Source organism: Mesoplodon densirostris, chromosome 1, assembly GCF_025265405.1.
Source record: "Mesoplodon densirostris isolate mMesDen1 chromosome 1, mMesDen1 primary haplotype, whole genome shotgun sequence".
NCBI classification, from domain to species: Eukaryota; Metazoa; Chordata; class Mammalia; order Artiodactyla; family Ziphiidae; genus Mesoplodon; species Mesoplodon densirostris.
In genome coordinates, this window is record NC_082661.1 from 104604986 (window position 1) to 104675363 (window position 70378).

The window sequence follows — 70378 nt, forward strand, 5'->3', positions numbered from 1 at the left end:
CTGGCTTGCTCTCCATCTCATCTGCATCCTGTAAACCCCAGGAGGGCAGAGGACAGATGTGAACTCATCTAGCATCCGCAGGTGCCGGCTCCCTGGTGCTTGGGGACTTCTCCCTGATTCACAGAGGTCTTAATTGTTGTTAATGCAGACGAGGTTGATGGCTGGGAAGTCTGGACAATATCACCAACTTCAGTACTTTTTTACCCCTCTGTGATTTTAAGGAATTCTATCCCCTCTCTGTTCCTCTCTCTCCCTGACTCTTCCCCCCTGCACCCCACAGGAAGGTCACTTCTACCAGATTTTACAAACCTAAGATGCTCCGACACCTGAAACTAACACAACATTGCAAATCAACTATACTCCAATAAAAAAGTTTTAAAAAGATTCTCCAAACCTGGGAAACAAAAGTCAGCCATGATGGGCAGACTTTGAGGTGTGGAAGTTATAGCATTGCTCCGGGTTTTGGCAGAGGACTTGACCTGGATCTTTCTTTTTGAATTATTTCCTGATTTTCAAAGCAGTTCATGCTCTTACAAAAAATGTAAAAGTTATGGAATGTATAAAGAAACAGAAAAAAACAGACCCAAACACAATTCTACCAACCACAGGTGACCACTCTTAGTGGTCTGGCACATTTCCACCCAGCCTTTCCACACCTTGCTCAGCTGAGATCATAGCATGTTTTCACATCATGATCAGTGTTTTTCACTAAATAATACTCAATAAGCATTGGCCTGCCTTTTAATGGCTACATGTATTGTGTTGGAGGATACAGTACTGTATTTGTCATATTCTGTTTTTGGGTATTCAGTTCATTTCTCTTTCTTTCAGATTTCCTGCCTGTGTGAGCAAACATTTCTGTCTCAGGTTGTTTTTTTGAAGTGCTTTCCTGGAAGGCAGATCACTGGAGTATATGGAGGGGCATCTTGGTAGATCTGGAGACATTCTGTTTGCTCTTCCCTGAAGCCCACAAAGCGTCTGGGCTCAGATCTCGCCAGCTGGGCTGCCTCCCATCACCTGGGGTTGTAGGTGGTGGTTTTGAGTCCTGTGGTCGTATAGTACCATTTAATCTTCTTACCCTCCAATCTCATTCCTGATGAAAAATTTAACTCCTCTGTAGGGTGGCATACAGGGTCTAGCCCATGTACCTTCCAGCCTTAAAAAAACTTTATTAAAATGTTTAATATTTTCACCTTGACTTAAAAATGTTGCTCTAAAAAGTTAGCGTGTGCCCTTCACTACTCCATCTTGCTCATTCTTTTTTTTTTTGCGGTACGCGGGCCTCTCACTGTTGTGGCCTCTCCCGTCGCGGAGCACAGGCTCCGGACCCGCAGGCTCAGTGGCCATGGTTCACGGGCCCAGCCGCTCCGCAGCATGTGGGATCTTCCCGGACCGGGGCACGGACCTGCGTCCCCTGCATCGGCAGGCGGACTCGCAACCACTGCGCCACCAGGGAAGCCAGATCTTGCTCATTCTTTCTGGGAGACCCATCTCTATGGTAAAGCTCAGAGTGAGCTCCTAGCCTCTTCCCTGCTCAGTAATATTTAACGGTTCCACATTGCCTGAGACATCCCTCAGTGACCCCCCAGAACCCTCCAGGATCTGCTGGCTCCTTTTGCCACTGTGATCTCACACACCCACACACACGCACAGACGCGCACACACACACACACACATACACATGCAGACGCCCATTTGGTCACATCTTCAATGCCCAGTCTCTGACTTCATCTATGGCCTTGCCTTGTCCTGGAGAGCTCCCCCTGCTTGTTTCTCCTAGGCCTTTCCCCACCTGTCGGCTGGAAGAGTGCCAGCTCCTCTGTGTACTCACTGACACTTCTGTTTCAGCCCAAATAGAAGACCTGGACTTGAATGATGATGCTTCTGAGACTTAATCAAAAGCTAACTGCTCCAAATTGTTTCCTGATCTGAAAAACTGGGGCAGGAATGAGAATTAAATAAGCTCAATAATAAAATACACTTAAAATTAAGTAAAAATCAAAAGACTCCGTTAACACTTGTTCTTTTTCCTCTTTACTCATCATTCTGCCCGTCCCTGATTACACATAGCAAGGTCTCAGTGCACGTTCCTAGAAATGAATTGGTTCACATAGGACTGTGCTTCATTTTGATATAAATGATGCAATTCACTTGTCTTAAAGAGCAAGACCAGGGCTTCCCTGGTGGTGCAGTGGTTGAGAATCCGCCTGCCAATGCAGGGGACACGGGTTCGATCCCTGCTCTGGGAAGATCCCACATGCCGCGGAGCAACTCAGCCCGTGCACCACAACTACTGAGCCTGTGTGCTGCAACTACTGAAGCCTGCGCGCCTAGAGCTCGCACTCTGCAACAAGAGAAGCCACCGCAATGAGAAGCCCGCACACCACAAGGAAGAGTAGCCCCTACTCGCCGCAACTAGGGAAATCCCGCGCGCAACAGTGAAGACCCAACACAGCCAAAAATAAATAAATAAAATAAATAAATTTTTTAAAAAAGAACACGATCATTATTTCTTATAGGAGGTCAGGGCGGTTGCGTTTATCAGATCTTATTTTGCCCAAATGTTCTCTCTGTTTAATCTCCAGAGTCTATGTAGTGTCCACAGGGTCCCTCACACAAGCAGGGCACCCAGTAAATCCTTGCGGAGGAGTGGATGGCTTCTCTTTACATAATACATAATCCCTCCTCCTACCTCATCTCCCCTGGGAACTTACTGGAATCTGTCTCTCCCTGGAGACACTTAGAGGGGACGGCATTTGTTGTAAGTGGCTGGACTGAAGCCTCCCTGTGAAGCTACCTGATACCTCCATTGATCCATGGGGCCTCAGACAGTCACTCAGGACCCTTGGAGGAGTCTGTTCCAGTTGTTTCCCTGAGCCCTTGACTGATGCCAGAGGCTGCAGACCTGTCTGCTCTTCCTGGGAAAATCATCAAGGCTTGTTCTGTTATTGCAGTACAATTGCTTTACAATGTTGTGTTAGTTTCTGCCACACAGCAAAGTGAATCAGCCATACGCATACACACACCCTCTCCCTCTTGGACCTCCCCTCCCTCTCCGCATCTCCCCCCCATCTAGGCCATCACAGAGCACCGAGCTGAGCTCCCTGTGCTATTCCGCATGTTCCCACTAGCTGTCTATTTTACACATGGTAGTGTATTTATGTCAAACCTAATCTCCCAGTTCATCCCACCCTCCCCTTCCCCACCGTGTCCACACGTCCGTTCTCTATGTCTGCCTTTCTATTCCTGCCCTGCAAATAGGTTCATCTGTACCATTTTTCTAGATTCCACATATACATGTTAATATATGATATTTATTTTTCTCTTTCTGACTTACTTCACTCTGTATGACAGACTCTAGGTCCATCCACATCTCTACAAATGACCCAATTTCATTTCTTTTTATGGCTGAGTAATATTCCATTATATATATGTACCACATCTTCTGTATCCAGTCATCTGTCAACGGACATTTAGGTGGTTTCCATGTCCTGGCTATTGTAAATAGTGTTGCAATGAACGTTGGGGTGCATGTGTTTTTTGAATTATGGTTTTCTCAAGGTATGTGCCCAGTAGTGGGATTGCTGGGTCATATGGTAGTTCTATTTTTAGTTTTTTAAGGAACCTCCATACTGTTCTCCATAGTGGCTGTATCAATTTACATTCCCACCAATAGCGCAAGAGGGTTCCCTTTTCTCCACACCCTCTCCAGCATTTATTGTTTGTAGATTTTCTGATGATGGCCATTCTTACAGGTGTGAGGTGATACCTCATTGTAGTTTTGAGTTGTATTTCTCTAATAATTAGTGATGGTGAGCAGTTTTTCATGTGTCTCTTGGCCATCTGTATGTCTTCTTTGCTGAAATGTCTATTTAGGTCTTCTGCCCATTTTTTGATTGGGTTGTTTGTTTTTTTGATATTGAAGTCCATGAGTTGTTTGTATATTTTGGAGATTAATCCTTTGTGTGTTGCTTCATTTGCAAATATTTTCTCCCATTCTGTGGGTTGTCTCTTCATCTTGTTTATGGTTTCCTTTGCTGTGCAAAAGCTTTCAAGTTTAATTAGGTCCCATTCACTTATTTTTGTTTTTATTTCCATTACTCTAGGAGGTGGGTCATAAAAGATCTTGCTGTGATTTATATCAAAGAGTGTTTTTCCTATGTTTTCCTCTAAGAGTTTTATAGTGTCTGGTCTTGCATTTAGGTCTTTAATATATTTTGAATTTATTTTTGTGTATAGTCTTAGGGAGTGTTCTAATTTCATTCTTTTACATGTAGGTGTCCAGTTTTAACAGCACCACTTATTGAAGAGGCTGTCTTTTCGCCATTGTATATTCTTGCCTCCTTTATCAAAGATAAGGTGACCATATATGTGTGGGTTTATCTCTGGGCTTTCTCTCCTTTTCCATTGATCTATATTTCTGTTTTTGTGCCAGTGCCATACTGTCTTGATTACTGTAGCTTTGTGGTATAGTCTGAAGTCGGGGAGCCTGATTCCTCCAGCTCTGTTTTTCTTTCCCAAGATTGCTTTGGCTATTCGGGGTCTTTTGTGTTTCCATACAAATTGTATAATTTTTTGTTACAATTCTGTGAAAAATGCCGTTGGGAGTTTGATAGGGATTGCATTTAACCTGTAGATAGCTTTGGGTAGTATAGTCATTTTCACTATATTGATTCTTCCAATCCAGGAGCATGGTATATCTTTCCATCTGTTTCTGTCACCTTTAATTTCTTTCATCAGTGTTTTATAGTTTTCTGAGTACAGGTCTTTTGCCTCCTTAGGTAGGTTTATTCCTAGGTATTTTATTCTTTTTGTTGCAATGGTAAGTGAGATTGTTTCCTTAATTTCTCTTTCTAATCTTTCATTGTTCGTGTATAGGAATGCAAGAGATTTCTGTGCATTAATTTTGTACCCTGCAACCTTACCAAATTCATTGATTAGCTCTAGTAGTTTTCTGGTGGTATCTTTAGGATTCTCTATGTATAGTATCATGTCGTCTGCAAACAGTGACAGTTTTACTTCTTCTTTTGCAATTTGTATTCCTTTTATTTCTTTTTGTTCTCTGATTGCTGTGGCTAGGACTTCCAAAACTATGTTGAATAATAGTGGCAAGAGTGGACATCCTTGTCTTGTTCCTGATCTTAGAGGAAATGCTTTCAGTTTTTCAACATTGAGAATGATGTTTGCTGTGGGTTTGTCGTATATGGCCTTTATTATTTTGAGGTAGGTTCCCTCTATGCCCACTTTCTGGAGAGTTTTTATCATAAATGTGTGTTGAACATTGTCAAAAGCTTTTTCTGCATCTATTGCGATGATCATATGATTTTTATTCTTTAATTTGTTAATATGGTGTATCACATTGATTGATTTGCATATATTGAAGAATCCTTGTATCCCTGGGATAAATCCCACTTGGTCATGATGTATGATCCTTTTAATGTGTTGCTGGATTCTATTTGCTGGAATTTTGTTGAAGATTTTTGCATCTATGCTCATCAGTGATACTGGTCTGTAATTTTCTTTTTGTGTGTGTGATATCTTTGTCTGGTTTTGGTATCAGGGTGATGGTGGCCTCGTAGAATGAATTTGGGAGTGTTCCTCCCTCTGAAATCTTTTGGAAGAGTTTGAGAAGGATGGGTGTTAGCTCTTCTCTAAATGTTTGATAGAATTCTCCTGTGAAGCCACCTGGTCCTGGACTTTTGTTTGTTGGAAGATTTTTAGTTACAGTTTCAATTTCATTACCTATGATTGGTCTGTTTATATTTTCTAATTCTTCCTGGTTCAGTCTTGGAAAGTTGTACCTTTCCAAGAATTTGTCCATTTCTTCCAGGTTGTCCATTTTATTGGCATATAGTTGTTTGTAGTAGTCTCTTAGGATGCTTTGTATTTCTGCAGTGTCAGTTGTAATCTCTCCTTTTTCATTTCTAATTTTATTGATTTGCATCCTCTCCCTTTTTTTTTTCTTGATGAGTCTGGCTAAAGGTTTATCAATTTTGTTTATTTTCTCGAAGAACCAACTTTTAGTTTTATTGATCTTTGCTACTGTTTTCTTCATTTCTATTTCATTTCTTTCTGCTCTGATCTTTATGATTTCTTTCCTTCTACTAACTTTGGGTGTTCTTTGTTCTGCTTTTTCTAGTTGCTTTAGGTGTAAGATTAGATTTTTATTTGAGATTTTTCTTGTTCCTTTAAAAATTTATTTATTTATTTATTTATTTACTTTTGGCTGCATTGGGTCTTCGTTGCTGCACGCGGGTTTTCCTAGTTACAGTGAGTGGGGGCTACTCTTCGTTGTGGTGTGTGGGCTTCTCATTGCGGTGGCTTCTCTTGTTGCAGAGCATGGGCTCTAGGCACACGAGCTTCAGTAGTTGTGGCACACAGGCTCAGCAGTTGTGGCTCATGGGCTCTAGAGTGCAGGCTCAGTAGTTGTGGAGCACAGGCTTAGTTGCTCCGCAGCATGTGGGATCTTCCTGGACCAGAACTCGAACCCATGTCCCCTGCATTGGCAGGCAGATTCTTAACCACTGTGCCACCAGGGAAGCCCTTTTCTTGTTTCTTGAGTTGAGACTGAATTGCTATAAATTTCCCTCTTAGAACTGCTTTTGCTGCATCCCATAGGTTTTGGATTATCATGTTTTTGTTGCTATTTGTTTCTAGGTATTTTTTAAAATTTCTTCTTTGATTTCTTCAGTGATCTCTTGCTTATTTAGCAGTGCACTGTTTAGCCTCTATATGTTTGATTGCTGTTCTGGTTTCACGCAAGGTCTGATTGGGTGAAAATTTCTCTTGGATTTGAAAGCAGACTGGCAGGAAAGAGGGAGCAAGAGGAAGCTGCTGCATTTATTGGAAGTAGGCTGGGCTTGGAGCTGGTTTGATGGCCTCTCTGCATAGGGATGATAAGGACATTGGGGTTGGAGCCAGAGTGATTCCCAGCACTCCTGGTTTCTAGTTATGGAGCCTTGGAAAAGACACTTAACTTACCTGAGTCTTCCTTTCCCCAGCTATAAGGTGGGAATCATAATAGAGGCTGACACTTCTCTGAGTGCTCAGTGTGGTGTGCCGGGCACTGCTCTAAGCCCTTTATGCATATATGTTAGTTTAATCCTAATAGCAGCCACACAAGGAAGATGCAATTACTAGCTATTGATATCCATCACACAGATGAGAAAAGGAGGCCCAGGAGGTCAAGTGACTTGCCCGAGGCCACGTGGCAAGTGATGGGGCCAGTCCGCCCTGCTGCTTCCTCCAGTCTCCTGCCCTCTCTCCAGGTCTCACAGCACTGGCACTAGGGAGACTCCCTACTAGCCACACTTTGTTCTTCAGAAAGGGCTAGGCTTGCAGAGGCTCCGGGTGAGGGTGGGTAGGAAGGAGTGGGGAAAGGTGGGATGAAGGTTTGTCCTCTGGCTCTTATGTCAGGGCTGCCACTGCAGAGAAGATGCCAAGAAGGTTCCTGGAACCAGTGGCCTCCAAGTGCCTTCCCCTCATCCTTGTCCTGCCAGCTGGTCACTGAAATGATTGGAAGATTCCCACAGAGTGACAAGGTTTGGAAACCATGAGGGGTCAGGGGAGGTGGGGAGGGAGAGAGACCCTCTCCTAGAGGCTCCAGGAGCCATGTGGGGCAGCAGAGCTCCAGCTCCAAAGGTGCTTCCAGACTGTAGGGCGCTGGGAACAGCCCCTCCCAAGTTTTCAGCCTTTCTTTCTGTCTCTCTGTCTTTCAGCCTGTCTTTTTGTCTTTCTGTTTCTCTTCCTTTCCCCCTCCATCTCCTGATGTCCTCCTCTCCTTTTTACCTTTCCATCCTCATCTCCCTCCTCCCCTCACCCCTCTTCCAACCCTGTTTCCACTTCTTGCCATGCTTCTTGGTTCAACAAGCATGGATCCAGTCCCTGACCCTGAGCTGGGGGTTGGGGACGGGGAACGTGACCCAGCCAGTGCGTGCTTTCCCTCTCTAGTTCCCTTCTTGTGACACCCTCTGCCTGGGCTGCACACTTCCCTGCCCCCTCAGTCTCCCTACTCAGAGCCCCCAACAAACCACGGTGCCAGCGAAGAGGAGGATGAGGCGCACGGTGAGGGGCATTGGAGAAGGAGCTCACTGGCTGGCCAGCATTTCAACTGTGCGCGAGTCACCGCGGAGCCTCCCGTGAAGGTGTGACCACTGCACGGACCAACCTGGTCCGGAACAGAGGGGCGCAGAGCCCCCTCCCGCCACTCCACGAGAAGGGAAGTAAAGGCAAAGCAACAGCCATCAGACCTCTGGGTCCCCCGCACCCTGCGCCCTCCTGCCTAGCTTCAGGGGCTAGATGGTGCCAGGGGCAGATCTGCGCCGGGCGCGGGGACGGCAGCGCGTTCAGCACCCAGGACAGCGCCACGGGCGGTGGCCTCTGCGGCGGTGTCCGCGCTCCGCCCTCCAGGGAGGCGCCCCGCTCCGCAGCGCAGCGCCTTGGTCGGTGCACTGGAACCCTGCGCTCGCCGCCGCTCTGAGAGCCGCTCCGGACCTGCGCGCCGACTCCGGATCTTCGGACTCTGCGGGCGCGCCCGCTGCCCCGCCGCGCTTTCTCCCGCTCGCACCCGGTCTGTCCCACGCCGCAGCCGGGTGCCTGGCGAATTGCTAGCGCCACGGGCCGGGGAGAGGCGGTGCTGCTGGCGGTGGTGTTGGCCGTGTCGCCGCTGTCCAGCGCGCCGCTGCTGCTCTGAGCCTACTGAGCCAGCTGCGCGCGCACCTCCGGCGTCTTCCCGGTGAGCCTGTCCCTGGGCCCCGGGCTGTTGCCGGCACCGGACTTGCACTTTACGCTGCTCGGCGTGCTGCGCGGGCGGTCGCCACGGGGAAGCCCGTCGGCTTCCTGGACACCTCCTCGGCTTTCAAGGCTGGCGGTGGGTTTCCCGCTCCTACGCCCTGAGCCTGCGACCGCGCGACACCCACCTGCTGCTGGCCTGCTGGTGGGGAGGGTCGCTGGCCTTTGAGCTCATTGCGCGTCTGCTGGTGGCTCGGCTACTGGCGCCTTCGCGTCCTGCTCGCTGCGCGGGCGCCTCGGGGGCCTTGGCCTCCCTGCTCCACACCGGCCGCTCCGCCTGCCGCTCAAGCTGCTGCGGGTGACACTAGGCCACTTTCAGCGCAGCGACGTCGTCCCCACGCAGGTAGCTGACCTCCCCCCACCCCACCCCCAGCCCCGAAGGCCGCATCCGAGCTCCTGTACTCCCCTGGCAGGTGGCTCAGAGGACCCTGCAGGCTCGGTCACCTGCTCAGGCGTTGCACTCAAGGGCTTCCCCTGCGCGCTGCTCATGAGCTTCCACGTTGGCTTGTTTATACACTCCTCTGTGTGTCCACACACCCAAAGGCATGGGTGTCTCTCATGTCCCTGTGGAACATGTGTTGCAGCAGACAGGACATTTTGCACCAAGCTGTGAGGTCTGCGCCATGGGGGAGGGTTGCCCCCGCTCTGATGTAAGGACATCAGCCACGCCCATCCTGGGGCAGGTGGGTGTGGCTCGGAGCCCTCCCCATTTCTGTCCTGCTGACCCTGTGCCTTTGCCTGACCTGGGGACTCGAGTCTCGGGGAGGATCTGCCGGGTTCCGTCAGCTCACTACTTGGCATGCACGTGCCCGCTGACTCTCCAGCTGGGGTCGCTGCTAAGTGTTGCCTTCTCCCACCTGTGCACGGAGCTCCCGCAGCCCCTGCGCCACGCTGCCCTCTCCCCATGTCCCCGCAGGCCCAGGTGGCTTCTCCTCACGAGGGTGCAGCCTGCTCCCCCCTGAGCGGATCTTAGTTCTCTCCGCACTGAGCGGAAGAAGCGCCAGGGGAGGGTGGGGAGGGGCTTAAAACGGGGAAAAGGGGGGAAGACTGTCCCCTCCTTCCTTCTGCCCGTGCCTCCACGACTTCACCTTTACAAAAGAAACCCAGCTCTCCATTGCTCTTTCTCTCTCTTGTTCTATCCCTCTGTATCCCTTGGGCCTGAACGTCCCCTTGAACCTGCCTGGTTCGGCTCTTGGCTCTGGGCTTAGCTCTGTCCCCTGCCCTCCTGGGCGCCCTGACTGCTGACCTCTCCTCTCCCTGCAGCGTGCGGTGGGGCTGCCTCTGTGCACAGAAGCAGGGCTGCCCGGGGGCTGCCAGGAAGACCGGCATCTTCAGCGGGTCCTTCATCATCTGCTTTGCCCCATGTGTTGTGACTAGATGGGTCTTGGCTGTCAGACCCCGGTCCTGGGAACTGCTGGGCGGGGTGGGCTCTGGCTCAGTCGGCCTCTGAGGTCTTCCAGCCGGGGACCTGGAGGGAAGCCAACATCCACAGGCCCCTCCTCAACACCTGAGGCACCAGGGGCCTCATCTCAGCTCTTGTCAAAGGCGCTCAGACTGGGATGTCCCCAGCCCCACTTACTGTGCTTTAAATGAAGAGACTGCCCCACCCAGGGAGACTGACCCGGCACAGTAAAGTGGGTCCGTCTGAGCCATCACCTGGCTCTTTCTCATCCTAGGAAGTTTTTAAAATCAGTTAGGCAAACTGGGAGCAATCTAAGCCTGAAACTCAGCGTCCCCTGGGCATGGGTTGCAGGCACCCTGGGGGGAGGGCCAGGCCGGGGCCTCAGGATTGTCACACCTGAGTGAGTGGTCTCTTTGCTCCCCCCCCATCCCTTTCCCTGGACACCCTGGCCTGGAGCTTGCAGGGGATTGGGAAAGAGCCCGTGTCAAGGGCCTTCTGGGTACCATTGTCAAGGTCCTGTGATGAGGGCAGCGTGGGTCTGCGTTCTTGGGATTCTCACTCCGTGGCCAGGGTCTTGCTGTGGTCAGACTCCCTGGGTGGTCCTCACTGCCCCCAGGAGGAGCTGATGGCCCTCAGCCTCATGGGGCTGGGTCACCCATGGCCCAGGCCACAGCCCAGGGCAGAAAGCAGGCACGGGGCGCGGGTCCAGGCGCCCGGCTTTGTTCACACAAGGTTCTCCTGGGGCTCTAGGACACACTGTGAGGTCAGTTTGTCTGTCTCCTCAGGCCATGTGGTTTGTTAGCTGGTGTTGGGAGGAGGTATACATTCCCCACAAGCTGAGGGGGGGCGTCCCTGAGTTTCTCTGCTGGCTGGAGGGGGCTCTCTTCTCCCCGTCAAGCTCCTGCTGGGAATCACTGCTCAGGACCCGAGTCACGTGACTGTCGGTCACTGACCCCGTCTGGCTCAGGCACACGGTGTGGGTTTCTCCTGGGCACGTGGGCACCGTGCTTCCTCACATGAAACCTGGCAAGGACTCTGGTTTGGGGAGACGGCATGGAGCCATCGCAGGCAGAAGGAAGGGTGGTATTCTCCATGAGCCAACAGTTTACCTGGCCCAGGATCACGTCTGCATGTGCACACGTGCACATGTGTGTGTAAGCACATGTGTGCAGGTGCACAGGTACACATTTGTGTGTGTGTGTGTGTGTGTGTGTGTACATGTGTGTGTGTGTTTAGGACACAAAGCCTGAGTTTCAACAGCTCGAGCCAGACAACACTTTCCGAACACTAACCCGCTGTGCTGCTCCCAGACTCACTCCCTGGACACCTGTGCCTGAGGCCCAGAGCCACTCAGCCAGTAAGCATCAGGGCTGCCATTTGTACTCCCCTGTGGTTTTGTGGGTCTAGAAACTTCCAGCTCTCTAGAGCACAGGTGTGCTTGTGTGAGTGTGGTCACTGCTGCCGAACTACCTGCTCTATTGCCCAGCAGGCTGGTGGAGCTCGTGCCCTTTGTCACCATCAGTGCCCACTTTGTCACAGTGGGGATCGTTTTAGCTCCAGGCTTGGGCTTGTGGCTGCGGGCTGGCCCTTGGACAGTGGCTTGCTGTCTCTGAGCCTGTTTCCCCACCTCCTTTCTGAGGTTGTTGTGATGCTTCAAGGTGGTGGGTCAGCAGGCCCCCTGCGCAGTGCCAGGTGCACGGTAGGTCTCTTGTAAGTGACAGCTGTCATTACGCGTAGGGTGACTACACTCGCTTAGGGTCTGCTGGGGTGGCCCAGGTTAGCACCTGTTGTTCCAGCCCAGTTATTAACATTGCCCCCCTTGCCTCTCAGAATTGTCCAGGTGAGGGAGTTAAATTCTGCGGGGAGTCTAGTTTGGGGCCCCCACTCGTCACGTCCGACAATCTGTGGTCAGGGTGGGATGCTCCAGTGCGGGCAGGGGCGGGTCCCCTGAGACATCTTGCTGTCGGTTCCCTCTGCTCCACTTCCGTTCATCGTGATCCTCGGAGGCTGGACTCATTGGTCACACCTGCACCCCGTCTGCCTTTTTTTGGTCTACTTCCTGCAAAGGATCAGAATCTTGACTGGGGAAGGACATAAAGAGTGTCTGTGTCCCAGCCTTTTCTGATGAGGACATAAGAGCACGTGAACCCCATCCCCATCTCCCAAGGCCACCGTTGGGCCTCTTGATGACAGTCATGAGAAGGTCAAGAAAGTAACAGCAGCGGGTAGAGCCCAGGAGTCCAGGGGGGCAGTGGCCGGGAGGCTGGGGGCCTCCCGCCCCCAATGAGGCCACTCTCCTCAGCCTTGGAGCCCAGAGAGGGTGGGGCTTCCCTTGAGTGGCATCATCCTCTGTCTAGTGGTCCATCCAGGGGAACGCTCCCAGGTAGGGCCACCCGCCGTCGTTGTTGCCAAATGGACCCAGGGCACAGTGTCCGGGAATTGCGTGCACATCTGTCATATTTCACAATCCAAAGAGAGAATGGTGCCCAGCATAGAAGTCTCCCCTCAGCAGAGGGAGGCTGTACAGGTGAGTGAGTGAATGAATGAATGAATTCGATTCCCTCTTCAATCCTGTTCATCACTGTTTCCTTCCTCCCGGCCCCGTGCTATCCCCTGCAGAACCAGGGGTGGGCAGTGTGATTGGGGGCAGGGGTCGCCACCTGGTAAGATGGACTGTCTGACAGGGGCCCGCCCACAGGACCCTGCAGAGCCTGCAGCGCTGGCCCCCGCCGAGGTCCAGGGAGAGGTGGGTCCTGAGTTCGTCCCTTCCAAACACACACATAGCAGTCAACTCTTTTGGACTCTCAAGGCGTTAGTAACAGTTTGTAGCCTGGTGGAGCTGCCTTGACAAATTCTTTTCCAACTAACTGGGCATCGTTGGCTGCTTTGGCTGATTCTCCAGCACCTCCCGCCAGCAGAATATATTTAAGTGCTCATAAAAGATAAGGTGCAATTCAAATAAAGCAAATTACTTGAGAGAATAATAGCTATAGATACGGGGTCAGGAAGCAGTTAAAAAATAAACTACTCAGGCAGTTCAATGAAAGCCATCACTCCAGCCCTAGGCGGTAGGCTGCAGATACGAGGCAGTGGCGGGCTTCGCTGCCCTCATTCACAGGAGGCATGTGGACCCAGAGCCCACGGGGCTCTCCCAGGCACCCCCAGTTCTTGCAAAGGAGAGTGTGGTTCCCTTGTCTGTGACTTCAGAGCCAGGCCATGAATCTGCAGGTCGAACCCGCTTCTACTTCCTGGAAACATCCCCAGGGTGGGAGAAGTGTGCCAACCGGTGGGGCTGGGCCCCGTGCCACACCATGCACAGTCTTGCCATGTGAAAATCCACTCTTAGAGCCTTAAATCCACTTGAGGAAATGTGTGCATACTGTCCTGCTGAAAATGTCACAGTTGGAAAGAGACAACACTTATTAGAGGTGGTGGCTCTTCCTCTCCCTATTTTGCCTTCCCTGAAGCCCCACGGAATTTTCTAGAAGACCACTCAGGCACAGGCCCGTCCCGGGGGAGTGCTGTTAGCTGTGTCTGTGCTGGGCATTCTAGAACATTCTCTCTCTCAGCTGATGTGGCTTACTCACTGTGTTGTCTTTCTTTTTTTTCTTTATAAATTTATTTATTTGTTTATTGGCTGCGTTGGGTCTTCATTGCTGCAGGCCAGCTTCCTCTAGTTGCAGTGAGCGGGGGCTACTCTTCGTAGCGGTGTGTGGGCTTCTCACTTCGGTGGCTCCTCTTGTTGCGGAACATGGGCTCTAGGTGCACGGGCTTCAATAGTTGTGGCATGCGGGCTCAGTAGTTGTGGCGCACGGGCTTAGTTGCTCCGCGGCATGTGGGATCTTCCCGGATCAGGGCTCGAACCCGTGTCCCCTGCACTGGCAGGCGGATTCTTGACCACTGCACCACCAGGGAAGTCCCTGTGTTGTCTTTCATCCTGGGCTTGTGGTCTTTTTTTGTTGTTTGTTTTGAAAGATACTTTTCATGTGCACTTAAATGTATTGCAAAACGGTGTTGTCCCAAGAACTTTGTGAACCAATAAACACTTTATTCAAAAAGTCTCTCATGTCTCTGGGAAGGAGAAAAAGCTGCCTTTGCATTAGCCCGAAGCCAGCTGTCTGTGACCAGGAAGGCAGGTCCCCTGCTGGGCCTCCAGGATGACCCCGACTAGACCTGCACCATGTGTGCCAGGAGATGCACTTGGTTCTCCTGGAAAGCTCATGCCCTTCTGGGGAGAGTCCCTGCCTCCTCTCCGATGCTCAGAGGACCTGAGGGCGGGAATGCACAGGGCGGGAATGACTCGCCTCTGCACAGAGGGTGGCTGCCAGCTTCCTTGTTGGCAACTCCAGGCAAGGGCTGCATGAGAAGAGGACGTCGCTCCAGTGCCCAGCAGGGGTGGCACCGAGCCTGTGACTGGAGAGCCCTCATGCTTGAATTAAACATGGTTAATTTATTGAACTAAGCGCTGTCTCAGAGGACGCATGGGGAGGGGCTCCTGGGGAGGTGGGGGCATGGGGGTGGCTCCCCGAAGCTTTGACATTTCAGCCAGGTGCTGAAGGAGGGGCGCACAGGAAACCACCTCCGGCTGGTGGGGAGTGGATTCCCATCACCTATGGGCTCCTGGCTGCTGGGCACCCACCCCTGGTCATCAGGAGCCCCTTGCTGAGGTCAGTCTCTGGCTGAGCGTCCTTCGAAGGGTGAAGTGGCAGATAAGGAATGGCAGAGTCTGCGCTTTCTGAAACACCGTGTGGCTTCTCGCCCAGCATCTTATTCTGCAAGTAGCCACCACGGGCTCTTCCGCCGGCCCAGGCACCCGAGTGCTTGCAGACTCAGGTTCCCTGCCTCTCCTGTTCATCTGCTCCATCCTGACGTGCAGGTCTCGCTGCAGGCTGCCCCCACCCCTCTGGCCCATTATTCAGTGGCAGGGATTCAGTGGATGGGGAGGATTTGGCCCTTGGGAAGGGTTAACCTTGCCTGTGACTTGCCCCCGATGAACGATTTGGATCATTTGGATCAGAATGATCTGATTTGGGTCAGAACGATTTGGTGGATCAACCTCTTGGCTAAAAAGCTTTTGCAAGAGGTTGTTCTTTCCAACTTCACTGGAGAGGAAAGAGGGTAGTCCTAGAGGGGATTACTAAATTCTTCTCACTGGGTCTTTAAAAACAACAGCTAACACTGATCTTTTCATTCCAAGCCAAAACGCCTCTGGTTTAAAGCTGTATCATTACTGTTATGCTCCACTCACTCAAACCGGATGAGAGGGCTGTAATCGGAGGCATGAAGCTGACCACCTAATGGTTCAGGCTCAGAACTGAAGCCGTCGCAGGAGGGGACAGCCAGGAGACTCACCTGTGCCCACGTGGGCGCATGGGGGGGAGGGAGGGGGAGGGAACACACGTCCCCCAGTACGGGCACCGCCAGCTGGCACTCAGGAAGACTGGGCTCTACATTCACACTCCCAGTGTGGGCCAGAAACCTCAGAAGGGAAGTCAAAGGAAAGTGCCCAGGAGACTGCCCAGAGAAAGGCCAGGGGCTTCTGGAAGGACAAGCCTGCAGTCCATGTGGACAGAGGGTAGCATGGAGGCCAGCGCCCCAGACTCTGGAGGTGCTGACGTGAGTGGAGTGAGCGGTTCCTTCTCTGAGCCAAGGATGGATCAAAGCCCTCTTCCCACGTGTACTCCACAGTAGGTACTGTCACTGTCACTCCAGCCTCTGGGCTAAGCGGCTCGTCCCAAGTCTTAGGGCTGGGTGACATCTGGTTCCAGGGTCCGGCCTCCGTGCCAACCAGGACAGTTGGTGAAGGAGGCCCATAAAGGAACCGGGCTCCAAAGATGGTCTGGGCCAATGGCCCAGCTGGGGAGGGACCTGCCCCAGGGGACGATGCTGGGCTGAGGACCTCCGTGTCTGGCCCGCAGTGTTCCCAGTGCTCAGGGCATGAGCACAGCGACGTACACGCTGGCTGGTCCACAGCTGTGGGGCTGTGAGAAGTGGCTGGCAGGCAGATGTGTGCACATCTGGATAGCAGAGTGAGCACCTGTTCAGCTCCTTGGGTGTGGGGGGGTGAGGGTTTCAAGGCCGTTGGCTGAACGTCCAAGCAGTCCTGACCCTGGGAGGAGAGAGGGGCTCTAGGAACCACCTTTTTCTCACCTTGGGGCTGAGTTCCTGGGCCTCCCTCTTCCCAGGCCCCTCAGGCCTCCTGCCGGATGGCTCCTGGTGATGCAGGCAGGAGAATGGGGGAAGGGAGGGGAGTGGCTCTCTCACACCCCCAGGTGTAGACAGGTCCCCCTGGAGTTAGAGTGTCTGCGCTGGGCTCTCTGCCCGCCTCTGAGTTGCTTTTGTCCTGTCATCTGCTGGAGGCGGGGTGGGGGATGGAGGAGACACCCCAGTGAGCCCTTATGCCATCACCTGGACCTCTATTGGCTCTAATGGGCTGAGTGGAGGGACTGCCACGTTTCACTGAGGACCCCTGGTGCCAGACTCCCTGCCAGGTCCTGCTGGGAGCAAACCAGGAGGGGGCAACCCCGAGGGTGCCGGCTCAGAGGTGGGGAGTCACCCAAGGCTACCGAGGAGCTGCCTGCCCTTCCTGGCACCCGACCCTCCCCCGCCAAGACCCTTCAGGTGCATCCACAGCCTGCGACAGTGTGGGGAGGTGGGGACACTCCATCACTCCTCCCATGGGACCCAGGCCCAGAGCGGGGGATGATTTGGCCTGGCTCCCTGCCAGTTGGGTCCAGCGCGGGCCAGGACCCCGTCTTGCCCACAGACCCCTCGAGTCCAGGAATCAGGGTCCCTAGGCAGGATCAGCAGGGGATCTGGAGGTCAGGGGGGAGGCAGAAACCGAGCCCCAAGGGGGGCACCCACCCCTCGGGGCGGAGCACCGGCCCGGAAGCGGGCTGAGCGCTCCTTGGTCCCTCCCGCCGCATCGCTCTGCGCGGTTCCTGGCGCCGCCGTGCTGTAACCCGACTCCGCGCTCGTGGGGGGCGGGAGCCCGAGCGGCGCTGCGCCCCGGCCCGAGTGCCACATCACTGCCCGCCACCCTGCCCGCCGCCCACCATGCGGCCCCCGCCGCCGCCGCTGCTCTTCTCGATGCTGGTCCTCGCCGCCGCCCGGCCTTGGTGCGAGCCCAACCCGGACGCCGCGGGTAAGGCCGGCGCCCCGGAACCGGGAACTTTCCCCCGCGTGACCCATGGTCCCCAAGTGGGCACCCTGTGACCTTGGACCTCGGGGTCTGCGCAGGAAGGGGCAGCCGGCTCTCTGAGCGCATCCAGGCTGGGACCCCCGGGCGTAACGCACAGGCAGCTTGGGGGCAACGGAGGTACCCAGTGCTCTGGCAGGGAGTTCTTGGTCTGGGCACAGCGGGCAGGGCGCCCTGCAGGTGGCGTCCGAGGGAGCGGGTGCCAGAACTTTGCAGGAGGAGAGGTCGTCCGAGGTCCCCGGTCCTTCCAGGAAGGGGGCGGCCTCTGGGCAGGGCACACTTTTGACCCCTCCCTCCCATCTCTGTGGCCTGGACAACAGCGTCTCCGGAAGTGGGCGCAGAGGGCCGGGGAGGAGGGGGTAGGATTCTGGGGCAGGGGGAGGGGGAGAGTGCCGGGAGCCAGGGACCCTACCGGGGCAGTGCTCCTGGGAGTGTGAGGTGCCGGGCTGAGGCGGGGGCCAGCTGGGGGCCCAGGCTCCGGTCCTGACCACACCTCCCGTTCTGGAGTGGGCCTCGCTTTCCCTTTATGTTTAAAGGTGAGGGTGTATCTAGTCCGCTGCCCTCAGGGTTCTTAGCAGCAGCAGACATCTGTGCCCCTGGACGGCGGGGGTCCCCTGGGGCACAGGGGTCTGGGCGTGTCAGATACGGAATCTCTCAAGCACTGGAGGTTTGTGGATACCTGAGAACTTGCGGGCACCAGCCAAGTGGGTGTGCCAGGAGCAAAATGCCTCTCTCAAATGTGCCAAGGGCCATCTTCTCCTTTTCTTCTCCCTCAGCCCAAATTGAATTTTCTCTCCTCCTCTGCCCCCCTTCACCTTTTTCCTCCTCCACTCGCTACAGAAAGACCCGGGCCAGGCAGAGTGTGTATGTGTGTATGTGTGTGTGTTCACATGCACGCCTGCACATCTGTGCACGGGATGCAGATGGAACTTGCGTGGTGTCATGGATGGACCCTCCCCTGAACCCCTGAGGCCTCAGGAAATGTCTAGAATTATAGGCTTGTCAGGGATCACAGTCCCCTCTTCCAGGAAGCTCTCCCTGACCTCCCCCTTTTCCAGGGAGAAATGCAGCCCCCTCCTCTGGACCCAGGTTGCCCCTTCCTTACCTGGAGGGATGGGCAGGGTGGATCTCTGTCCTCCACTCCATGGTGGCATCAGTGACTGTTTCTAGAATAATTCCTTCCTCTAGTTGGATCTTCTCCTTACAGATGCGCATGTGTGGTCCGTGGAAACCCAGTGCCTTTTCCAGACTGCACGCTGACGTGGGCAGGGCCAGGCAGCTTGAGTCCAGGCTTTATGTCCAGGACTATATCCAGGTCCTCACTGTCCCAGGGCTCCGAGCGGGCCCAGACCCTTACCCCCGCCTGTCCCTTGCCTCCCTCAGGCCTTTATTGGGAGCCTGGGGTTTGAGACAACTTTCAAGCTCCCAGGGGCCAGGCAGGTCTGGGTTCAAATCCTGAGTCCTCTACACTGCTGTGTGGTCTTGGGCAGATGGCCCCACCTCTCTTACCTCATTTCTATTATTGCTCTTCGTTTTTAAGACCTTCAGCCCCAGGTCAATCTTGCTCCCTTCGTTGAAGACATGCTGACACCTTGTGGTCAAGAGGTGTAACGGTCACGTGTGGACTATGCTCCAAAGCAGCCTTTGGACCAGCGCTGCCCAACAGATGCCAGCTACCTACATCCTTTCACATTTCCCAGAAGCCACACGAGTGAGATAATAAGAAACAGGCAAAATTAACTTTAATAACAAATTTTATTTAACCCAATATATCTGAAACATTGTTTCAGTATTTTGTCATCAATGTAAAAATTATGAATGAACTGTTTTACATTCTTTTTTAAGTGCTAGATCTGAAAGTTGATATTTTGCACCTAAAACACATGTCAATTTGGACTCACAGCATTTCAAGTGCTCAATAGCCACACATGGCTAGTGGCTACCGTACTGCATGGTGTGTCCCCTCTTGGCACCACCTCCAGCCCAAGCTCCCCAAAGGCACCCCCTGGGGCTTGCTTATTGGTATGGGTTGAATTGTGTCCCCCAAAGATATGTTGAAGTCCTAGCCCCCCTTCCCCCATACCTGTGACTTTATTGGGAAACAGAGTCTTTGCAGGTATGGTCACATTAGGAGAAGGTTGCACTGCTTTAAGGTGGACCCTGAATCCAATGACTGGTGTCTTAGAAGAAGAAGGAAATTTGGACACAGACACACCAGGAAGGACGTGTGGTGACAGAGGCAGAGAGCAGGGTGATGTGGCCACAGCCAAGGGTTGCTGGGGGTGGAAGCTGGAGGAGGCAGGAGGACCCTCTCCAGACCCTGCGGAGGGTGTGGCCTGCCAGCAGCTTGATTTCGGGCTTTTGGCCTCCAGAACCATGAGAGGAACAATGTTTGTTGTTCCAATTTGTGGTTCTTCGTTACGGTGGCCACAGGAAACGAGTCCACCCATCTCTCTGTCTTGCCCCTGGTGCCCACCCTGGAAGTGTTGGTGACCAAATCAGCAGATGCCGCCCCCTTGTCCTCCCACTGGGCATCACTGTCTGGCAGGAGGATCACAATGGGCCGTCCCTCCTTCTTCCCGTGCGACCCCGAGCCACTGTGTGTTGGGCCCTTACTGGGCCCAGGCCCTGGCCTCAGCACCACCTCATCGGACCCTGCAACAACAGTGGGCACTCTTATTATCATCCCCATTTTACAGATGAGGAGACTGAGGCACAGAGAGCAGCTTAATTCCCAGACTTCAGTTTTCTCATCTGTGACTCAGGGAGGCTCGAAGCCACGTGAAACCGGGAGGATCCACTTGTCAAATCCACTCAAATCCAGGCGACCGTGTGGCATCTGATGGCTTTGAAGGAGCAGGCGTGGGAGTCACTGTGCTCCGGCCTCCCCTCCACGCGTTTGCCTGAGGCCAGCAGAGGCCCCAGGTCCAGCGGGGGTTCTGCTCACTGAGCGCCTGCTGAGAATCTGAGCAAATCTTCAGGTTCGCCCCCGTCGGCCCTGGGCTGGGCACACGGCAGGTGCAGCCTCGGTGTGGTGGGTGCAGGCAAAAGGAGGGGGTGGGGGCCTTGGCTGAAGCCATCCGCCTAGGGAGGCCTTGGGCTCCTGAGCTGACAGAGTCGTGGCGTCCGTATGGGTCCGAGCTCGCACGGGCTGTGAGGGCGGGTCGGCTGAGCTGAGCGTGAATTCTGAGTGTGAGCCCTGGGCACGGATGCTCCCAGGGGGTCTTGCTCCAATCACGTCCTTTCATCTGTTCTCCCGACATCAATGCAGAGAAGCAGATAACAGCGCAGTGTTCCAAGCTGTCCTGGGCCAGTTTCTGGTTCTTTCTTTATTTCCCTTATGTTTTGATTCATCCTCATGCCTCCTCATTCCGCAGAGGGCAGTGGGCACAAATCTGGAGACACTTTAGACCCTAAAGGCGTGGAGTCGGGTGATGGAGTCGGGCGGGCGCGTGGAAATTCCCAGGCTGCAGGCTGAGAGCACGTGCTTCACACTCTGCCTGGTGTCCTCACTCACTGCCAGCCTCAGTCCAGCAGGCATTGCGGGGTAGCCGAGGGCACGGGAGGTGGGCACGCAGCAGCCCTCTCTGTTGCATTAGGGGTGGCAGTTCCATTGCCTGGATACTTTAGGAAAATTATTCTCTTGCCTGTTACTTTGCCAAGTGGTGCCAGCCGGTTAGGACAGCCTGAATCCTTGGCTCACCGGGCGGTGAGAGGGAACCCTGAACGTCTCCATCCCATGAGAGCTTCGAGCTGGCCCGAGGGGTCAGGGACTGTGGCCGCCTAGTCCACGGTGGGGGAACCGTGTGCAGAGGTCCTCATGGGGGGCTGTCTGGCCCCCACCGTGTCCCTGCCACTGGGAACTGACATGTGCTCAGGCAGGTTTCCACGACCCCCAGATCTTAAGGCGAATCCCTAGAAGCAGCTCCCACCCTTGCTGTGGTACAGGTGTAGTTCCCGATGAGGTTACAGGGTTAGAAACAGCCTTTCCCTCTGGTCCTAGCATCCTTACCGTGTTCCTCCTGGGCTCCCCCTGCACCCACTTCCCGCTTTCTTTTTGTTTGTTTATTTATTTACTTTTTTGCTCTGGTCTTAGTTGCATCAGCCGGGCTCCTTAGTTGTGGCATGTGAACTCTTAGTTGCGGCATGCATGTGAGATCTAGTTCCCTGATCAGGGATCGAACCCGGGTCCTCTGCATTGGGAGCTCGGAGTGTTAACCACTGCACCACCAGAGAAGTGCCCTCCGCCCCACCCAACGCTTTCTTGTTTCCTGCTTCTCTGCTGCCCAGCCTGCCCTCCCCCCCACCAGGACCCCTGCACCAGCTGAGCTTTAAATCTGATTTCCTTCTCTTGGAGCCAGTTTTTCCCTCTTAGCTCTCACAGAGCACTAGGGACCTGCCTCTGATGGGGAACCTGGAAGGTAGTGTTGGTTGAGGTTGGTCTTAGTGACCTTCCCAGGGGTCTCACTGTTGGGTCCATGTGTCTGGGCCTCGGGGAGGACCCTTGAAACCCACAATTCCAAGGACAGTTCATGCATTGGTCCTCTTCTCAAAAAACAGGAGACAGCGCACTGCAGAGTGTTCTGGAGGGGAGAGGGCCACTGCCTGCCTGACTCTCGGGGGAACTTGGAATAGCGTGGGGTGAGAGTCACTGGTGGGGTGCAGTCCCTGGTACAGCCTCTGAGGGCTGCTTGTTAAATATTTGGGAATTTGGTGAGAACTAGTTCAGCTGCAGGAAGCTGAAATTGGCCACAGTGGAAGTATTCACACCACAGCGATCGGCCCACACTCTGAGCCAGGGCTCTTTCGTCCTGGCTGTCTTCCATTAGGGGAGTCATGTGACCTCTCTGAGACTCAGTCTCCCCTCCTGTGAAATATGGGAGGACGGCCATGTGGACATCAGAGGGTGGCTGTGAAGGGGAGGGTGGGCAGGGGGCTGGGGGCCTGGCCAGTACCCAATGAGAAGCAGCAGTGCCTTTGTACACATTTGGGGGAAGACTGATGGGCAGGGGTCCGCTCCCCTGATAGCACTGCCCTTTCTCTCCCCAGGTGGATGTCCCAGGGCAGCAGCTGCGGACAGCGGTACGGTACATGGACTTCCCGGTCTTGTTTTGTAGGAGTGATGCAGGCCCTTCACACTATCAAAGCGTTTTAGGGGGTGGAACCCACCGTTCTAAAGTGGCTGATGAATAAGGTGGCCCATCGATTAAATCCAGACCCATTTTAAACAGCCAGAAATTAGACAAAACAAGACAAGGAGGCCCTTCCCTCTGTGCAGCTGAGCTCCCGACCCTGACTCTGCCCCGGGCTCCTGCAGAGGGTCCTTCCATTCCCCCCCCAACACTCCCCCCTTCCCCCCCCCACCAAGGTGGGATCTAAGCAGGCTGGGTTCCGATCGTGAGGTGTGCACACACCCGCTGCATTGGCTGTTTATCCTGTGCGTTCCCAGTTCTGTGCCCGGCACCTGCTGAGTCCAGGGCTGGGACAAGCCCCTTCCCTCCCTGGCCCTGAGCTCCTCCTTTGTAAAATGAGGAAGGGAATACTGATCTCGGGATGATTTTGGAGATGGCGTGGGGTCTGACCTATCAGAGGTGCTCAGAAGCAGACATTTCCTCAATACCCCTCCTGCCAGATTTAGGCATCTGGTATATTTTAAGTGAAGGGACTAGATTTTTTTAAAAGTAGGAAAATATTTTCCCCATACAGAAGTCAGTGACATGCCCTAACGTGGCAGACCCTCGGCCAGGGTGGCTTTCCTGCACCCCTTTGGCAGACGTGGAAGCTGAGATCCAGAGCAGCCTGCCCTGCTCTCTCGCCAGTGAGCCCTGGGAGCCTTCTCTGGTCCTCCCACAGGGCCCTGGCCTCTCCCTGCCAGACTGCAGGTGCCCATCCCGTAGGCCCTGGCCCTGAGCGGGGTTGGTTTGGGCAGAGCAGGCCCTTCGTAGGCGTCTGGGTGGGCCATCGTGGGAAGGAGTGACGTGGTGACCCCGCCTCCCTCAGCTACATGCGTGGACCTGCAGCTCCAGACCTGCAGCGACGCCTCCTACAACCAGACGACCTTCCCCACGCTGCTGGAGCACCGGTCCCGGGCGGCAGTGGAGTCCAGCTCCGAGTACATCCTGCTGAGCGTCCTGCACCACCTCCTAGAGGGCCAGTGCAACCCGGACCTGCGTCTGCTGGGCTGTGCCGTGCTGGCCCCACAGTGTGAGGGCGGCCGGATGCGCAGGCCCTGCCGGCATGTCTGTGAGGCGCTACGGGATGCCTGCCTGCCTGCCTTCGATGCCATCGACATGGCGTGGCCCTACTTCCTTGACTGCGGCCGCTACTTCGTGGGCCAGGAGGAAGGCTGCTACAATCCCCTGGAGAAGCTGCGAGGTGGGCTCTGGAGTCTCGTGGTGGTGAGCAGCTGGGGGTCGGGCAGGCGGATAGGACACACGTTGGCCGGGAAGTGCCTGGGCCAGGGCGCCGATAAGGAGGCCCTGGATGCAGGTGCCCGGCTGGGAGGGCAGAGGTGTGAGTCCTGGCACCGCCCCCCGCCATCAGAGAACAGAGGGCACTGTTGTGAGGAGGACCTGTCTCCCCGTGAGGCCTACCTGGCAAAGCCTGGTCAGTCCTGAAAGACCACATGTAGAATACTGGCCAGGAGTGGCAGCCAAACTCCTCAAAGTGGGGTCCGTGGAGCCCCAGGGGAGGGGGAAGAGGGACTGCAGAGATGGGCTTTGGTTTGTCGTGTGGACAAACCAGTGGAGGTGGAATGGGCAGCCCTGGGTCGTGGTGATGGAATGGGCAGCCCTGAGTGGTGGTGAGCCCCTCGTCTTGGGGGGTGTGCAAGGAGCTCCTGGCTTTCTGTGCAGAGACCCCAGGGAAGGGGGTGGGCAGGGGCCACTGGGGCCGGCCTTGGGGTGCTTATGTGGGTGGGAGGGGACAGCCCGCTGGCCTGTGGATTGTGCTAAAAAGAACATCCTTCCCTCTACCTGGAAGCCCAGGAATTTCTCCTAATCAAGGAGCTTGGCAGAGATGCTGGAGGAGGGGGGGCGTGCAGGCCAAGTGCCTTTGTAGGCCTCCCTACCGCCTGGCTGGGCTTCCAGACTGGGTGAGAAGGGATAGCTCCAGTGCACAGTGGAACCCACAGCAGCCCCACTCATAGAACCCTCTGTGCAACCGCCACCCCAATCGGCAGCCACTGGTCACACGTGGCTCCCGAGTGTGACTAAGGATCTAAATTTTGATTTAATTAGATTTTAATGAATTTGAGCTTAAATGCAAATAGCCACACGTGGCCCGTGTGTGACACTGGGCGGTGCAGAATGACATTGGCTTCTGGCTTCTCACGTGCTCATGTCATGGAGCTCACGGGGAGGCTCATGTGATCTGGGGCCAAGTGCTGTACACATACCATCTCATGAAAACCCCACAACGACCCTGAATATTGGTGTAACCATTTTACAGATGGCAAAGTGGAGGCTCTGGGAAGGCCAGTGGCGGCAGGTGGCCGGCTCCTGCCTGGTGGAGCTGGTGTGAGCCAGGCCAGTCACTGATGGATGGACCCATCTGTCCATTCACCAAACAGCTCTTGGGCACCTGCTGTGTCCATGGCTCCTGGCTGGGACAATGAGAATGGCGGGGGGTTGGACACAGAGATGCCTTGGGCTGGCCTCCAGTGAGCTCTGGGTTGCAGATCTGCCGCTCGCTGGCTGTGCAGGGCTCAGGGATGATCCTGGAGCTGAATCTGGGGGGCTGGGGGGTTCTGTCCACCTGCACCTTCTGTGTGACGTGGTGGCCCGTGGGTGGCACCTTGCAGGCAGATAGGAGCCATCTGCACGTGAGGACGCAGGAAGCGTGGACAGCGGGAACAGCCGGGTGGGGGACGAGAAACAGAGGAAGGAAACCAGACATCTCCCTGGGGTTGAGCCTGCCCGCCCTGAGAGAGCCCGCAGAGTGGGCTGGAGAGTTTATTTTGGGCAATTCTGCCACCAAATTGCCAGTTCCATCTGCTTGCTTCTCCCTCGGAAACCATTTTGAGGAGAAACAAAACCGCAGTGCAAGTGAGACGCTTGGGAAAAGCATTCCCCATTAGTGCTCCCCCCAGGACCAGCCTGCGGGGACCTGCGTCTTTCTGTGCAGAGACCCCGGGGAAGGGGGTGGGCAGGGGCCGCTGGGGCCGGCCTTGGGGTGCTTATGTGGGTGGGAGGGGACAGCCCGCTGGCCTGTGGATTGTGCTAAAAAAAACATCCTTCCCTCGACCTGGAAGCCCAGGAATTTCTCCTAAGAAAACTTTAAAACTGGGGAAAAAGCTTTTCTCTCGCCCGCCTCCCTTCCTCTTTCTCTTACTCTTTCTCTCCCCCTCCCCTTTCCCTCCCCCTCCCATCCCCCTCCCTCTCTCTCCACCCCCCCCACCCCGCCCCGCATGCTCACTGTTGTGTGGGTAATAACAGCTAACGTTTGGCCTCAGGAGGGTAGTGGAATAGTGGGCAGTAAGGAGCCTTTCAGAGCCTTGCTGCCTCCCTGACAAGATGTTGAAACTGTTTCCACCGCCATGCTGAGTAAACAAAGCAGAACAGGAACCTGCATCCACCGCCCCCCCCAATTATAGCTTGATGCTCCCGGGACACAGAAACACCCAAAGTCAGGAGGCGGCCGCTGAACGGAGGTTTCCCTTGGGTTGAGGATTCTGTCGGTGTGCCCCTTCCTTCGTGTTCTACTGTTCTGTATTTTGTAAAATTTCCAAACTAACTACATATGATTGTTACTCGTAGTAACGCTAGGAACTGTGTTGCTGGGTACATCTGTCGGGGGCTGTTATTAGCTGTTGATATAAAGCATTATAAAGAGAACTTTCATTACCAGCAAACACGGACTGGCCGGGGAGCCATCCGAGGGGGACAGCTGGGTCCCGACCCCCAAGCTGCCACAGTGCAGTGTGGGTCGGGGTGAGGGCGCCGGGAGAGGTCAGGGCCCCTTGTCGTCATCGTGGCGGGGGGAGGGGGGCGGGCGGGCAGGCCCAGCTGACCCCCGGCACCCGCGTCCCTCCCCCAGGAGGCCTGGATGTCGTCGAGGAGGCGCTGCCCTCGGGCCATCCGCCAACCTTCCTTCGCTTCACCCACCACTCCTACGCCCAGATGGTACGCGTGCTGAAGCAGACGGCGGCCCGCTGCACCCACATAGCCAAGACCTACAGCATCGGGCGCAGCTTCGACGGCCGGGAGCTGCTGGTCATCGAGTTCTCGAGCCTGCCTGGCCGGCACGAGCTGAGTAAGCCACTGTCACCGTCGGGGGCAGGGGTGAGAGGCCTGGGCCAGGAAAAGGCTCTGGCCTGCTTGGCCTTGGGGTGCACGAGCCAGATCCGGGATCCTGATCAAAGTCCCCGATGTCTGGGGGACAGGATGCGGGCGGGGGCTTCGGGGTGTGCTTGGGGCACTGAGGTGCAAGTCCCATCCCACCGGGCATGTGTGACCGCTGTCACAGCCACGTCGCTGGGAGGAGCAGCGGGGTGGGCCACGGTCCTGGAGAAGTGGGCTGCACAAGTCAGGGGGCGTGACGTGAAGGTGTACAGTGGCTGCAGGCACGTCGGGCCTTGTGCATCTGTAGTGCAAACTTAACTGTGCTTCGTCTGTACCTTTTGTTGTCTTTGCAACCTTGCCCTGGCACACCCGGACCCCAGGCAGGTATGTGGGGCTCTGGGTCCTGGCCCTTTACGTTTGCTACTTTAAGTTGTGCGGTCCACATTCAGAGAGTGATGTGAATACAGCCATTTTCCCATTTATTTAAAACCCACGTTTATTTCAGCTTATATCAGGCTTAGGTCCTGTTTGGAGATGGGGGACCATGTGGAAAGTGCCACATCTTACTGTCCCTCGGAGCCGTGTTCTTGCTGGGCTGAGGAGGAGTCAGACTCCACCACAGTCCTGGGTCTTGCGCCATAACTGAGAAGGGCCTGCAGTGCGGATACTGAAAAAACATTACTGTGAAACTGAATTTCAGGGCCAGGTCAAGGAAAGGCAGTGGGCCCTGGGGGCAGGGCTCGGGGGTCTGGCCCAAGAATCCAAATGTTCTAGCAAAGACTCAGCGCCCTGGCTGCAGCCTGTTTCCGGGGTGGCGGGGAGAAGATGACCACGAGCCAGCCGTCCAGGGCACTGAGAGCATCGGGCGCAGGGGCCCCGTTCTGGCCTCTGCCTGGGAGTCGATGAGTGAGGGTCCTAGTCCTTTGACTCTTTCTCGTCTGGTCTCTCAGCTTGTCTGTCCCTGTGACTGTGGAAGTCAGACGGGATTGGTCTAGAAACAGCCCCACTTGACCTTGGTCCTTACCCCTCATCTTGGTTAAGTGGCTCTGGCCCCTTTGCTGGGCTGGCCACACTCAGCCAGTTTCCATCCTGGTGGCTTGGGCGGCATGGACGTCATGAGCCCTAAGCCCTGTCTCCCGTCAGGGGCCAGAGGTCATCTAGCCCCACTCCAGCCTCCAAGACCCACCCTGTCTCCTACCCCTCCAGCCCTGGGCTGAAGACAGGACTCTGGCTTTCAGATTGATTGGCCTGCAGCTTTGGAACATGTGGGTGAGGGGTGTCCCCTGTGAGAGGGTCAAGGGCGGTGGCTGGTGTGGAAAGCCTCAGGGCTGTTTATACCCTCGGAATGTGGGAGGGACATGGCCACTTGTTCCCACAGCTGGTGGTCCTTGGGCTGCACACAGCCAAGGAGGGAGATGCCATTTTCCATTTTCCAGGTGAGCAGTGTGAGGCTCAGAGAGGAGAGGTGACTTGTCCTAGGTCACACTGTTAGTAAGACTGTCAGGCTCCTGGTCTACTCTTCCATCCATCCATCCATCTTCCATCCATCAGTTCATCCATCCATGTATCCATTCATCCTTTCATCCTTCCATCCATCTTCCTTCCTTCCATCCATCCATCCATCCATCCACCCATCCACCCATACATCCATCTATTCATCCTTTCATCCTTCCATGTATCTTCCTTCCTTTGTTCCATCCTTCTATCCATCTTCCTTCCTTCCATCCGTCCATCCATCCATCCATTCATCCATCCTTTCATCCTTACATTCATCTTCCTTCCTTCCTTCTTTCCTTACTTCCTTCCATCCCTCCAGCCACCCATCCATCCATCCATTCTTTCATCCATACTTTCATCTGTCTTCCTCCTTCTCTCCCTCCCTCCCTTCCTTACTTCCTTCCACCTACCCATCCATCCATCCATCCATCCATTCATCCTTTCATCCTTACATTCATCTTCCTCCCTTCCTTCTTTCCTTACTTCCTTAAATCTCTCCAGCCACCCATCCATCCATCCATTCTTTCATCCATACTTTCATCTTTCTGTCTTCCTCCTTCTCTCCCTCCTTCCCTTCCTTCCTTCCACCTACCCATCCATCCATCCATCCATCCATCCATCCATCCGAGGGCCAGCTGCCTTCTCATTTAAGCACCAATGTATACCCTACTTTATTGCGCAAACATGAAGAGTGGCCATGAATGAAATTCTCACAGACCAATAACTTATATTGTTATTAATCAACATCCATGATCCATCATGCTAATAGTCATAGCTCTACATCACAGATGAGCTCAACCAAAGTGATGACCTTGATGAGACCTCATTAGTCACAGAGTCACTTGGGCCAAAACGAGTAGGAATAGGTTCCAAAACAACTGGCCACCCTTGCCGTGTGGGCCCTCAAGTCTCTGGGGACCCCAGGGCTCTGAGACGATGCCGCCAGGTCACTATATCCCCCCCCAGTGGAGCCCGAGGTGAAGCTCATCGGCAACATCCATGGCAATGAGGTGGCGGGCAGGGAGATGCTCATCTACTTGGCCCAGTACCTGTGCTCTGAGTACCTGCTGGGCAGTGCCCGCGTCCAGCGCCTGCTCAACACCACCCGCATCCACCTGCTGCCCTCCATGAACCCCGACGGCTATGAGGTGGCGGCCGCCGAGGTGAGCGCCCCCAGGCGGGCCCCGTGGCCGCTGCCTTCCACCCCCCACCCTGTTCGTTCGCCCTCTAGCGGTTGTGCAGGGTCTCTGTGCACGAGGGCTCAGTGGGCATCAACATCCGCAAGGTCCTGCTTGGGGGTGGGGAGGGCGGACAGATGCTGGGAGTTCTATGGTGGGTTAAAAGGTGACGCGCGCCGTGGAAACAGGATGATGGGGGTGGGAAGAGCCGGACCGTGTGCTGGCTGGAGGGGGGGCTCCGGGAGAAGGAAGGTGGCCCTGAGCAGGGCCTGCGGGAGGTGGGAGCGAGCAGTGCAGCCCTGGCGAGGGGTATTCCAGGTGGAGGACAGCCAGTGCAGGGCCTGAGGTTGGAGGATCAGCCCAGAGGCTGGAGAGATGGCAGAGGAGGTCAAGGGCGGCTCCCAAGTTCATCACGTGAAGCCAGAGAGAAACCACAGCCCTGCCTGCGACTCTCAGCCCAGCCCTGCGCCTCCCTCCAGAAGGATCAGGGTGGACGTGCTGACCCCTGGTCGGGGGCGACCTGTGTGTTCAGGGTGCCGGCTACAATGGGTGGACGAGTGGGAGGCAGAACGCGCAGAACCTGGACCTGAACCGCAACTTCCCCGACCTGACGTCCGAGTACTACCGCCTGGCCTCGGCCCGCAACATGCGCAGTGGCCACATCGCCATCCCACAGCACTACTGGTGGGGTAAGGTAGGAGCCGCCGCGCGCCCCTCTGATGCAGCCGAGGGTCTCTGGGTATTCTGGGACCCTCGGGTGTCATCCTTCCCCAGGGCAGCAGAGCTGGGTGGTTAGCAGCCTTAGCCTCTGAGCCTCGGTTTCCTGCCTGCAAAATGGGGATAGTCCTCACTGGGCCGCTGGTGGGATTCGGGGAGCGTGTACCGAAAGCACCCGGAGTCTGGCAGGTGCTCAGGGGCAGTGCCCCGGAGGGCTGCCTGGAGGGGGTGGCGTCCCCAGGAGGTGGGCAAGAGAGTTCCAGGCCAGAGGACGGGCACATGCGAGCTCCCGGTGGGGCCTGAACGGAATCCTGAATCTTGGGCATGGGGCTGGGTTGTCGGCGGGGATGTGCCTGGTCCTGAGGACTGCCTCGTCCGCCTGGGCAGGTGGCCCCTGAGACGAAGGCAATAATGAAGTGGATGAGGACCATCCCCTTCGTGCTCTCCGCCAGCCTCCATGGGGGCGACCTTGTGGTGTCCTATCCCTTCGACTTCTCCAAGCATCCCGAGGAGGAGAAGATGTTTTCTCCCACGCCTGACGAGAAGGTGAGAGGCTGGGCAGAAGTGCTGTGGGTGCAGGAGAGGCAGCAGTGTGGGTGGTGCCCTCGGGGCCCCGGAGTCCTTCCGGTTCTGAGCCGGTGAAGCCCATGGAGCTCTGAAACATTCGGAGCCTTCTAGGCCCATCTACAAACCCCCTCCTCCAGGAAGCCTTCCAGCCAGCTGGAAGCAGCCCCTCCCTCCTATGGCTGCCCCCCTTCCATCAGTGTCTCATCTCACCTGGGAGCTCCCGGGGTGGGGACCCTGGCCGAGTGCCCTCCCCCGAGGCCGCCCCGTGTCTTCTGTCCTAGGGAGGCTGGGGTTCCAGGCGACACCGGCAGAGGGCAGCGCTGCATCGTGCATGGCGCCCAGCTGGTTCCTGGCGCCTCCCTCCTTCTTGTGGGTCTGGCCAGTTTGTTAAGGGTCAGGTACCCTGGGACTTGAGGATGCAGTGGGATCAGAGTAGGAATTTTGGCCCCAGCGGTCACGTGGGCCCTCAGGAGACCCTTCCCGCCTCCAGGCTTGTTTCGCTCGCTGCTCAGACCAGCAGGGCATGAGACCCGTGATGATGGCCGGACCCCTCACCAACCCCGTTCTTCCCTTCCCCGGGGGCACCCCCTACCCTGACTGATAGTAGAGGCTGGTCTTCTGGGAAGGGCATGGGGGTTGAGGAGACTGAGGTCAGGCAGGGGGTGATCTTCGGTGGGTCACAGCCGAGTGCACTGGAGCTTAGCTACCCCAACTGCCCTGATGACCCCCCGCCCGCAGGCCAGCTCCTGCCCTCCCTCCCCCATCAGGAGGCAGGAGACTTTCCTGCCCTTCTGGGAAGACAGAGTTTGATAGTCTTTTCTTGAGCAGCCTGGGGAGGCTTGGGAGGGTCTGAGCTGTCTGCTTGGTCACTCAGCAGGCCCCCTGGTGTACCGGACTCGGGGTGGAGAGCGAGGCCTGGCCTCTGCTGCCTCCTCGCACTTTCTACCTGGTACTGGGGGCAGGGCAGGGAGGGTGGGACTGGTCCTGGACAGACAAGTGCCCGGAGCTGGCTCCCCTCGTGTTCTCCCCCTGCGGCCACCCAGAGGCCAACCCTGCCTCACCCAGTCCCTCCCTGTGTGTGGCCGGTCCCATGGTCTGGGCCCTGGGCTGAGGGTCCTAGTTAGGGTGGAAGACGGAGCCAGAAACGGGAAAGAGTGAGAAGGTGTGGCCTGGACAGAACAAGGGGCTCCCCAGGAGGCCGGGGACACGGAGGGATGGGGTGTGTGTGTGTGTGTGTGTGTGTGTGTGTGTGCTGGATCCTCAGCCTTAAGGTGGACGTTAAGGAGGGTGTCCTCAAGGGGCAGCTACCGCAGTGGAGCCTGAAAGAGCAGGTGGAGATTCCACCAGACCCCCAGGAATGAGGGTTCAGGGGCCTGTGGGCAGTAGGGCTGGGGAGGCCCAGCAGGGACGGGCTGGGCCGCCCTCCTCCAGGGCTGGGGGTGCAGAGCCCGTGTCTCCTGCGATTGTTCCTGTACTTGTTCATTCTTGCTCCCACTCTCTCATTCATTCAGTCACTCGTTCACTCCCTCCTTCATTCACTCCCTCACTGACCACTACAACCAGCCTAGCACCTGGAGGGGTGCCAGGTTCTATGCTTGGAGCTCAGCCAGGGCCCCCTGCGGTGGCTGGGTGATCTCCGCTGTGCCTGGCTTCCAGCTGCTGTGCTGTCAGAGATCAGGGCCAATGCCTGGGTGAGGCCTGTGTCCTCCAGGCAGGAGGGGCCCCTGGCCGCTGGACTCAGCATCTCTGGATCTCAGGGGCAGGTGCATGAAGACGCCTCTGCGGGGAAGTTCGCTTCAAGGGGTCCCCGCAGAGTCAGAACCCTGAGAACTGCCCCACCAGCCGTCAATCACCGATCATCAATCGATACTCCTTCAGCCCCTCAGCCAGTGGCGGTCTCTGTGGAGACCAGGGTCCCAGGAGAGGCTTGGGGAGTGGGGGCACGTGAGGAGGGCTTGGCCAGGGAGACCAAGTCACGCCCCCAAACTTCCACAGTGCCCAGTGGATGGGGGCCAGTGCCTCAGGGCAACGTCCAGGCCGGCCAGGGCTGCCTGCCTCGCCCCCCTCTGTCCCCCTCACACCTGCCCTTTCTGCCAAAATCCTACTCCCCAGCTGGGCTCAAGCTCCGTCCTGCCGACCAAGCCCTCCCTGACGCAGCCCACCCCCCAGTGGGAAGGAGCTGCAGTGTATCCAGGTCCGGGCAGGCCGGTCCTTCTCCGTGGCCCTGAGATGTGATCCTAGGCCCCTCGTCAGCCCATGTCTGCCCCTCCTAGCAGCCCACCGCACCCCACCTTGTTTCACTTGGGGGGGTCATTGTCTCTGTGTCCTTCCCCCACCGACCCACCACCCCACCTCGACCCTGGGTGGAGATCCTGCCCCCAGGTCGGGGCTGTTCCCAGCCGGGCCTGGGGCTCCAGTGCCCTGGGGTTGTAGGGACTGGTGGTGACTTTCCCTGCTCTCCTGAGGGGGCTGACTGACAGGTGACAGGAGGAGGCCCCAGGGCAGGATGGAGAGAGAGACCAGGAGGGAGCGTGGTCGGGGAGCAGAACTTCAAGAGGGGCTGGCCCAACCTACGCCCACCAGACTAGGTCCCGCTCTGCAGACAGGCGGTGGAGGCCCGGCCACAGTTCCAGAAACAGCCCCGTCACCACCTGGACACCTGGCTAAAGATGGTTGACCACAGCCCGTGGGTGACAGGGGCTGCTGGCAGGATGGCGGTCCCTGACTGCCAACCTCGGTGACTGAAGGACATGCGTGGGCTTGTATTTTGGGTGCTTGGTTTGTGTCTGTGGGACCGAGTTGAAACTGCAGTCTTATCCCTGTGAGAGTGGATTCATCCTTCCCCAAACCCAAGGTCCCGGCGTCTGAGTCGCCAGGAGAGACTCTCTCTCTGGCCTGGAGCAGCTCCCCAGTTCTGACCCCACCTGCCCGCCTCCCCTTTTCTTTTTTTTTTTTTTTGTTTTTTTGGGTTTTTTTGTGGTGTGCAGGCCTCTCACTGCTGTGGCCTCTCCCGTTGCGGAGCACAGGCTCCAGACGCGCAGGCTCAGCGGCCATGGCTCACGGGCCCAGCCACTCCACAGCATGCGGGATCTTCCCGGACAGGGGCATGAACCCGTGTCCCCTGCATCGGCAGGCGGACTCTCAACCACTGCACCACCAGGGAAGCCCCACCTCCCCTTTTCTTAAAGAGGGATTCCCAGCCCAGGACAGACCTCTCTCGGGGCCACAGGGCCTGAACAGGCCCAGTACAGGTGGGCCCTCCTCCCTCTGACCTCTACTTGGAGCCTCTGCTCTGGGTCAGACCCATGTCCGGTCCTGGGATGTACAGGTGGCTGAGTCCAGCCTGGGAGAAGGACCTGGTGGCCCTGTGGGGTGGGGAGTGTAACGGGGGAGCTCTGGGCTGGGGGAGGTTAGTGGGGGAGGGGCTCCACACCACCCAGGAATCGGGGTCGCACCCAGACGGGCCCTACCCCCGAGGCTCCCCAACAGGGGGTGGCAGGCCCTGTGAGCTTGCCTCCCAACCATGGTGGGAGCTGCACGTGGTTATGGCAGCAGACTGGTGGGCGGCCGCCAGGGCTGGTTGTCTCCTAGGGAAATGAAGCGACAGTTATCACAGCCATTCGCTTGGGGGATGAAGTCAGTGAAAATGAGCCCCATGCCAGCCTCCCGCCTCTCCCGAGGCCTGCCCTCTGCACAGCGGCAGGAAACGCTTTATAAATTGCAAAGCCTACCTCCAGGTGTCCTGCCAGTATCCCCACAGGGTGACCCCTTCTCGAGAGGAAGGCCACGCTCCCTAGCCAGGTGCGTAGGGGCTCCATGATGCGCCCATGTGCCCACCACCGGTGCCCCGAGCTCTGGCCGTCCCGCCTCCAGGCCTTTGCACGTGCTGTGCCCTCTGCGTGGACCCTGGTCCCCCTCCCACCCGAGCTGCAGGTATTCCCTGTGGTGGCCCCTCCTCACCCCACTGCCCCCAGCTCGGAGGGCGTCCTGCAGAGTGCCCACCTTCCGGTCTTCGCCTCGAGGGGACCTCTCTCTCCATCTCCTTTCCAGATGTTCAAGTTGCTGGCCAAAGCCTACGCCGACGTGCACCCCATGATGATGGACAAGTCGGAGAACAGGTGTGGGGGGAACTTCCTGAAGAGGGGCAGCATCATCAACGGGGCAGACTGGTACAGCTTCACGGGAGGTGCGCCCTGGACCAGCGGGGAGGGGCTCGGGTGGGGCGGGGGCGGGCTGGCGCCTCCTCCCAGCAGCTTCTCCTGGGAACTCGATTCTGGAGCTTCCAGGACGAGGGAAAGCAGCAGGGATGCCTCACGTGTGGGGAGACTTAGGCTCTGGGGTGGGAGGATTCGGGCGTGGTTGACTTTAGTTCTCTTGCGGCCTTGGTGAAGTTCACGTGCGACTGTCGTGGAAGGGCTAGATGGTGACTTCCCCATTGCCAGTTCTGTGGTTTATTTAATGGTCACTTAACATCTCACGGTTCCAACTGTGACCAGTTCTTTTTTGCCTTTTGGGGTTTAGTAGGGTTGCCCGATGGAATATGGGATTCCCCAGTTAAATGTGAATTTCAGAGATGTAAGGAAGAGTTTTTAGTTCTGTATAAGTACTGTGCAAGTCCCAGATATTGTGTGGGATATGGTTACGCTAAAACCATATTCGTTGTTTCTCTGAAATGTGGGAGCAGGTGACAGACACCCTGTGTCACGGGGACACTGGAGGCTGGGCCCACATGCTTCCACGTGCTGCCAGCCACCCCTCCACGCCAACACGACCCTTATTATTCATGTCACTTGACAGATGAGGAAACTGGGCTCAGACAAGAGCAGGACCAGCTCGAGGGCCATGGCACGTGGTAGAGCTGGGACTCACCCTGCCTGTGCCCCACCTTCTCCTGTGGAGGCGGAGAGGGAGGCCCCTCAGCTCCCGTTCCAGAGCCACTTTCACCCCCTGCTCAGCACCCCTGCTACCCACGATGGCACATGTGGTCCTTCCCGGGGGTCAGGGCGGCTTCTCTCCCTCCCTGGATCCAGACGCACGGGTTCCCTGACCCTCGGGGGGTGGGCTCTGAGTCTCAGGCACGACCTGTTCCTGGGGTCTGCAAAGGCCCCACTGGGGAGCTGAGCCTGGGAGAGGCCAGCTGGGCTCCCCTCCCTCAGGACACGGACCCAGGGAGGGCATGGGGCCAGTGACCAGGGACAGAAGGGCCATCTGCAGGGGAGTTTGGCCTCTGTGGACGTGAACGTTAAGTCGGGAAGGTGGCCGCTGGGTACCGGGGTTCGGAGCAGGCTCTGAAGCTCTGAAGGCCGGGGCTCCCGCTGCCCCATCGGGGCCCAGGGCTGCCTCAGAGCCCGGCTGCAGCTTCTGCTGGACAAGACCTCCCAAAGCAGATGGGGTGGAGGGCAGACACGGGGGGGCGGTCAGCCCCACTTGCTCCAAAGCCTCTGCCATCTCCCTGGCTGGCCATCGGCTTCGCTGGGCCAGGCTCACCCGGAGAGGAAGGTAGTAGGACCTTCTTCCCTGGGCTGTTCTCGGGACTGTCCAGGTAGATGGACGTTATCACTGGGGGTTCAGGCCAGGGGAGGGCCAGCAACTTGGGCCCCAGGGGCACGTATGGCCCCCACATGCTCCCAGCTTCTCTGCTGGAAGTGGGCTTGCTCCGTACCCCCCAGGGGGCCGCAGGGATGCTGCATGAGTCCGCAGACGTGGGCGCCAGACCGCTTGGTCCACAGTGCAGCTGCCCGCTCCCAGGACCTTGGGTGGGAGCTGTGACCTTCCCGGGCCTCGGTCTGCTTGTCTGGGAGGTGGGGGTAGGACCAGAGCCCCTCCCAGCTGCCCGGCCCAGGGCCCTGCGGGGCCGGCGTTGAGAGCCACCCCCTGTGCTGCAGGCATGTCCGACTTCAACTACCTGCACAGCAACTGCTTTGAGATCACAGTGGAGCTGGGCTGTGTGAAATTCCCGCCCGAGGAGGCCCTCTATACCATCTGGCAGCACAATAAGGAACCGCTCCTGAACTTCGTGGAGATGGTGAGCTCCGGGTGGCCCCTGGGGCCTGGCGTGGGGAGGGCCAGACCCAGGCCGTGCGTAGGGGCTCAGCGCCCGTGCTGTCACGTGATTACACTGCACTTGTTTATTAGTTAACCACCTGTGTTCACGAGTGAAGATTCACTGGCCACCCTGGGGTGGCTGGGGACACCATGGGGCATACAACAGGGCCCCCAGTACAGGAAAGGTCTCAACAAGGGGAGTGCAGGGACCAGGGCAGCCCAGGAGAGGCGCCTGACCCAGCCTCAGAGGCCACGGGGGTCTTCCTGGAGGAGACGGCACCTGGGCTGCATCTTGAAGAAGGAGGGAGATCAGGTGACAGGACAGGGACCCCTCTGGCAGAGGGGACAGCACATGTTAGAATTCAGTGGGACGTTTAGGCCTGCAGGGGTGCCGTGGCCGGAGGAATGTGGCAGGCCCTGGTCGGGGGCGGGCCTGGAGGTGATGGCTGGGCAGCAGGGTGTCTGCGGTCCAGGCAGGGCCTTGTGCACATCTGCCCCTGGGACTCAGAGGGGAGGGCACAGGCTGCTGGGGCAGCAGTGAGGCACCCGGACTGAGGGGTAACCCCCCCCACCTGTTATGGGCCTGAGGTCACCCAGAGGTGGGCAGGCTGTGAGCGGGGGCCTCGGAGAACGTGTCTACAATCACCCATCACTGGGCCCCGAGAGCCAGGTCTCCCAGTGGCCTGGTGCCCGCGTGGGCACCAGATGCCGCAGGTCCCACTGCCTCTCCCAGCCCTGCCCCACCCGTCAGTCTCCCCAGCGTGGCCTGCCACCAGGGGATGTGGTTCTGAATAGGATAACACTCATGAAAGGGACACAGGAATTCAAAATGGAACAAGACAGTACTTTTGTATTACAGTAGAAGCCTCTACATTTTGCTTATCCCTGAGCATTTTTAAGAATCATAAAAATGGCGTGTTGCTGCAGTGTCCCAGTGAGAAGCAGGTCCTAAGAGGAAAACAGGATTGCCCGAGGGAGACAACGAGAGGTTGTGAGTGCACAGAGCTTTGCAGTTGGTGTCCACGTGACATCGAATCCTGACACCAGTCCTGGCCAGGCAATGGGGCTGCCCCATTTTTTAGATGGAGGCACAGGGGTGCTGGGGGGAGTATCGTGCTGGTCAAGGGTCGCTGGGCTCCCATCCTGGCTCACAGAGGCTGTGATACAGCCAGAGGAGACAGAGGGTCAGAGAGTGACCGGGCGGGGCCAGTGTCACCAGCCACTGCGCAGAGCTCGAACTCAGATGTGCCTGCCCCAAACGCCAGTTCTGTTGTCGAGCCCCCTGCTTTCTAGAAAGATCAGGAACCTTTCTCCAGGCAGGAAGCAAGCCGAGCCTCCGGACCAGCAGCTGCAGCAATAGGAAGGAAGCAAGGCCGCGGATAATAACTGGCCGTTGTTAGCACTGCTCCTTCTTTGCGGCTGTGCCAGTGACCTCGCTGCGGGGCCTGGTCATCATCGATAATGGCTCGAGGCCAGGCCTCTTGGCTTGTTTCATTTTACGGCTGTCTGGTGAAAATGAGTTTTAAGGAGCCTTAAATGGAGCTGGGATTACTCCGTGGATATTGTATGTGAAGGCTCGGGGTATAAAGATTTAATAGCAAGTACGATACCGTGGAAGGCTGGGCAGCACATGGCCGGGCGTGGCCGGCCTCCTAGGATGGCCCCCAGGACAGCTGCCCGGGCCTCCTGATAAGGATCCGTCTGTCGTGTCCACTGAGGCCTTTTGCACATGATCCTGACCAGGCCTGGGCGGGGGTGGGGGGCGTCTACATCCCCCTGGACAGGAGGGGAGGGGCAGGCGCGCCATCTCTCCTCCTCTGCCTGAGAGCTCCGCGTCCCTGGTTCTGCATGAAGGTGACTCCTCAGCCCGAGACCGAGGCCGGACCAAAATCTCACTGGTGCGTGCCGGTATTACGTGAGGCCCTACTGTGTGCTGGCCTCTGTTCTCAGGCTGTGGGGGAGGGGAAAGGGCAGATGACATCGCAGTGAAGTCAGGGCTGGGAGAGTGGAAACCAAGACTGTGGGACCCCAGAAGAGGCCCCTGATGTGGCCAGTCATCAGGGAGGGCTTTCTTGAGGAAGAGAAGTGTGAACTGTGTCTCTAAGCGGGAGAGGAATAGGCCAGGTGAGGGAGCTGGTCAGGTGTTCTGAGCAAAGGAAGAGCCAGGATGGAGGCTGGGAGTCCGGGGGCAGCCCTGAAGGCGTGAGGGGCAGCCTCCGGGGATAGGACAGCACCCACGCGCTGAGTCTCCCCTCCCCCCAGGGCGTCCCAGCCACCTTTGATGTGAGCTTCAACCTCTGGTTGTTTGCAGCCTGACAGAGCAAGGGTGTTCAGCGTGTTTGTTGCTGATTGTTTCAGGAGAACTGTGCATGGGCTCAGGGCTCCAGGAGGTGATTTCTTTGGAAAGTGCGGCTTCCTAGTCTGACTGTGATGTGTGCAGGAGCTGCAGGGCGTGTGCTCGGGAGTGGCTGTGCTTAGGACCCATCAGGAGGGTGGGCCGTCCTGCCTCCAGCTCGGCCGCTGCGCCTCACGTGTATTAATTCTTATTTCCTGAGGTGGGCACGGTGACCCTGTGTTACAGATGGGGAGAGTGGGCCGAGATGCCAGGTAGCTTTCCAAGGTCAAGGAGCGGGTTGGTGCCTGGCCAGGACTGACACCAGGGTCCAAACCCTCGGGCCCCTGTCCTCCCGCTGCCACACGCTGCCTTTGGGACCTCGGCTCAGAGAGAACCTGTCACGCCGGCTCTGCCTGTGAAGGCAGGGGGCTCAGATGTGTTCACAGGTGGACACGTAGGGGTCTGCTGCTCAGCGCTCATGGCCCAGGAGACGATGTCAGCCAGACCCCCGAGCTGGACTGTGGGCCGTTCACAAACACAGGACGGGGTTGATTGCCGCAGGGGGACCCCAGAGGCGGGCTCACTGGTCACCCTGTCTTCACAGATGAGGAGACCAAGGCCCAGAGGGGGTGTGGCTTACTCAAGCTGGCAAGGCGAGTGGTGCAGAGCTGGGCTTAGCCAGGCCGTTTCCCTGGAGATGGGTGGGAACTGGCTGGGAGGGCTGCTGGGCACTGAGGAGGGTACGTGCCGTATCCATGCCCTGTCCTTGGTCTCCTCAGGTGCACCGGGGCATCAAAGGCGTGGTGATGGACAAATTTGGCAAGCCGGTCAAAAACGCCCGGATCTTAGTCAAGGGCATCCGCCATGACATCACCACCGGTGAGCACTTCCTGGGGCCATGTGGTGCCAGCACCTGCAGTGCTCAGAGTGTGCCCGCCGCTCCCTCCGTCCTGCGCCGGCCTGTGGGTGTGAGGGTGGGGAGCCCTGGGGTCTGTGTCCACCACGAGCTGTGTCTCCTGCAGCATTGGGTCCAGTGCGGGGGTAGGGGTTGCACTCACGTCCTGGCTGCCAGTGACCATCGATGCGGATTCCATGTTCCTCAAGAAGTGACTGCTGGGCAAACCTTCTCAAAGACTACAGGAGGGAGCCCGTTGGTTCCTATTCTAGAGCTTACATCCCACTGATAAGCTGGGGTGCCCATGTGGGCTCCAGGTGCCCTCAGGGATTTCACAGCTGATTTGAAAAATACCGTACATTGTGATGTGAATTCCTTGTGGAAACACAGTCCAGAGGAGGGAGGGATTGCTAGCTGTGTGGGGGATGGAATGGTCTGTGAAGGCTTCAGAGAGGAGGTGCTGCCTAACTAGAGTTTTGAGGGATGAATAGGAGTTTGACAGAGGGAGCAGGTGGGAAGGACATTCCAGGCCAATGCAGAGGTATACCTTTGGGGTCTGCTGCCCTCCAGGCTGATGCCCGCCTGCCCCCTATTACCCATCATCACAAAGCTATCTGAGCCCAGGTCTGAGAGTCATTTTCATTCCATTTGTCCACAGCCCCAGATGGTGACTACTGGAGACTGCTGCCCCCAGGGTCCCACATCGTCATTGCTCAAGCCCCTGGCTACTCCAAGGTCATCAAGAAAGTCACCATCCCTGCCCGGATGAGGAGGGCCGGCCGTGTGGACTTCATTCTCCAGCCGCTGAGGATCGGACCCAAAACGTTCCTTCTCGGGCCACGGAGAAGTGGGCCCGGAGGCGCCGGCCCATACAGGGAGCCCGAGGAGCCCAGCCAAGAGCCCCTGGGGGCCCGGAGACAGCCTGCGGCTGGCGGCAGCAAGCCCTGGTGGTGGTCCTACTTCACGTCGCTTGGCCAGCACCAGCCGCGCTGGCTGCTCAAGTACTAGGCACCCCCGCCCCGCCATGCGCTCTCCTGCTCTTGATTCCATCTTCCAAAGACATCCCACAAAGCCGTTTCTGTTTTATTAAAGTGTTTCTATTCACCTCCCGCTGTGGTGAGATGCTCTGTGTGTGAGGCTCTGCAGGGGAAGACACGGTCCCTGGAGGAGAGAGGGTCACTTGGGCAAGGGCTCCTCTGTCCCACAGGCGGCCAGTGGCGAGCTTGCCCTTCAAACCCTCTGTGTGGCCCATTCCCAGAAAGTGAGCCCTTGAATCCAGAGGGTCCTCTACTTTACAGACCGGAAACCGAGGCTTAGCGGGGAACGTGACACCCCAAGGTCACACATGCAGAGGGTGGTGCCGGGCTGGGAGCCAAGACTCTGGGTCCTACAGCTGAAGGTTGTGTGTCTGGGAATATGTGGAGGTGGGAGGCCAAGGAGAAAGGTGGGGGGAGCCTGGCTGGGGGAGTGGGGGGTGGGCAGCAGGTGACCCCCTCAGGGTCACAGCCTCAAGGACAGGAGAGCTGGCAAGAAGTGTCACCCAGGGCTTCCCTGGTGGCGCAGTAGTTGAGAGTCCGCCTGCCGATGCAGGGAACATGCCACGTAGTGGCTGGGCCTGTGAGCCGTGGCCGCTGAGCCTGCGCGTCTGGAGCCTGTGCTCCACAACAGGAGAGGCCACAACAGTGAGAGGCCCGCGTACCGCAAAAAAAAAAAAAAAAAGCATCACCCAATGGTCACGCTCAGAGACTCCTGACTCCAGGAGGGAGGGTCTCCCTCAGCCCCATCCTCATCCTATGTTGCCACCAACTTAGGTCAAGGGGTACCTGAGGCCCCAGACTCCCCACAGGACCCCCTTCTGGTCCGCTTCTGAAGTTAGGTGGGTCTGTCGGTCCTGGGATCTATCAGGCAGGGAGTGAGGTAGCCTATCAGAGAAGGCTCGTAGAGAGGGTGCACTAGTCAGCTAGGGCTGCGTAACAAAGCACCGCAGACCTGGCCTCAGACCACAGACACTTGTCTCCTGGTCTTGGAGGCTGGGGGTCCGAGTCAGGGTGTCAGCAGGCTGGTTCTTTCTGAGGCCATGAGGGAGGATCTGCTCTAAGCCTGTGTCCTTGGCTTCTAGATGGCTGTCTTCACCCCGTCTCTTCACATCCTCTTCCCTCCATGCCTGTCTGTCTCTCTATCCAAATGTCCTCTTTTTATGTCTTATTGGATCAGGGTCCACCCTGATGGCCTCATTTTAATTTGATCACCTCTGTAAAGACTGTCTCCAAATACAGTCACGTTCACAGGTACTGGAGCTTAGGACTTCGACATATCAATTCCGGGTGGCGGCGGGGGGGCACGCAATTCAACCCATAAGAGAAATGGGATCCTTGCTTGCTCCTGGCTGTGTTCTTGGGGTCCTTTGCATCCTAGTGTCCCTGGCCTGGTCAGGGTTGACCCCACACAGAAGTGCGGTATCCCTCTGGAGCAGTGCCTTCACCCCAGCTGGACACCAGCCCAACACTTACTAGCATCATCAGCATTGTGGGATTGCTTCCTGTCAGCCTGGGCCAAAGCCAACAGGAGCAGGCATGCCTCCGATGGTGGGTGGTGTTGCCTTTGGGGGGGAAGGTGCAGGAGGGGGCGAGGGCATCCTCCAGTCACACAATCCGGCCCCCATACAGCGGTTCACAGTTTGCAAAGCGAGGCACGTGTGTGCATCCAGGGATGATCTGGAGCTTTGGTCAAACATCACAGCTTTCAGAGCCCCTCTACTTCACATTCACCCCCTCATGTGTCAGTGGTCCCGAAGACCAGCACTTATTTGGTCCTACTGTGTACTGGGCACTCTATCCCTGCTGCACAGATATGGGTACTGCCCAGAGAGCTTGTGGGAGGAGCCCAGGACCTCGCAGCATGTGGGCAGCACCTGGACCCCTCCTGCAGGACCCGTGTGTGGGGCTCCTGCTCTCCCGGCATCTCTCACTTTCTCTGCTGATCACAGCCACCTCCCAGAGTCAGTGTGAGAGGCAGAAACAGCTCTGTCCGGTGCCTGGTTCATGCCAGGTGCTGAGAGCAGGGCCCCGGAAATGGGGATGAGGATGAGGAGATGGAAGTCCAAGAGGCCCCCCCCCCAGCTCCTTACTGGTGCTCACATCATCTGTCTGTGGCCAGCAGAGTCCCTGTGGTGGCTCTTATGTCCTTTCAGTAGAAACCAGGAGTCCTTGGCAACACCCTTGCCCTCTGACAGCGCCCTGAGCCAGGGTCCTCTGGCTCCACCCCGTCTTTTCAAGTCTCCTGGTTTCTATCGTGGGAGATGATGTTTAAAAATATAACCTGCACACCTAGCTCCTCATTTTCCCCCAGGGGTTGGCCATGGTTTCCAGGCCCCGCAGAGGACATGTTACTGAGTCTAAGCTCATACTGCTTGCAGCGCGACAGGCCAGTAATTGAGAGACGAGTTGTTGGGACGAGGAATAGCGACTTTATTCATAAAGCCAGCAGACAGAGAAGATGGTGGACTCATGTCCCAAGGAACCATCTCACCTGAGTTAGAATTCAGACTCCTTTTATACTAAAAGGGGAGGGAGCAAAGTCAAACACTTCCTGGTTCCCATCAGCCTCCAGAGGGGATGTGTTAATTTCTTCCCCCTGCAGTCATTCACAGGTGGGCCTGGTCAGGATGTTTCCTGTGAGCTGAACAAAGGTATTTTAGCTTAATGCTCATTACCTGGGAGTCAGGGTTCCCAGAGATGGGCAATGATGTGTAATTTAAGCCTATAGGCAACATCCCTTTAGTGATGAACTTGTAACAGAATACAAAGGTTCTTCCCTGTTACAGACAGAGCTGGAAATAGGTTTCCTTTGAAGGGGGAACATAGATGAGTTCACATTCATGGTTCCAATCCAAATGCAGAATTACTTAGCCCTCCGTGCTACTCTGAGAAACCCGGTTTTCAACAGCAATGGGGAAGATAGAGTGAGTGTTTGTTATAATTGCTCATTTGCTTTATCCCGAATACACACACACCAGCCTCAGAGGACACCACCACCCCACCGCCCATGGTGTGATGACTGAAAACAGCTCAAATTTTTCCTTTTTTAAATTCTTTTGTCCTGGGAAACAACCCATTAAAGATACAAGGTCAAGTTATTAGATTTTACTAGTCCTGGCAGTTGAGGGCACAAAACTGAGGGGCAGCAAAGAATCCCAGGCACTGGGTAGCACTGGCTGCAGGAGCTGGTCCTTGCTCTCCTGCATGGGGCCGGGCACTGGGGAAGAATGGTTTCGAAAGGGAGCAGAGCTCGCAGCAGCTGGGGGTGGGGAGGGTCACTGGTTGCGGGGAGGGGGTCTTGATTTCAACACAGAACTGGGAGTTTGATGTAGAAGCAGGAAAGGGAAGGTGACCCTTGGCATAAAGAGAGAGCCCAGATGACTCACAGATGCTGATGAGGAGAAAGGGGGTGGGGGTAAATAGCAGAAAAAAGGAGGAAAAGGAAAAGATCACACAGCAAGGAAAAAGTAAGCAATGAGCATAAAGAACATGGAAGGAGTAAAATGCAGACCACCAAAACTGTGCATGGGCTGACTACCCTGTTAAAAAGCAGAGACCACCAATTTGGGTTTTTAAAAAAAAGCTTATATGTATTTTACTTTATTTTTTATTCTCTTTTTAAAAATTTTTTTATTGAAATATAGTTGATTTAAAATGTGTTAGTTTCAGGTGTACAGCAAAGTGGTTCAGATATATATATGTATATATATGTGTATATATATATATACACATATAAATATTTATATTCTGTTTTTACATTCTCTTAAAGAAGCAGCTTTCAAGGCAAGTGGTAAAGAATGCTTGAAAATAAAGGGATGTTGAAAGGATGCCAAGAAATGCAGACAAAATGAAAGCAAGGGCATCATTTTTAGTCCAGAGAAGGTGGAACTGAAAATCAAAAACATTAAATGGGAGAGAGGCATTCTGAAGGATTAAAAGGACAATTTATGAGTAAGATAAAATAATAAATCTGTATTATACACTAATCAATTTAGCAGCTAACTATATAAAACCAAGTTATTTAAAAATATGAGGAGAACATCATAAAAGCAGAATTTCAACAGGAATTGCAATGTACCATTTTCAGAATCAGACCAATCTGGTAGATGATAAATAAATAAACCAAGTTTTAGAGAAATGGAATCACCAGCAAACTCAATTTAATAGATGTATACAAAATATTTCATACTTCACATACAGATTCACATTCTTTCTGAGAGCCACTGACCATTTATGAAAATTGATAATGTACTTAGTCACAAAGTAAACCTTTAGAAAAAATTTAAAAGGTTGAGATTTTCTCTAGCCATTTGCTAGGAAAATTAGAAATAATAAATAAAATTTCGATCTCTCCCCCCCCCAAAAAACCCAACCCTTTACCAGTTGGAAAGTAACATGCACACTCTCTTAAATTATGCTTTATCTTAGAAAATAGATTTAGCTGCATGGCAGAGAACCAACAGAAGAGTGAATTAACACGATGGAAGTTTAAAAGTCTGGCCTGGGTTGTGGTCAGACAGCAGGATGCTCCATGAGAGCCCAGGTCCCATCATCCTGCTGCTCCACCATCCTGGGGCTGCCCTCATCCACATGGTCCCCAACTTGCCCCCATCACTTCTGCTCACATCCCATTGGCCAGAACTTAGTCACATGGTCATGCCTAACTTAAGGAATGCTGGGATTTGTAGTTTTTATCCTGGGTAGGACTATGTCCAATAAAAACTGAGGGCTCTGTTACCATAGAAAAGAGGAGAATGGATTTAGTAAGACAATTAGACCTTGTACTATATCCTCGGAGTAAAAGGAAATGAAAACTGAAATTTGAAATTAATCTGAGAGCAGTGACAAGGAAAGCTTCTCAATGGGACACAGTGAAAGCTGGTACACTGGTTAGATACATTCATCATTGAAGAAGAAAGACTAAAAATATAGGAGTTAATTTATCACCTGAAGAAACTATTTTTTTAAACTCAGAATATAAGAAGAGGAAAATGATAAAGAAAAAAACATAAAGAGAGCAAAGAAACCAAAAGAGTAGAAAGTGTTCACAAGCTCCAGAACTGGCTCTTTAAAAAGACCAACAAAACAGATCAATCTCTCACAAACCTGGTTAAGAAAGAGAGTAAAAGAGACATGATCAAAAATGAGAAAAAAAGACAATAACTAAAAAATTGGAAGAGATTTAAACATATCTTTTTACAAAAAGTTTTATATAACTCAATGGCATTAAAACTGAAGACCTGGAGAAAAAAAGATGATTTCCTGGAAAAATGTGAATTAAATATATAAAATATATTTTTAAAATAAGTATAAATTTTAAGACTTAACCTAAGAAGAAGGTAGGTAGGTAACTTGAACCGATCATGTATTAGAGAGCAGATGAAAACATGGGTGCTGAGAGCTGTGGGAGGCAGGAGTGCGGAGTGCCTGCTAATATAATGGGTGTGGGTTTTTGGGGGTGATGAGAATATTCTGGAATTTGGTAGTGGAGATGGTTGTGCAGCTCTATGAATATACTAAAATCCACTGTACACTTTAAAATGGTTAAAATGATGAATGTTATGTTTTATGAATTTTATCTCTGTTTTTTAAAGAAGGTAGAGAGAAGCCTTGTTGGAAGGAGCGCCCAGAGATGAAGAATTGAGTGACACTGAGTGACATCCAGGTGACAGTGCTCACTAATGGGATGTCAAGGACTGAGGGGATGTACAGACTGTGGGAGTGGGTCTGGGGCACATCTGTCCTCAGTCATGGGATGCTCATCACACACGCATCCTCCCATCTCTGGGGACTGTGAGGTCTTCGGGGGAGGGAAGGTGTCACTGGGTCCCAGGTCCTGTGAGAGGCTAGTGCATCTCTGATGTTCACTGAACAAGGAATGAATGAGTGAGAAGCAGGAGGAAAGCTGGACATGCCTGGGGACTGGTGACGTAGGGCAGGGCTGAGGGTGCCCTGGGGGTGCTGGCCACGCTTTTCCGGGCTGCCTGGGAAGAAAATGGGCATTGGCTCTCGCCAGAAGATGGAGGGGGTCAACCGAGGGTTCTCACCTTCCCAGGATGGGGGAGATGTGGCCTGACTGTTGACCAAGCATTTCCTGAGCCCCCTTTGCTTGTTGGTTGTTGCTTTAGGGACTGGGAGGGACAGGGGAGGAGAGAGAGCCAAGGACCAGAGCAGGGGTGGTGAGGGTTCTTGGCCACTGCCAAGGCTGAGGTGGGGTGGCCGCAGGCATGGGAAAAGCAGGGCCTCTCTTCTCCCTGTGAAGCAGGAGAAGAAACTGTTGGGTGAGAGTGAAGCGGGGTGGGAGGGTGATGGTATGGGGAGTCATCCTGGGAAATCGGAGGGGGCCGCTGAACAAAACTCGGGGGCTGTGAGTGAGGGGCTTCACCTGCGCCAAGGGTATGCACGTTCAAGGTCCCTTCCAGCGCACCCACAACTTAGGTGTGGGGCATTCTCTAGAACCCTAGACTCTTGATTGGAAGTGACCTTGCGGGTCTTCTAGAGACATTTCTGCCCAAGCAGAAACTCCTCTGCAACATCTCTGATAGTTAGTCTTACAATCTTTGCTTACATGCCTTGAGGGGTGGGAAGATTACCCCCTTACAAGGACACCATCGCTGTGTAGATGTTTCATATTGTGAGAAAGCACTTCCTTAAAGGGGGTCCATTTCTTACGTCAAGTCCTCTCTCTTCCCATGACAACTCTTCCACCATCCCGGCAGCTCCCGTGGACTCACTGTGCTCCCCTCTGCTAAGTGTCCAGGTCCCTCCTTCCCAGGTGGACAGTCCACAGGGAGAGGAGAGAGCAATCTGGGACCAGTCTCCACGCTCCACTCTGCATTAAACCATAAACCACTCTCAAATGATTTTATGAGAGTCATTTTTTCCCTTCCATTTTCGTATACAAATCTAATCTTTTGAGAACCTACTTTCTTCTAACTCACATATTATGGGCTTTCATCAATAATAATATACGATCAATTACTCAAATGTAATTGATTAGTCTAGAGAGCCCTATTTTCCCCTCTTAGTTTGCGTCTGATTGGACATAAAGCACAGCAATTGCCATGTGATGGTGGCCTTGCCCTTTGGCTGTGGACTATCTTTACCTTTTAGCTGAGATTAAATTTATACACAATTTTCTAATGTTAGCTTAAGAAAAATCCAAAAGGGCACTTTATATCCCAACCCTGCAGATGACACCATCCCCTGACGCGATAAGCAACCCATGAGCTGGATTAGCGGACAAAATTGCCTTTGGAGTTGGCTCTGAGCTTCGTTCATCTTTATTTGGCCACACAGATAATTTTTTTGTCATCGGAAAGTTGAGTTTCATAAATTCAATAGCACCCAATTCAATAAAGAGAATCAGAGTCTGTTTCAGCCAGTCTGTGTCCCTCCCAGCTGAACTGAAACCATGACGTCTTACCAAGATGGCAGCGGTGTCCAGAGGATTGGCCTCCGGTGCACAGGGATAGTCTGAGTCACCAGCACCAGCTTGGGCTACACCTCTTTCTACCAGCAGAGCGGATCACTGAGAACCGTGATTCCGCTGGGCCACCCGGTCGGAGGTGATGAAGAGAACGGCGGGTGTGAAGGATGGGCTCTGGGAGGCTGGAGTTCAGCCTCCTTGGCTGTTGCTTACTGTGCATCCTGGTTTCCTGGGGCAGAGGATTCGTGGAGGAGGACGATGTAGACAAGGGGCCAGGAGCTCAGGAGATGTCTGAGGCTGGCCATGTTCGCCACCCGGTCAGGGCTCCCAAAGAATATTCAATAGAAAAAGCGGGGTGGGGGAAGTCCTTTGAAACCCTGACCCCAGTGCGGATTCTGCTTTCTCCATGCAGGCTTCACCATCACCATCACCCTAGTCAGAATGGCATTGTCCTTCCCCACTGATTCCACAGAAGGCAGCCAATACCTCTTTAAATAATATGGGTCCTGGGAGGGACTGGGGCCGTCTCGCCTTATTCCGTGCGGACTGTCTAGAGCCAGGAGGGGGACCTCCTCGTCAGCTGTCTCCAGCCTCAGAAGGAAGCTTCACAGGGGTTCCAAGGACGCGTGGAGGGGGTCCTACAGTGAAGCAGCTGGAAGCTACTACTGTGCAGTGTCAGAGTGGAGTGGCCGGCGGGGGTTCCCAAGTTCCCACCAAATGAGGGACTCCGTGACCAGTGGAAGAGGCCTCTGGGCCTCACGTTTGAAGCATTCCAGTTCGACTCAAAAGCTGGAGTCAGACCAGCTCCGTCACCTCCTAGCCCAGCGCCCTGGGGCAAGTGACTTAAACGTTCCACTTCCGATTATTCATCAGGAAATGGGATGATGCTGACACGGTCCTCATGGGCTGTTTCGGGATTAAATGGAGAAAAGCATGGACACCCAGGTCCCCACTGCCTTCAACAATGAGTGGACTGACGGCCGCAGTGCAGCAGCCCTCTGCGGGCAGGAGCGGGGTGCTGGGGGGGGGAACGCATCATTTCCGCTAGAACTTGGGGCAGAGCCTGCCATCAGGTAGATGGAGTCCTCATCAGCAGGACGCCTCCAGATGCCCTGATTCTGGAGGGAGACAGGGTTGAGCCCCTTCCCGGAGCTGGAGGCTCCTGAGGTAGAGATGGCAGGAGGACTTGGACCCTGCTTCACCCCATCCCTCAGGCTGTAGGAGGGGAAACTGAGGCCTGGGCTTCAGTCACACAGCCCATTGGTGGCCAGACGGGCATCGTGCCCAATGCATCTTCTGGGATCGACCTGTGCTATAGGCAGCCCCCATGCGTTGGGCTCCCAGCCAAGTGTTGTGGGCCAGGTGCCAGGCCTTAAGGCCCCCTGTGCAGTGACGGCAGCGGGGACAGCAGGTCTCACTGTGAACCTGTGTGACCGGCCTGGCTGCGAGGCTGAGGCCTGCCCCCCTGGTCACATGCTCCCTCCTGGGGAGACCACATGGGATGATGCCTAGGAGGCCTTGGTGTGTGCCTCGCTCCTCGGGCCTCCCTCGCCGGTGGGTCCACAGGTTGGAGGATGGTGGGTGGATCCCGTTGGGGGTTGGACTGTGTGCCCACAGAAGCTATGCTGACGTCCAAGCCCCAGGTACTCACTTGGAAACGGGATCTTTCCAGCTGTAGTCAGGTTAATACAGGGTCATGCTGGACTGGCTGGGTCCCACTCCAATGACTGGTGTCCTTCTAAGAAGAGGAGAGACACAGGCATACAGAGAGAGGCCACGTGATGACAGAGGCAGAGACTGGAGTGACGCAGCCATGAACCAAAGGATTCAAGGACTGAGGTGGCCCCCGTGCTGGAGCAGCCTGGGAGGATCTGCCCTGACAGTCTCAGGTGAGCCCACACCTGGGTCTCAGGCTCTTGGCCTCCAGACTGTGCAAGAGGAATTTCTGTGACCTTTTAAAATTTTTTTTTAATTTATTTTTATTTTTTCTTAAAGTCTTTATTGAATTTGTTACAATATTGCTTCCGTTCTATGTTTTGGTTTCTTGGCCGCAAGGCATGTGGGAATCTAGCTCCCTGACCAGGGATTGAACCCGCACCCCCCTGCATTGGAAGGCGAAGTTTAACCACTGTACCTCCAGAGAAGTCCTTCTGTTGTTTTAAGATGTCCAGTTTGCGGTGCTCCATTAAGGCCTCCCCAGGAAATGATACAGACCCTTCTCAAGTGATGGCTGGTCCTCTCTTCACATCTGGTGACGGGATCATTCAAGGGAAAAGGAATTGGGCAGTTATTCCTCAGGGGCTGGGGAGCATCACGTTTCTCCCCAGGGCGGTCACTCTGTGAGAGTGAAGGAAGGAAATCCCTCGGAAGCTGTGGCCCGCGTGCCCCGAGTGCAGCGGGACGCGCATAATTGGTTGGCTTTGCAATTCTCTCCCCTCAGTGGAGACAAATTGATTTGTACATGGACATGGGCTGTCACTGGCGGGGCCGGCCGTCTCGTTAGAGGATGAGATTTGCTGGGTGAAGGAAGGGCGGGCTCTGGCAGGGCTGGCGGTGGTAGCAGGTAAGCCCTCTGGGGGCAGCAGGCAGCAGGAACCGCGGGACCTGCGGCTGCATCCTCAGGCCCTGGGCCTGTGCTTCGCCGAGCATGTGCGCGCCGAGACCTGCGGGCGAGGCCCCGGAGCTGCAGGAGCACACACGCGTGCTGGCCTGACCTGGGCTCTGGGCTCCGGACCCACAGATACCGTTACGAGAAGTGTTACAGGAAGAGAGAGGATGCTGCTTCAGGGCAGGGCCAGGCACTGTTCACAGAGAACAGAAATGATTTAGAAACCCCCAGAGCGCCACGTCTGACAAGAGAAGACAAGGACAATGACCAACAGCTGGAAGGGCCAATCAGCGCTCTCCTCCTCCCGGCTGGTCCAACCTCACCTCCACGCCAGCCACTACGCCCATCAAATGCGGGCTCCTCCATTTTCTAGAAGGAACCCGTAAGAAAAAACTTAATGCAGGGCCTCTTCATTGGTTCTGTGGGCAGATAACAGAGTGTGAAGGAGCCACGTGGAAAGCGCAGACAGAAGCTAGAAGATCCACGGCAACATGGCCCTGGCACTTGTTTCAGAATTGTCATCGGAGGCTTGATGTTCATTTTGTGCCTCTCCACTTCCAGCATTTTTCCAATTTTCTATGGTAAACATGTATTTTGGTTCACATCCGGAGGCATGACTGATTAGTTGAACTCAGAGTTCCTGTGGGAAACGTCAGCCTGTTTCTGAGATGGGACCCGAGCTGGAGACCCGCTTGGGGGTCGGGGGCTTCCACTCTGCTGACTCGATTGCTCCACATGTGATGCCGGGGCTGGGTGGGAGGGTGGCTGTGAGCCAGACGGTGGGACAGTCTGTCTCCTGCGAGGCTGGAGACTCACGCTGGTTTCAGGCTTTCTCGGAGGCATTTATGACACGGGAGAAGACTTCAGGCGTGGGCGAGATCCCGGTTCACATCCCAACCCCTCCACTCGCTTTTGGGGTAACCCAGAGAAGGTGCCCGAAATCTCTGGATCTCAGCTTCTTCATCCATGAGACTGGCATCGTGTCCACTAAATCAAATGAAGTCACTAAGAGTGTGACACACAGTAGGCCCTCAAAATCTGGCAACTGCTGTTTGCTATTAGTGTGCTGGACCCCCAGGAACATCGTGGCAAGTGTGGGGCTGAGAAAGAGTGGCTGCCCTCTGTTACTTTTATTTTTCCTTTACACAAGTTGATAACTGAGACCTAGTTGCCCATTGAGGATTTATCTGTGTGATTTAAAAAAAAAATTCTAGTGAGGGATAAATTAGGAGTTTGGGATTAATATATACACACTACTATGTATAAAATAGATAATCAACAAGGACCGACTGTATAGCACAGGGAGCTCTACTCAATATTCTATAATAATCTGTATGGGAAAAGAATCTGAAAAAGAAGGAACATATGTATAACTGAATCACTTTGCTGTCTACCTGAAACGAACACAACATTGTAAATCAGCTATACTCCAACATGAAATAAAAATTAAATTTAAAAGAAAAAAGAAAAAGAAGGCTGTGGAAGTAGAAAAAAAATTTTTAATTCTATTCCATGTCCCCAAATGTCTGAGAGTTTATAGAAATACTATCATAAAGGAAAGAACTAATAAATGAAGGAATCTGGACAAAGGGAAAATAGGAACAGAAGAATAAGTCAGAGGTAAGGATCACACACAAAATGCCACCAGAAGCCCCTGTACGCAGGTGAGGGGTGGTGGAAATTCAAGCCTGGACTTCAGACCAAAGATGAGAACAGGATCATTTCATGGTTCGCAGTGTCCACAAGATTTAAAATGTCATTTATTCAGAGGAAAGACAGGCTGTTGTCAGATCGGGGCCTGAGAGAAACTGGCAAAAGAGAAAGTGGGTGATAAATGACTGCATTAGGCAAACATTTATTGAAGACCTACTATGTGCCTGGTGTTGGAGATACAGCCATGAGCTAATGGAACATGGTCTGTGGATGGGAGGAGCCCTGTGACCCATGCGTTGTTCACATCACATCCGCTGTTCTAACCCTAACAGGCATCCTACCCGGCAGGGATCACCAGTCTCACCTTACAGGTGACGTGTGACCTGCTCCAAGCCTCACGGCAGGTGGGAGAACTGGGGGTAGCTCCGTCCTGCCCATGGTTCCAACCACTGCATGAGGTCCCAGCCCCCATGACCCAGGCGAGAGGCTCCTAATGCAGCTTCCTGTGCACTTTCCCCGTTCTGTCTGATCCGACTGCATCTGACTCGAAGAGTTCAGAAGAGTTTCCTGGAGGGGCTCAGACCTGACCTGGATTGAAACACTCATCTCTGAGCCAGCGCAATTCAAGAATAAAATGTGAGAGACAGAGAGGATGGGTTTTGGAGGCTCTGGTCCACTGCCTCCGTGTGCACAGGCTGGCCTCGAGCGGGCATCCCCCAGACACGTGATGAGTGGCGGAAAGAAGGAACAGTACTGCTGGTTCTGACCCATCTGGCTTGGCCAGCGAGGCTCCCGTGTTGAGTGACGGTGAAAGCGCAGTGGCTGCCATCCCCCCCAGAATCGGGGGTCAGGCGGTCTCCGGGCCGAGCCCACGTAGCCAGGATTAATACATAAGATAAACAGACCCCAGAGGCGCTGATCGAGTTCTGTAGGCCCAGGTCAGAGGTCTGCTCTTTAGGTGTGAGAAAAGGTTTAGGGAGGACCAGGGTCAAATGTGTGCAGACAGACAGGCTGACCGCGGGCAGGCTGCGGGCCTCTCCTGGGCAGGCCAGCTCCCTGACTGTTCGCGGAAGCGGTGTGGTCAGAGTGGACTCATTACTCAGAAAGGCCGAGAAAGTTGTCTGCAGCTGCTCTCGGCTGTCTGAGCACATCAATGTCAGCCCCTCACCCACCGCGGTTCCTGGGAAGGGAAGGGCGACGCCAGTGGGCGGAGGGGCCAGGCGGTGGGGCAGGAGCGGTCCTCGGGGGCCACGTCCTGACTGGTGACCCCCTTCCAGCCCGTGACAGGGAGCTCACTACTTCACAGGGCTTTTTGGAGAATGCCGATCCTCTGTGACCCCCCTGGGTTTGACCCCCTTCCCGCTTTGAGAAAGCCCTTCCCACGTGGAGTTAGAGCCTCAGGCCTTGGCTGTTGCCAGGGGGTGCTGGGCTAAGGGGGTCTGGCCCCATTTAATAGCTGAGGGTCTTGGGCAGAAGCCACTTAGCCTCGGGGTCCTGCTTGCTTGCCAGTGAACCCAGGAGGGTGGCAGGAAGGGACTCCCCTCACCATTCGACCTGAGGCCCCACTGGAATTCCCAGGCCTCTCCTTTTAACCTTCAATTTGTATAAAAATTTAAATGAATCAGATCCCTCACCTTTCCGTCTCAGTTGTAGGGGTCATTGATAGAATAACCGCTGTTTATAAAAATCATCACTGGAGTTGCTACTTTTGCTCAAATCATTCTTGAAACGCCTCAGAGACAGAAGTCAGTGCCCAGGTCTGCGCGCTGACCGAGAGATGTGGGCTAACCTAGAACAAAAATGAACAAAACAAAGGAAGGCTTTTAAATCATAAATTTGTTCCAATACTTTCACAAAGAAATGTGCACCCAGGTCTTGGGCTGAAGAAAACCCCGTGAGCTAGAGAGTGCCTGACCGCAGTCCTTCCTGGTCACCTCGGGTGAACCTTCCATGCTGTGCACCTGCTGCCTTCCTCTAAACCCCCGGTTGTGCGTTCACCACGCGCCTGCTCGCCGAGCACGCACTGCGGTTCCCGACGCCACTGGATATAAGGCAGTCTGGAGTGAGGGGGGATATTCCAAGAGGGCTTCCCAGAGGAAGAGGCATGAGTGGATCTTGAAGGCACAATCAGAGCTCTCGGGGGTGGGGGGCTGGCTAGTAGAGAGGGCATTCGTGGGGAAGCTGCCGAGGTGTGAAGTGCCCTCAGCCCTGGCTATGTCAGCTGGAGCCCAGGCTGGGAGGATGGGGCAGAGAAAGGGGCAGTATCTTCCAGATGTGATGGCTTGGTCAGCTTGCAGGTCTCAGCCTTCATTCCGGAGCACGTGCCATGGAGGAGAAGGCCTTTGGGGTGTCCCCCAGAGCAAAGGGGTCCCTTGCCCAATAAATTTGGGGGATTATCTTGGAGATTTCTGGTACACATTATCATGTTAAAGGCTCTGAGAAGCCCTGCGTAAGGAAATCGGTTCACTCTAGCCTGGGGGTGCCCCAACTTATTTGACCACAGGACCCCTTTTTGCACACGACCCAGGAAAACCCCAGGAGATTGACATTGGGTGGGTCACCGCCCCTAGCAACGGGGTTCACGGACACACTCGTGATCGGCCTCATGATTGTCATCCACAATCTCCACACCTCCATCTCTTCTCCCCCGAAGAAGGAGGCGTGAGCCCTGGGGTTTGAATGTTGGCTGGGGCACTCACCAGCTGGGCTGTCCCAGTCCTTGCTCCTCTGACCGAGTCTCACGGGGTGGAGAGAGGAAAGGAGGTGATGGATGGAACCCAGAGCCCGGAACTGGGTGCCTGGGATGCACTGAGACCTCGGCCAGGTGCTGTCAGTCTCGGGGGCCGGGAAGAGAGGGGCCAGGCCCAGGGAGGAGGGCGTTCCAAGGCCGGGAATACTGGTTTCCCTCACCCTGATGCTCCGTCTTCCCACCCACCCAGCATACATCAAAGCCATCTGCCTACCCGGCCGTGAGCGGCTAAGCACGGATGCCTCCTGACCACTGACCCAACGCTTTGGCTCACATCAGCGCTGCCAAAATAAGAAGCAGACTTCCTCTGCACGCCCAGATCTACAGGATGCAAACCTGAAGGGGCAACTCTCGACGAAAAGAGACAACAAAACCCAGCCTCCCCAAGCAGGTGGAGGTGCCTAATTCTTTCCAGGGCACCCAGCAGGGAGAATGCTGGTCTGCGGGGAGGCCCGTGGGAGGGGCTGCTAAGCAGAGGATGTGGACCCAAGGTTCCCTTGGTTCACGGGGCTGCAGACCCCAGAGCATCAGCTCAGCCCGGACCCGTTCTGGGAGTCTCAGGCCCTGCCAGCGCAGGGCAGACTTCCCTGGGAGCCAGGCATGCAGCTTAACCTTCAGGTGTCAATATCATCCCCACAGACAGGGAAAGCAAGGTGGAAAGGTGAGCTCATTTTCAGCAGGTCACGTGGTGGGGAAGAGACAGGATCTGGGTTTTGAATCCCACAGCGCTCTCCGCAGCCCTGGAGTTTTGCAGTCAGGGAGACAGGCCTGAGTCAGGGCTGGGGAGCTGGGTCCCACGGACCAGCCTTCCAGAATCATCCCACTTGCTCTGTCTCTGCTGAGGGGCACCTGCATGCAGGCCAGCCCTCCCGCCCTTTCACTTCCATCCTGTCTGCCTTCAGACCTCAAGCAACATGAGCTGAGCGCCTGCCGGGCAATCTTGGGCAAGACGTGGGCTAGAACTCCTGGGGTGAGCGGCCGTGCTCCCCCTCTGTCTCGGGGGTCCCCAGGCCTCCTTGAGGAGCCGGCGGGTGGTGGTTGAGAGCACGCCCTCCCCCATCAGAATGCCAGGCCCAGCTCTGGGTTGCGCCATGTCCACTGGCTGCAGGGTCACTTAGCCTCTCTGTAAAGTGGGCTGAGGGATGCAGGTATGCATCAGAAAGGGATGATGTAAGGACAAGTGCTTTCAAACACGCAAAGCCCCCAGGAGGGCACCTGGCCATGGAAGTCCCGTCAGCTGTCTGTGTGTGTGTGCACTGCTGTGCTGGGAATGTTAACAACCGGCTCTCCAGAAAGGAAAAAACAACCAAGCAGCCCTGACTTGTAGTGTTTCCAGATTTCCATGGAGTAAATGCTGTCACCACGACCATTGCAGTAATTTAACATGTGGCCCCAAAACTTGACTGGAAAGGTGAGCCCCGGCCGCTGTTGCAGCCCCTCACCCCCGGGGCACTTTTCCTTACTGCTGGAAATAGAAAATCAAGGCTGGAGCCAGGGTCCCTGGGCGGCCCCTCGGGCTGGGGCTCTGAATCCAAAGCTCCAGAGAGGATACCCTGCTGATATTTTGGAAAACAAGACACACAAGTTACATTTCCTGTCCCAGGCAGACCACCACACTATAAACCACTCCAGGGGAGATGTAGACAGGCACCACTGGAGAACAGGCTGCTCTTCAGTGGGTCTGGAGACAGAGGTGTACATAATCCACTGCAGTGCCCGGGCACTTGTATGGAAAAAGGGACTTTAGAGATGTGATCGGGGACCTTGAGATTTGGAGACGGTTCTAGATTATCCAGGTGAACCCTACTTGTAATCACAGGGCTCCTTATAAGAGGGAGGCAGAGTGAGACTCGACTACAGAAGTACGACATATGACGATGGAAAAAGAGATCAGAGGGATGCAACCAGGAGCCAGGGAATGCTGGCAGTCTCTAGAAGTTGGAAGAGACAAGGAATGGTTCCTCCCCTGCAGACTCTAGAAGGAGCCAGCCCATCTAACACTTCGATTTTAGGCCTGTAGGACCCATTTCAGATTTCTTACCTCCAGAACTGTCAGAAGAAATTTAAGCCACTAAGTTTGTGGTAGTTTGTTACAGCAGCTGGAGAGAATTAATGCAAAGTGCAATACATTTTCCTGCCATTCCTCATGTGGTTTCCTGTTCCTAGGACTCTCTTCCTTTAACCAACTCCTATACATCCTTCAAAGCCCCACTGAAACATCACCACCTCTGACCAGGCTCTTGGTGTGGAAATGATGGCTATTTGCTCATTGCGCACACCTCGTTCAGAGCATGATTCATGGTGCTGTGGTCAGCTCTGTAAGCAAGAAGCGTCCTCTCCATACACGTCCACACATAGGAGAAGGTAGAGGAAGCTGCATTCCTGTGTCCTCTTGCCTCCCTGGGACAGACCAGCTGCTTAATGAACTGTGTGAGTGCTGAATTAACCCTGGCCAAAGTGATCGATCAAAGGAACGTGTCCCTCCAAGTGGAGACCCCCGAGTGGGCCTGCTCTTGATAATAAGCGTTATGGAGGAGAGATGTATGGGGGCTTGGGGAAGATTTACTGATGATCCAGCGACTGGCACAGACTGGAGTCTTCCATGTAAGCGCAGTGCTGGTAAACGCAGCGGTTCTCTGCAGGGGTGGGGCAGGTCTGATGTGGGAGCAGAGGTGGGGGGCACAGGAGCCGAAAGAGGTGGGAGCGGGGGAAGCGGGCTGGCGGAGGCTGTGCAGACGCACAGGGCTCCGGAGCCCCACCCTGGTTCCAATCTGCACGTGAGGAGGCTGGTCCTGAGGGTGCTGTGAGCTGTCCAGCGAGGAGTGATGCTAGCGTGATGAGGAGTCCCACCTGCAGAGGCTGGGGGTGCCGCCCGGCAGTTGCTCCTCCACCAGGGGCATCCTCGCATGTTGTGGGGAAGGCGGGCTCTGCAGGTACTACGGCTGACTTGATTCTGTCCTGATCCAGGCTTCATGGGGGAGATATTCCAGAATCAAATCCATCCTCAGCCCCAAACAGTACCCTACACACACACACGCACGCGCACACACTCACACACACACACACACACACACACACTGGAGCCATGGCAAGATCTCAGCAAGCAAGCCTGTCCAGGCGATGGCCCATGAACGCACCCTGCTTGCGCTCCAGATGTAGCCTGGTGGCTGAAGAAAGCCCTGGGCAGGGGTCGGGGCGGGATGAGACCAAGAGGAGGGAACCCAGGCTGGGAGACCACGAGATCCTCCACGGGTCCCCCAAGGTAAGCCGCAGCGCCGGGCCGTCCTCCCCAAGAGGGATCTCTCGCCACAGGGCTCCCAGCGCTTTTCCTGGCACCTGCCAAAAATAGCTGGTTTTCAGGTCGCATGGGGAGGGCTCCCACTGCATCAGGAGGATAAATGCTTCACCACGTAAATCACCTGACTGTGTCCGCGGGCCTTCCTGAGCGCTGCTCCCTCCCACCCACCACGGGGGAAACCAGGGACCAACCTGGATCTTTACCCTGAAGTTTTATAAATCAGGAGACCTGGCCTAGAGGGTCCCTGGTCAGTTGGGAGGTGAGGGAAGAACAGTTTCATTGCAACAGTTTACAATAAAAAGGGTCTCAAGACTCTCGCCTTATTGCATATCAGGTGGGAGCATCTTACAGAGACTGGGAGTCAGAATTCTCCCTCCAAGGCCACCTGAGCCCTGGAGGCGTGTGTTCTGGTGTCTGGGGGGATGCAGAGTGGTGGGTTCAGTAAACCCCAGCTCCAGCCCTGCCTCTCACAGCACGGGCGGGAGGTAACCCCGTCTGCGCCACATTCCAACTCGGGAAATGTCGTTCAGCCGCATGTTCCCATGGGTCGCTCCACGTGGCTGCCGCAGATGCCGTTCACTCCTCTAATCCCCAGTGTCCCCCTGGACCCCAGTGTGAAGTCTAGCTCTGCTTAGGTAGTGCCAGGGTCGTCCTGACTGCTGCCCCCTCTCTCCAGCCTCGCCGCCCATGGTCACTCTCAAACACTGGCCTGCACACCCTGGCCAGCACCATCTCCCGCAGACAGGTTGATATGTGGGCAGGTTTCCCAGCTCTCTCTGATTGCCCCCATCTCGCATGCTGCCCTCCCTCCTCCGGTGGGGCAGAAGGGGTGGTCCAGGGAGGGCAGAACTCAAATCTCAGCTTCTCCACTCACCCACCAGCTGGATGACCAGGGGCAGATGCTGAACCATTCTGGCCTTGCTCATTCAGTCATTCATGCATCAAACATGCAGAGTCAGTCAACAAATGTTTAACATATGTTGGCGTGCATCAGACACAATGCTCCACCTGGGCCTGGGGAACAAGCTGGCACAGCCCTGACCTCCTGAGCCTACTCTGGTCCATTTTCCTAGTTCTCCACTGGATAGAGCCTTTGTCCAAAAAATGTAGATTGAACTCACATATCATAAAATTCACCTATTAAAAATGTATGCAATTCAACATATGACATTTTAGAATCAGTTCATTAAGACACACACACACACACACACACACACACAGAAATGTGGGTGGAATTGTACTGAATCTATAGACTGATTTGGGGAGAACTGACATCTTTCAATTCACGAGGATTTGTCTCCATGAATATGGTATATTTCTCCATTTATTAGGTCTCCTAAAATGTCTGTCAATAATGTTTAATGATGTTCTCCACAGAGCTCTTTTCTATCCTCTTTTAGATTTATTGCTAGGTGTTCTTTAATTGCTGTTACTATTTTAGTGTTCTTTAATTGCTGTTACTATTTTTTTTTTTTTTTTTTTTTTTTTGCGGTACGCGGGCCTCTCACTGTTGTGGCCTCTCCCGTTTCAGAGCACAGGCTCCGGACGCGCAGGCTCAGTGGCCATGGCTCACGGGCCCAGCCACTCCGTGGCATGTGGCATCTTCCTGGACCAGGGCACGAACCCATGTCCCCTGCATCGGCAGGCGGACTCTCAACCACTGCGCCACCAGGGAAGCCCTGCTGTTACTATTTTAAAAATTAGATTTTCTACCTGTTACCTGTTGCTAACTTAAAATAATATATATTTTTAAATGTACTGATCTAGTTTTTAGAAATCTTGCTAATCTCTTAGTAATTCTGATAATTTGTCTATAGATTATTTTGGGTTTCTGCAGGGAACAATCTTGTCATGTGAAAATAATGACAACCTGGTTTCTTTTCCTAAAATCGTTCTTTACTTTCTTGTCCTTGCCTTACTGAGCTGGCTGGGACCTCCTAGTCATGTTGACTTGAGGTGGATACACTTGCCTGGTTCCTGATGTGTAAGAGAATGTTTTTAATAGTTCACCTTCAAGCAGGCTGCTTGCATAGATTTGGTGGGTATTCAACATTGGTCAAGGAAATCCTCTTCTAGTCTTAGTTTGCCAAGTTGGTTTTTAAATGTTAAAAGAGTACTTACAACTCGTTATGTGTATTACCTTATTAATTTTTTCACAACAACCCATGAACTGGGTCCTCTTCTCTTCTCTTTATAGATGAGGGGCATAGCAAGGTGGAGTAACTTGCCTGAGGTCTAACAGCTGAAGCAGCAGCCGATGCAGTCCAGGGTCCAGGTTATCAATCACCACCCTACTGTGCCTTCAACAGCAAGAATAAAACAGTTAAAAACCTAAGGTAGGGCTTTCCTGGTGGCACAGTGGTTGAGAGTCCACCTGCCGATGCAGGGGACACGGGTTCGTGCCCCAGTCCGGGAAGATCCCACATGCCGTGGAGCGGCTAGGCCCATGAGCCATGGCCGATGAGCCTGCGCGTCCGGAGCCTGTGCTCCGCAACGGGAGAGGCCACAACAGTGAAAGGCCCGCGTACCACAAAAACAAACAAACAAACAAACAAAAAAAAAAAACTAAGGTAGTATAAATAGCAGCAAACTCCAAAATTTGGTTCTTGGAAATACTAAGCAAACAAATATTTACCAAGACTGCCTAAGAGTAAAAGACAGGGCAAAAGTAAAGAATATGGAAAGCAGAAGAAGACACAGCTACAAGCACAACAGGGTGTTGTAAAATCCTCAGAAACTATTATGAACAACTTTACATGAATATTGTGGGTTTTTTTTTTTTTTTTTTGGCAGCGTTGGGTCTTCGGTGCTGCGCATGGGCTTTCTCTAGTTGTAGCGAGCGAGGGCTACTCTTTGTTGCGGTGCATGGGCATCTCATTGCAGTGGCTTCTCTTGTTGTGGAGCATGGGCTCTAGGCACATGGGCTTCAGTAGTTGTGGCACACGGGCCCTAGAGTACATGGGCTTCCGTGGTTGCAGTGTGTGGGCTCAGTAGTTGCAGTGCGAGGGCTTAGTTGCTCCAAGGTATGTGAGATCTTCCTGGACCAGGGATCGAGACCCTCTCCCCTGCACTGGCAGGCAGATTCTTAACCACTGTGCCACCGGAGAAGTCCTATATGAATATTTTGAAAAATTAGGAGTAGATTTTTTTCCAGAAAAAATATGTTATCAAATTTTACTTAAGAAGAAATAGAAAACCTACAATAATGAAAATAACTGAGCAGCCCCAGGCCATTTCAAAGGTGAGTTTTAACACATCTTCAATTAGCAGATTATATCTACCTCATTCAAACTTTCAGAAAAGAAAAATAAAAGCAGCTTGAAAAGGTGGTGCACCCCGGCATTAGACCTATCTTTAAAAGAAGAGACAAATGTGGGCCAAATCTTTACACACACATATAAAACCTTAAATGAAGAATTAGCAAGTTCAGTCCAACAGATTATTAAAAAAAATCCATCATGAAAAAGCAAGCTTTATCCTAGACATGTAAAGTTGTTTCAGCAAAAATTAGATCCATGCCTTTCATAAAACTTCTAGTTGGATCTAAAATCTTAGTGTGGAAAACAAAACTATTAGAAGAAAATACATAAGATGAGCCCAGAATCTCAGGGCAGGAAAATTCTGAGTCAAGAGACAAAGATCATAACTCGTAAAGGAAAGAGTTATCGATCTGATTACGTCAAAATTTAAATGGTCTGTAGGACAAAAGACAAAAACAAAGATAAACATTGAGCAACAGAAGACATCTGTGGCCTATTCATCAGAAGGAAAATTAATACCCTGGATTTATCCATCATTGCCGTGACCCGATGAGGAAGAGGCAGACAATCTCGTGGAAATGGACAAAAGATATAAACAGAGGGGAAATCTGAATGTCCAACGAGCATATAAACAGACAGATGTTCAGGCTTCAGTTAGGTGGGCTCATCCAGGGATGTGAGACGGAGTAGCGTCCAGCACTTTCCTTCCAGAAATTCACCCTCAGAGGCCATGACACACGCCCGGGGGGCACATACAGGGGTTGGTGGCAGCTTTGCTGGTCGTGGCAAAAAAAATTGGAAACGGCCTGTATGGCCATCGTGTGGAATGGATAAATAACACGGAGGTACACTCATATGGGGAAATACTACAGCACAGTTGAAACAAAGTCTGAACATTTTGCATACATTTAAAAACATGCAATGCAATGCTATCCATTGTTTCCAGGCGGCCATCCATGTAGAAGAGAAGGTGAATGCCAGGAGAAAACACATTCAGGACCGTGTGGCCTTGGGAGGGCGATGGGGAGGGGGTGGGGGGAGGCAGAGCAGAATGGGCAGGAGACGTGCAAACTGTATCTGTGACTTTTATTCCCTTTATTCCCACAGATCTAAATAAAAACAATAAGATGTGGCTATTGGTGGATTCTGGGAGCTGGGAACAAGGATGGAACTTTTCCTTGATGCTTTTCTGTGTTTTGAGAATGTTTTGAAAGAGACACCGGAGGACGAAGGACATGAGGAACGAGAGCAGAGAGGGGGAGAGAAGAAGGGGCTTCCCTCACTTCCTGCAGGCATGACTCACCCAAGCCGCCGGCCGGTGGCTCCTGGGTATTGATCGGAAATTCACTCTCTGGCCACGAGCTCCCCGGCTGGTGTCGGCAGCAGCAGTCTGGATCATGAGAATTGCCACCCCTGAGGTAATCTGGGCAGGGTGTACAGAAAACATGGTGGAAGAGGGGTCAGACCAGAAGCTGGAGAGCCCACTCTCAGGCCCAACTGCCCCTCAGGCTTGCTGGGTCGCCTTGGGCAGTTCACACCCTTTCCCACCCACATTCTGACAAGGAAGGTCTGGCTGACCTTGTACAATTCTGAGGCCCCTGGGTGTCCACATCACTACATCACCGCATGCACCATTGGGAAGCAAAGGAGGACCTGATGAGAAGGGAGCATATGCTTGGGGTCTTGAGGAATGAGTAGGAGTTTACAAGATGGAGGAAAGAAGGGTGCTCATGTCTGAGGGAACAGCATAGACAAAGGTACAAAGGCATGACAGAGCTTGGCAAGCCCAGGAGGCTGCAAACAAGCTGATTTAATTTCACCTTCCCTTGAAGTGCCCACACCATCTCACCTGTGACCCTGGCACCCGTGACTTCCAGCAAGAACAGGCTTGCACCTGCCAGGAAACCTCACCCACGGCTGTACCTTCAACCCCTGTGTTGAACCATCTCCCTGCCCCAAAGAGTTGGGGAACCATTTGGGAGGATGCAACCTCTTCCAAACCCTGTGTGGGTTTCGCTTTGGGTTCCAACATGGGAAACTAAAAAAGTAATCCACTTAACTGAGATATATGGCTACTGCCACTGACAGCAAAACAAATGCTGTCTTTCTCCTCCATTACCATTCTGGACCAAATCAATATCAAAACAACCAAAGTCTAGACGCATAAATGTCAAACTATTTAACAAGAAGCAGTTAGCACAGAAAAAACACTTAAATGGCAATTGAGGGGTCTGACGAGCCTTAAAGTAGCTTACAAGGATTTATGGGAGATAAAAACAGTTTAACTAAGCCTGGAGCCTGGACCCGAGGCCCAGCACAGGGGCCAGCGGGGCTTTGTCTTCCCTGTCAGGCTGCCAAGTAGGGCTGCCTTGTCCAAGGAGAGAGAGCCCTTATTCTTCTGGGTCATTTCTGCCTCATTCAGCAGCACGTTGCATTTGTATTAATAATAATATAACATGATTTCCATCATGTAATGTTGGGTTGCAGCCCTGTAACTGCAGCTTGCTTTCCAGTTACCCCAGGTCCCACTCGTGACCTGTTTCAACATAGCAACAGCGACAGCTCAGTGCGCGACCGCCATATTCCACGCACATGCATTATGGCATATAGTCAAAAACCACCAGTGAGGTGGGGACTTTCACCTTCATGTGGACGGGGAGGAAGTGGAGGCACAGGCTTCGCTCAAGGTCACTGCCGGGTGTGCACCTGAATCCCTCCCCTGGAGCCTGTGCTCTGCCCACCGACCATGCTGCCACACCAGCGTCCACTGTGGACTTGGTACAGGTGGTCCATGCAGGTCCCCAGGGAGGAGGAAGATGACCTCCCTTGAGGACACATCTCAAGCGGCCTTCGACCGCCCATTTGCTGGTTAGTGGAATCGATGGCGGCTTCTTAATTGTTGGTAATGACTTCAGGCCCATCCAATGATTGCCGCACTTAACAAGGGTCCATAAATCACCTTAAGTTTTCGGAGGGTAAACGAGAATAAGATTGTAATTTGAAAACTACTCAGATGGCCGTGGACCGCCTCACCACCCTTCCTTCCATCAGCTCCTATGGCAGGTCAGTGTTTTTCTACAGGGAGACCTCGCCGTAAGCAACAGCTATCATTCCCAGGATATATTGGTAAATTTCACGGTTGTGACCCAGAGTCATCTTTCCATGCGCTAAGGTGAAGGTTGGCAGTTCTTCACACAGTTCAGATAAGGGCCACCTACTGTGACCAGCTTGCTGAGTCTTTATTTATTTATTTATTTATTTATTTATTTATTTATTTATTTTGGTTGCACTGGGTCTTAGTTGGGGCACAAGGGATCTTCCCTGCAACATGCGGACTCTTAGTTGAAGCATGCATGTGGGATCTAGTTCCCTGACCAGGGATCGAACCTGGGCCCCCTGCATTGGGAGGGCAGAGTCTTACCCACTGGACCACCAGGGAAGTCCCTAGCTGAGTCTCCTTCAGGTGGGCATAACCATGGTTCACGTCTCTCTGCTTCCATAGCCTCCAATTAAAGTGAAAGCTACAGCCTGGTTGACATTTGGTCACCCTTTTAAGTTTGTCGTGACTCTGCCTGTCCCTTCACTGGACAGGGGAGCCCTCCAAGGCAGGCACAGCATCAGCTACAGTGCCCAGTATACAGTATGTGCTCAACGATGCACATACTGCTCGAAGAATAAGTGGACTTTTCTTTCTTTGAAATTAAAGGACCCTCCTTCTGGCAATGTAGTGATCTAGATGTCTGGAGAAATCAACCCAGCTCAGAACAACTTAAAATGCTGGATGAAATAAATATGCACTATACACACATTTTATACGTTTCAAGTAAAATCTTTTAAGATGCATATTTGAGCTAGTAAAAAAGAAAGGGAAACCCTCGACGGCTAGAAATGATGAGAATCATGAACCCAGAACAGCGAGCCAGCACAAAGACAGGGTTCATTGGGACACCTCTGCCTATTTTGGGTGTCTTAGAGATAAGCCTTGAAGGGTCCCACATAACTGGGGACAAGAAACAAACCCAGGGCCCAAGGAGGGTCATAGGTTGGGATGGAGACCCCTACCTAAGCCAGTACTTCTGAAACTGGATGAGAAAGACACCACTTCACAGAGGGAGATGGTGAGTTCTGAGTAGAACAGAGAAAGCTCCCATGAGACTTCCTCCCACGAGGGCCTGAAGTCACACTGCTGTGCATCCCCTCAGCCAACAAAAGTAAGGTGGGAGTGAGGCTAAGAGTGGTCCTAGGATACTGGAGACTCCAGGTATCAGGCAGGGGAGAGTGCAGATCTGTCCAGGGGGTGCATTCAACTCAGGCCTCAAGACATTTTCTACAAAGTAAGTTACAATTAATATAAAATACTAGTGAAAAAATAATGCCCGAGGAAAAGTCACAACATTTAAAATCTGCGGAATTAGATCCACAGAGACGGCAACAGTGGAATCATCAATGAATATATTTAAAGAATTAAAAGTTGGTGTTGAAAATTTGACCAAGGAGAAGAGATTATCAACCATTTGAAAGAAGCAAAAAACTAATTTTAGAAACTGAAAATGTAAAGACTGCAATTAGAAAAACTATTAACCAGCAGAGTTGATACAGCTACAGAGAGAATTACTGAAAGGCAAAAGAGACATGAAGAAATTACCCAGGGGGCTTCCCTGGTGGTGCAGTGGCTGAGAGTCCACCTGCCGATGCAGGGGACATGGGTTCATGCCCCGGTCTGGGAGGATCCCACGTGCCGCGGAGGGGCTGGGCCCGTGAGCCATGGCCGCTGAGCCTGCGTGTCCGGAGCCTGTGCTCCGCGGCGGGAAAGGCCACAACAGTGAGAGGCCCACATACCGCAAAAAAAAAAAAAAAAGAAATTACCCAGGATGTAACCCAAAGAGACAGTGACATAGAAAATATGGAAAAGAAGTCAAGAAGAGGTCTTATAAGCATTAAAGAAACAGAATCAATAGTTTAAAAATCCTCCCAGAAAAACACACACACACACACACACACGCACAATCCTAGATGTTTTACAGGTCAGTACAACCAAATATTCAAGGAAAAAATGACCCCAATCACTCCCAAATTCTTTGAGACAATAGAAAAATAGGAAACATATTCTAGTTCATTTAAAAAAATAGACTATTTTAAAGAGCATTTTAAAGGTACACAGCAAAATTTAGAGGAAGGTTTGGCATATAACTCCTGCCACCCTCATAGAGCCTCCCCCATTATCAACATCCTCTACCGGATGGCACATTTGTTACAATCTGCTACAGTAGATGAGCCTATCCGGACACGTCATAATCACCGAAGTCCGTAGTTTACATTAGGGTTCGCTCTTAGTGTTGTACATTCTGTGTGTTCTGACAAGGGTACAGTGACATGTAGCCACTATTATAGTATCATAAAAAATAATTTCAATGCCCCCAAATCCTCTGCACTCCACCCATTCATCCCACCCTCCTTCCTCCCCAACATCCTCCAACTCCTGGCAACCACTGACCTTTTTATTGTCTCCACGTTGCCTTTTCCAAAATGTCATAGAGTTGAAATCATACAGTATGTAGCCTTTTCAGATTGGCTTCTATCACTTAGTCATATGCATTTAAGTTTCCATGTCCTTTCATGGTTTGATAGCTTGTTTCTTTTTAGCACTGAATAATATTCCACTGCCTGGTTGCACCACAGTTTATTTATCCATCCAATTGCCGAAGGACATCTTGGTTGCTTCCAAGTTTTGGAGATTATGAATAAAATTACTATAAACATTTGTGTGCAGGTTTTTGTGTGGACACAAAGTTTTTTAGCCATTCTAATAGGTGTGGAGTGGTATCTCACTGTTGCTTTAATTTGCATTTCCCTGATGACATATGTCATGGAACATCTTTTCCAGCTCATTTTTGATACAAAAGTTAGATTAATTAGAAAAAGTCATTCATGAACATAGGTGTAAAAATCCAACAAAAAATACTACCACATCAAATTCTACAATGCATAAAAGGTAATAAGTCATGATTAATTGGGGTTCATTCCAAGAATGCAAAATTGTTACAACATTAGAAACATTAATATAGTTCATTACATTAGAAGATAAAAGGAGAAATTATATAATCATCTTTTTTCTTTTTGTTTTTCTTACATGATCATCTTAATAGATATTGAAAATATTTTACAAAATTGATCAGTAAAATCCATTTGTGTCCTTTAAGAACTTACTATATTAGCAACTAGGGTTGGACTGGAGCTTCTATAACCTGATGAAGAATATCTAAAAAACAAAAATGAAAAGAAAAATATAACAAAACAATCTTACTGTAAACATCATACTCAGTAATGAAACAAAAAGTCCCCAATTCCTTTGAAGTCTAACACAAAATCCATTAATCACACTTCTATTCACCTTGTATTGGTAATAACAGCCAGTATAATACAAGAAAAAGAAATAAGCTATATAACAATTGTAAAAGAAGAAACAGAACTGTCATTATTATTCTACAGTATGGTTTTTCTACACAGAAAACCCAAAATAATAACACAGAATCTGTTAGAATTAATAAGAGAATTTAGTAAAGTTTCTATTTAGAACTGGAATAAATTAAAGTCAATTGCATTTATATGACAACAGCAGTTAGAAAAGGCTCATTTTTAATAGCAGCAAGAAATAAGGCATTAAGAAATACATCTGAGAAAAGATGTGCAGAAGATTAGGTAGAAAATTATAAAATATTTACTGGAAGACAACAGATAAGACCTAATGGTGAGTTCTATTGTGGATAAAACTCAATGGTCAGTTTTTCCTCTAGTGAATCTGTAGATTCAATACAATTCCAATCAAATACCCAACAGATTTCTTGTTAATAAAACTTGGTAAACCAGTTGTAAAATTTAAGTGGAACAGCAAAAAAGCCACAATTAGCCAGACACTGATGAAGAAGGTGGTGAGGCTAGGAGGAGTTCTCCTTACTAGATACCATGGGTCTTGCAAAGTTATAGTCAAAACGGTGGTGTGATATGGGTGCATGAATAGACTATACAGGCAGACCTCAGAGATGCTATGGGTCAGTTACAGACCACCACAATAAAACAAAACGTTTGGCTTCCCAGTGTATATAAAAGTTATGTTTACACTATACTGTAGCCTATTAAGTGTGCAATAGAATTATATCTAGAGAAACAATGTACACACCTTAATTAAAAGATATTTTATTGCTAAAAAGTGCTAACCGTCTTCTCAGCCTTCAGCAAGTAGTAGCTTTTTGGAATAGTAACAGCAAAGATCACTGATCACAGATCCCCATCACAAATATAGTAATAATGAAAAAGTTTGAAATATTGCGAGAATTATCAAAATGTGACACAGGGACATGAAGTGAGGAAATGTTTTTGGAAAAATGGCACTGTTAGATTTGTTCAGTGCAGGGTTGCCACCAACCTTCAATTTGTAAAAAACACTGTGTCTGTGAAGCACAATAAAGCAAAGCACAATAAAACAAGGTGTGTCTATAGATAGTTAAATGGAATATTTAGACACAGACCCATGTGTATGTGGAAACTTGACTTATGATCCTATACTGATGGGATACAGATCGATAGGACTACTTTGTAAAGCAATTTCTAGTATCGTTGAAGACGCGCATACCCTATGTCCTAGAAATTCCACTGTTCTATAGAGATACATTATCAGAATCAATCAGAAGGACTTAGAGATGCAAATTCTCAGCGCTAACCCGGTTTTACTGCATCGGAAATTGGGGAGGTGGTGCCCAGCAGCCTGTTTTAATAAGCCCCATGGGTCATTCTGATGCATGCTCAAGTTTAGCACCAGCCTTAGAGAAACACCAGCCCCTGTTCATCAGACATGCGCGTCCTGAGAAGCTGTGGGGAGCAGAGCTGCTGAGTGCCGGGCATGGGCTGACTTGGGGCGGGAGGAGCAGCCCCTTGCTTCCACCTACATCCCCGCTGCTCTTCTCAGACCTCTTTGCATCTGCTTCTCCGCTATGCAGTACTCTCCGGATGTTGGTGCACCCGAGTCTACTATGTCGTAGGTGCTGGAGATTCATCGTGAAAAACAACATGAACAAAAATCCCTGCCTGCAACAGAGCTTACAGCTTAGTGGGGAGAGCAACTTCAATAGTGTAACAGAAGGTTTTACGTGTTTACAGTAGGGTAAAGGAGCTTGAGGGTGGGCTTGGAGCTGGGGGTTGCAATTTTGAACACCATGGCCAGGGTAGGCCTCACTGAGAAGGGCTGTTTGAACACACACTTCAGGGAGTGTGCTGGGCAGCTGACTGGAGAAGAGTGCTCTGAATGGAAAGGGCAGACCGTGCAAAGGCCCTGGGGTGAGCTGTGTCTGGACGCTCCAGGAGCAGCATGGAGGTCAGAGTGGCCGGTCCAGAGTGAGCGATGGGGAGGTGACGGGGGCCAGATGGGGTAGCCATTTAAGGCAT

General features: G+C 53.5%; 1 protein-coding gene across 1 annotated transcript; it reads left to right on the forward strand.

Moving 5' to 3' along the window:
- Positions 1 to 17136: 17136 nt before the first annotated feature.
- CPZ (carboxypeptidase Z) lies at positions 17137 to 41014 on the forward strand. The gene is made up of 11 exons (XM_060089347.1): positions 17137 to 17336; positions 22440 to 22472; positions 23391 to 23765; positions 26427 to 26642; positions 29135 to 29331; positions 29879 to 30040; positions 30451 to 30609; positions 34681 to 34816; positions 36516 to 36655; positions 39790 to 39889; positions 40564 to 41014. The coding sequence occupies exons 1-11, from the start codon at positions 17249 to 17251 to the stop codon at positions 40911 to 40913; spliced, it is 1956 nt and encodes a 651-aa protein (XP_059945330.1). The 5' UTR covers positions 17137 to 17248; the 3' UTR covers positions 40914 to 41014.
- The last annotated feature ends 29364 nt before the right edge of the window (positions 41015 to 70378 follow it).

Excerpts from the sequence above, each read along its gene's own strand:
- CPZ (XM_060089347.1), top strand. The coding sequence starts at position 17,249 with ATGCGGCCCCCGCCGCCGCCGCTGCTCTTCTCGATGCTGGTCCTCGCC. Across the intron at positions 17,337-22,439 it reads GCCCAACCCGGACGCCGCGG|GTGGATGTCCCAGGGCAGCA; the intron begins GTAAGGCCGGCG and ends TTCTCTCCCCAG. Across the intron at positions 22,473-23,390 it reads GGCAGCAGCTGCGGACAGCG|CTACATGCGTGGACCTGCAG; the intron begins GTACGGTACATG and ends CGCCTCCCTCAG.